General features: G+C 39.0%; 1 protein-coding gene, 1 long non-coding RNA gene and 2 other non-coding genes across 8 annotated transcripts in view; all 4 read left to right on the forward strand.

Annotated features, from left to right (window-relative positions):
- Positions 1-11,481, forward strand: part of LOC141621874 (uncharacterized) — a 20,277-nt gene extending 8,796 nt beyond the window's left edge. The window contains exons 3-5 of the mRNA XM_074438033.1: positions 10,309-10,402; positions 10,492-10,546; positions 10,654-11,481. Of these exons, the coding sequence (XP_074294134.1) occupies positions 10,309-10,402; positions 10,492-10,546; positions 10,654-11,415 (911 nt within the window). The 3' untranslated portion in view covers positions 11,416-11,481. The remainder of the gene's footprint in view (positions 1-10,308; positions 10,403-10,491; positions 10,547-10,653) is intronic.
- On the forward strand, positions 7,729-7,835 carry LOC141624190 (small nucleolar RNA R71). The gene has a single exon (XR_012534001.1). It is a non-coding gene; the product is annotated as a small nucleolar RNA R71 (small nucleolar RNA).
- Positions 11,482-24,432: 12,951 nt separating the features above from the next.
- LOC141624406 (small nucleolar RNA R71) lies at positions 24,433-24,539 on the forward strand. Its single transcript, XR_012534212.1, has one exon. It is a non-coding gene; the product is annotated as a small nucleolar RNA R71 (small nucleolar RNA).
- Positions 24,540-34,859: 10,320 nt separating this feature from the next.
- On the forward strand, positions 34,860-49,163 carry LOC141617029 (uncharacterized). Of its 5 annotated transcripts, none has more exons than XR_012531074.1 (3): positions 34,860-35,237; positions 46,488-48,152; positions 48,942-49,163. It is a non-coding gene; the product is annotated as an uncharacterized LOC141617029 (long non-coding RNA). The 5 variants fall into 5 exon arrangements; XR_012531078.1 differs by having other exon boundaries at positions 34,865-35,237; positions 46,488-46,529; XR_012531076.1 differs by lacking the exon at positions 48,942-49,163 and having other exon boundaries at positions 34,865-35,237; positions 46,488-46,529; positions 48,032-48,933.
- The last annotated feature ends 22,926 nt before the right edge of the window (positions 49,164-72,089 follow it).

Raw genomic sequence — 72,089 nt, forward strand, 5'->3', positions numbered from 1 at the left:
ACCTCGACTTACCGCTAACTAGTTGTATGTTGAGTATTATAAATGTGTTTGATTGGATGAGTGACGACATCGTCCGGATCAGCTAGCAAGGTTGTCAATCATACCAACAATATGAAACATGATGAATAAATGAAAGTAATTAACAATAATTAAAAAGGCATTAAGAGATTATACCTACTAATGATTCCAATAATAAAGCAAGAATAATAGAAGTACTTGAATGCTAGATTGAGAGGTTGTCAATCTCCCAATAATAACCCAAATAATCTTCAATTACCCAAAATAAAGGATGAACAAAAGAGAGATTAAAGAACCAAAACTTGGATTAAAACTTGATTAATACTTGATTACAATATTGAAGAGAGATTTGATTGATATTAACTACACTAATTATTGATAAGAAGAACATGCTCCTCTAATTAGACTAATGGGGTATTTATAGTGAAAATTAGGGAGGATGCATTAGGGTTAACTAAGGGCTAAACTAGTAATTACACTTTTAAGTAGAGCAAGGAGAAGCCGGTATTTTTGGAGAGAAGGGCTTCTCTTTTCGTAGCTTGAAGAAGACAACCCAGTTGTGAAGGAATCGGGCGGATTAGGGTCGGACGGCCGGATTTGGTCGATGGAATCCGAGCGGATTCTAGGGAATCCGGGCGGATTGTTGAGGGGGAATCCGAGCGGATTCAGGATGGGGACGCTCGGATTGTGGATAGGCGGGACGGGCGGATTGCTGACAATCCGCTCGGATTGTCGATCAGTCGTGATACTTCTTCTTTTTCTTCCCTTTTCTTCATAAATTCCTTGGGGATTTCCTTGGGGACTCAAGGATCCTTTCTCAACATTGCTCTTCTACTATGATATGTACAAAGGCCTTCTAATCGTGTCTCTCCTTGATGCTTGGTCATTGAATTTGATCAATTTAGTCTTGATTTGCCATGAAAATGCAAGATTCTTACTCCTTTCCTACCAAGGGATCAAAATCTCAAAGAATATGCAAAACAAAGAACTAAAGATAAGAAATGACCCAAATAAGCACTAAAAAGCATGGAAACAAGGGTAATTCGGGGGCTAAATATGCGCCAATTATGGTCACATCAAATATCCCCAAACCGAACCTTTGCTCGTCCCGAGTAAAGAGGTGACAAAGACTAGGACCAATACTAACCTATCCTAATAATATAGCCGATATGAGACAATTAGCGGGCTCACTCCGCCCCTTCAACTCACAACAAGACAACCATGAGGTAGGATGTCTTCTTGCAAGGCAAGGTGGGTCTTGCCAAAATGGCGACACATCCAAACATTAGGCACACAAAAACACATAATGGATGCATCTACAAAAAGAATAGCCACTCCCTCATCGAGTGGCGGAAATTATCTACAAGGGAAGCAATTCAAGGGTACACAATCCTTCATAGATGCAATTTGTTCAAACTACTAAGCCTAGAAGGATACCAATAAATCACCTCCAAAATGTGTCAAGCTAGGGTACCTTTGTCCTCAATCGTTAAATGCTTTTGTCAAGAGTAGACTCCTTATGGCGTTAGAAACACTGGAGGATCGCGGAATTCCCCCTCTTGCCTAGACAAGAAGAAGGGTCGTCCCCTCTCTACCATGCACAAAAATGGATATGATGGATAAAGGGATCAATAGATATTTAAGTTTCACTTTGGGAGTTTGCTTTTGTTTTTGTTTTCCCCCCAATTTCTTGTGGCTTTTGACATTTGAGAACACTTTCTTGCCATTTCTTTTTGATTTTTGGCATTTCAATACTTGACAACTTTTTGCATTTCTTTTTGAACATTTTCAAAGTCACCCCAATTAGTAACGAGGGTGCCTTGTATTTGAAGCTTAGGAGTTCTATTTTTTTGCTCCTCTTTTCTTTTGATGCATTTTTGCAAACTTTCTTTCACTTTTCATTTCATTGAACTCAAATTGATTTCTTTTTGTGCCCATTCCCTTTGATGACAAAAATGTGGTAGAACATGGATGATGGATGAATGCATGGTTTCAAGGGTCACCTTGGAATAAACGGTAGCCAAGGAGTTATCACACCACAAGGTACTCTTGACTAGGCCTTAATCCATGGGTCAACGGATACTAGCATGACACATCCTAGGGTGTTTTACAAGTATTCTAACAAGCAAAGTCTTAAGAACAAAAGGCATCTACTAGGGCCTATATACACTTGTCAAGCTTCCCAAATAGACGGTTTCGCAAAATTTTTCTAACCATGCAAACTACATGCCATGATGCAACTAACATATATACATCCTAATGCAAATGACTCTACCAACTAATATGCCAAATAAACTAAATGCAATCCTAATTTCACATTATTTTTACCGCATCAATCAAAATAAAGCCACATAGTCATTAACATAAAGAGGAAAAAGGAGATTGGAAAGATCATACCATGCGGTCTTCAATATCCTCATGTCTCGGATGTGGCGTAGTCAATCAATGTGAAAAAGGATAAAACAAACACAATATATACAAGACAATATATATGGGTTTTTGAATAAGAGTTAAATGTTAGAATTCCCATCCCCACACTAATATGGGCATTGTCCTCAATGGCCAAAATGATGGAAATTATGCAAAGATGATGCATGATTTCTATACTAAATGCAATTCTATACTAAGCTACATTACATGATGCATGGTTTTTGTTATGACGGAGAGGATAATTTAGATTACCTCCCGTTGTGTATGCATTAACTTCCCCAAACCGAGTGAGACACTATTGCTAATGTCCAAGGATGGTATGGTTCATGCACACACTATGCTATGCATGAAACTAGTTTGTCATTTTGGATTTTACAAATGGGAACAATAAGAACACCTCAATGGTACCGAGGTGTGAGTCCTTTGATGTTGCTAGGACTAAACCAACAATGATCAAAATGAAATAGAATACAAAGAGATATAGACAAACCATGGGAGTGTAGGAGTCTCCAAGGCTTGCTAGTCTTCCATCATGCTATCATCATCACCACTTCCCTCATGAGAAGTGGTCACATTGCCACTTTCCTTGTCACTTTCTTCCTCATCTTGCTCATCATCATCTTCACCACTTCTTTCTCCTTCCATTGCTTCTTCCTCAATATTATCATCAACTTCTTCATCATTTCCAACAACCTCATTATCTCCCACCACGTCCCTAGATGCACCCGGAAATAAGACTTCTCTATCCACCCAACTAGGCAAAGGACAAGATGGATCAAGGAGTCCTTGCCTAGCTAGATGTAGGAGGGGTGGATATTGAGCCAAATACGCATTTTTCCGATCTTCATGGGCTTGCTTGTGCATTTCTTGCATAAGAAGAGTCACAAAGTCTTTCCCAATTTCAATTCCTTCCGGCTTGAACTCTTCATACTCAAAGGGGTAAGGTGGTATGATAATGGAAGAGGAGGGGGTTTCAAGATCACCCTTTTGTTGTTGAATGATATACTCGGCTTCTTCGGAAAGGGGAAGTAGATAATTGGTCCGGTGGACACTTAGGCGACAAATCTTCGAGGGCAAGGTGAACGATCTAGCTTCACTAGTTAGCCATCCATATTTAGTGTCAAGGGGGTTATGGGCAACCCACTTGAACTTGTGAATCATAATGTGCATATCAATAAGATGGCCACCTTCCTTTGCTTTGTACTTCTTATCCTTATTGAAATTAGGATCAAAGTGCTTAGCTAGGACCGTGACTAGCCCGCCATTGACAATAACGGTCGTGCCCTTCTTCCCATTATCAACATTAAGCCATCTATCAACCAATAGCCTCAAAGAATTGTAAGGCTTGGTGTGAATTCTTCCGATATTCAAAGCCGATTCAAGGAGAATAAAATCGAATCTTGTGAAATGATTGGTGTCTTTCCTAGCAATTATGGTATTTCCCACAACCTTGTGCCATACTCTTATGCCCGGATGATGGACCAAAAGAGCACGACATGCATGAAAATCCTCAAATTTCTTCCCGGAGATTGCCTCCCAAAGAGGTTCGGGGTCATACTTTCCATAACTCTTGAAATAACTTTCCTCATCACTAAGACCCAAAATTTCACCCAATTCCTTAAAGGTAATGCGTCTACTAACATTAGCTAGACAAAACTCGATATTTTCCCTATTCTCAACTTTGGTGACTTTCAAATAACTTAAAAATTCCAAGACAAGGGGGGGGTATGTCAATTCCTTTGTTTCAAACAATTTCTCCAACCCCATGGCTTTGAAAAAGGCTTTTGTTTGTTCAAGAACACCCAATTTTTCCAAGGCATCTTTACATATGAATTTGGTGGATTGGATAGATTTCATAGCAAACTTGACAAAGGTATTTCTATGGGTATCGGAAATAAAAGTTACCTCCGGATAATGCAAAAGTTGATTAATTACCGGAGTAGAGGATGTTGATGGTCCCATAGAAGGTTGTTGTTGTTGTTGTACTTCCAAGTTTGGTGTTGCCACCACCATAGCCAAAGCTTTCTTTGTTTGAAGAGCCTTTTGCCTTTGTGAGAGTGCCTTAGCCTTTGGTGCCTTGGTTGCCTTTGTTGCACCCTTAGTCCTTGCCATTGATGAGCTTAACCAAGAAAAGAATGAAAAATCTTCAATATGTAGGATGCCCAAATCGATTTGAAGGTGAAAGGCTTTGCCTTTATGAAAACAAAAATCGACTCAAAGGTTGAAGATTTTGTTCTTGGTTTTGATTTTTGTTGAAGATGGGGTGATTAATTTGTTGTTGGAAGGGTGGTTTGATTTGTTTTTGTTGAATGTTGTTGAGGGTTTTTGTTTTTATGATGGAGAGGATGAGGGTTTTGATGTTGTGGGTAGTGTTTATGAATGAATGAGTGAATGAATGAAGGTGGGAGGGGTTATAAAGGGGCCGAAATTTTCGAAACTGCAGGGGCAATCCGTGCGGATTATGTACAATCCGTGCGGATTCTGCTTCTTCAATCTTTGCGAAAGCTCGCCTAAAGACGGGCGGATTTGGTACAATCCGCTCGGCTTTGCTGAACACGGGACGGGCGGATTTCTTCAAAGACGGACGGATTTCAGTCCAGAGATTTTTGCTTGTTTTCCTCGGCTGCAAAGACGGGCGTCTTTTTTACAAGACGGACGGATTCTTCAAGACGGGCGGATTTTTTGGAATCCGCTCGGATTCTTTAACAGTCAGGAAAATTTCAAAATTCAGCTCAGTTCAGGACGGGCGTCTTTTGTGAAGGACGCTCGGATTGCATAAGACGGGCAGATTTTTGGGAATCCGCTCGGATTCTGGTCCTTTGTACCCGGATTCATTTCATTCGTGCACAATGCATTTCCCTTTACCATTCTTCCATTCTTCTTCAAGGCTTGTGTTCTTCATTGTGGGGGCATTACTAAGTCATGGATAGCCTAGGTAATTCCCATCCCCACACTAAGGTAAAGCACTTCACATCAATCGAAGTTGTTAGTCCCTCCCTCACTTCTCTCTTACATGACAATTATTTTGATCAAAGTAAATAAAAAAATCCAAAAATGACAAAAATGCAATACAAGAATTGAAATGTAAGTTAGGGAGTTAGAAATATTTACAAGTGGTGGTTTAGGGAGGACTCCACCAAACTCTCATTCTCGATGAGATGTCAAGGGGGCATGTTCAAGGTGTTGTTGATGTTGCTCAACACCTTGAAAAAGTAATCAAAAGCTTGTTCATTATTATGGTAGAGGTCCTCAATAGACCGTGGCCCTTGTTGTTGATCATGATCGATGGCATGCCCAATGTAGGGATTAAAAATCCCTTCAAACTCGTCGTCCCAAAGACCACAAACTTCATTGAGTTAATCATTGAAAATCTATTGCTTAGATGGAGACAACTCTCCCAATTTCTTCTCTTGGCCAATGAGGCCATCCTCTTCTTCCTTGGTTGATTTTGATGAGCCTTGCAAGCTCTCCTTGTCACAATTCACTTGCTCTTTGAATGGAGCATCTTCAATTTTCTTCCTCCATTGGAGTTCCGATCTCTTCCTTTCATCTTTTCGGCTATAATGATCAATCATGAAACATGGCTCATGCAAACGAGGAGCTCTCATGGTCTTGTCAAGATTAAAAGTTATGCTTTCATCTCCCACTTCTAGAGTGAGCTCTCCATGTTTCACATCAATCACCGCACCGGCGGTGTGTAGGAAAGGTCTTCCTAGGATGATTGGAATGTTGGAATCTTCCTCCATATCAACAATGACAAAGTCCACCGGGATGAAAAACTTCCCAATTCGCACGGGGACATCTTCCCATATCCCTAATGGTGTCTTCGTCGATCTATCGGCCATTTGAAGTGTGATGTTGGTGCATTTAAGCTCTCCCATTCCCAACCTTTTACTTACCGAGTACGGCATGACACTCACACTAGCCCCTAGATCACATAAGGCTTTGTTGATCGTCGTGTCGCCAATGGTACACGGTATTGAGAAGCTTCCCGGATCCTTTAACTTTGGAGGTGAACTCCCTTGAAGTATTGCACTACTCACCTTAGTGAAGGCGATAGTCTCAAGTTTCCGGATCGACTTCTTCTTTGTGAGGATATCTTTCATGTACTTTGCATAGGCCGGAACGTGGTTGATTAATTCCGTGAAAGGAATTGAGACTTCTAAATTCTTCACAATTTCCATGAACTTTCCAAGTTGATCATCAAATTTGGGCTTGGCTTGACGACTTGGAAAAGGAAGTCTAATCACAATGGGCTTTTTCTCTTTGGCCTTGTCTTCATTTTTCTTTGAACTTTCTTCTTTTGATGATTCTCCATCTTTGGAGTTTTGCACAATTTCTTCCTTTTCACTAGCTTCCACAACTTCATCCTCAACTTGCTTCTTCGGTGCTTCATACCTTGTACTACTTCTCAAGTGAATGGCACTAACCGTTTCATGTCTAGGAGGATTACTTTGAGGTGGTAATTGCCCCTTTTGTCTTTGTGAGCTTGAAGATGCTAGTTGAGTCAATTGTGTTTCCAACATCTTGGTGTGAGCTAGAATGTTGTTGATGGTGGTTTCTTTTGCTTGGCTATCTTTTTGCATTTGGGTGAAAAATTCTTGTTGATTCTTTTGCATTTGGAGGACCGCTTTTTGGACATCAAAGCCTTGGTCATTTTGGTGATTGTATGGATTTTGATTTTGGTAACCTTGGTTTTGATTGTAAAAGGGTCTTTGATTTTGGTTTCTCATGGGTGGTGGAGTGTATGTTGTTTGAGGGTTTTGAACATTTTGGCTTTTGTATGAGAGATTTGGATGGAACTTGGTGTTTTCATTGTAAAAATTTGAATAAGGGGTACCACTTTTGTAAGCTTGGAAAGCATTAACTTGTTCGGTTGTTCCCCTACACTCACTTGGGTCATGACCCAAAGTTCCACAATTCTCACATATCCCACTTGGGATTGATGAGGATGCCGTCATGGCATTGACATGATGCTTCGATGATTTTGAGTTTTCCTCAAGTCTAGCCATAGCTTGTTCAAACTTCAAGTTGATTGTGTCAATGTGAGCACTAAGTTGAGCACCCAATTGAGTAACGGAGTCCACTTCATGCTTTCCTCCTCTAGTAGCCTTGCGAGGTCTACTATATTGTGAATTATGGACCGCCATTTCCTCAATCTTGTTCCATGTTTGATTGTCATCAACTTCGGTGAACATTCCATTTGATCCCATATTGAGAATGTTCTTAGAATCTTCATATAAACCATTCCAAAATTATTGCACTAAAAACCATTCGCTAAGTCCATGGTGAGGACATGAGCGACAAATACCTTTGAACCGCTCCCAAGCTTCATACAAAGACTCTTCATCCCTTTGCTTAAAACCCGTAATTTGAGCTCTTAGCATGTTGGTCTTTTACGGTGGGTAGAATTTTTGTAGAAAGCTAGAGCCAACTTCTTCCAAGAATCTATTCCAAGGGTGGCCTTATCAAGGCCCTTCAACCATTGCTTTGCGGTGCCGATTAAGGAAAAAGGAAATAAGACCCATCTTATTTGGTCTTGAGTCACGCCCGTTTGAGAGATAGCATCACAATAATCGCAAAAGGTTTCCATATGAGAATGAGGGTCCTCACTAGGCATTCCCCCGAATTGGCTCCTCTCAACTAGTTGGATGAAGGCGGACTTGGCAATAAAATTTCCGGTGAGATGTTGCGGTGTAGGAGTACCATTTGGTAGGTTCTCCTCGGTGGGTACGGAGTGTGACGAGAATTTTGGCATTGTAGGTGGATTTTGTAGGGTATTGTGTAATGGGTTTTCTTCTCCTTCTATTGCGAAAGGATTGACAAACTCACTAGTGGGTTGAACAACTTCACCAACACCTCTCAAATTCCTCCTAACAAGTCTCCTATTGTTCGTCAAGGTTCTTTCGATTTCACGGTCAAAAGGTAACAAATCACTTTGTAACCTTCTAGACATGCAAAATATCAAACAACTCAAAAACAATTAGAACAAACCTTGAAGATTTTTATTTCCTCAAGGCGAAGAAAGACACAACTAATAACAAAAAGGAAATCTAAATCAAACAAACACCGTCCCCGACAACGGCGCCATTTTTGATCGGTCCGTTTTGTATTCACAAATAAATAGATGTGGTCGTTGGTCACGGTCGAATCAAAACACAATTTATAGCTTAACAAGCAACTCTACAATTAGTAAAGAGGCAAGTAAAGGTCGGATCCCAAGGGACGGGAGTTGAAATGAGATTTCTATTGTAACTAGTGGTGTCTAAGGGGTGTCACAAATTGGGTTGATGTAGAAGGTTACTAAACTAGAATAACAATGAAAATAAACAAGCAAGATGAATTAAAGGGGTGTAAACAATTGATTAAAGGCACTAGGGTGTCATGGGATCATAGGGGAATCATGGGATATGATCATACAAACATGTTCTCAAATTATAAGCAAGCAATTATTGTTGTGATGGATTGAGTTGGGTTATATCTTACAATCCTAGGAAAGTTTGGGTCCCGGAGCCGAATCGATTAGATTGTACAACACCTACAAGTCGACTTAATCTTCCCTACTCAACAACATGCATGGTCTAATGAGACTCGAGTTGGGTTATGTCTTACAAGTCTCATTGAAAAGATAGGAGATGATAGTAAATGCAAGGATTCATAGGCTTAGCATTTCATCAAATATAACATGTGCATGAGTTGAGATCAAAACAAGCAAGCAAATAAGATATGAAAGCATATTAATTTAAGCATGAATCATTCCCCATGTTGGTTTCCCCTAATCACCCATTAACCCTAGCTAAGAGACTACTCACTCATTATCATGTTGATCATGCTAGTAAGGTTGTCAATCATACCAACAATATGAAACATGATGAATAAATGAAAGTAATTAACAATAATTAAAAAGGGATTAAGAGATTATACCTACTAATGATTCCAATAATAAAGCAAGAATAATAGAAGTACTTGAATGCTAGATTGAGAGGTTGTCAATCTCCCAATAATAACCCAAATAATCTTCAATTACCCAAAATAAAGGATGAACAAAAGAGAGATTAAAGAACCAAAACTTGGATTAAAACTTGATTAATACTTGATTACAATATTGAAGAGAGATTTGATTGATATTAACTACACTAATTATTGATAAGAAGAACATGCTCCTCTAATTAGACTAATGGGGTATTTATAGTGAAAATTAGGGAGGATGCATTAGGGTTAACTAAGGGCTAAACTAGTAATTACACTTTTAAGTAGAGCAAGGAGAAGCCGGTATTTTTGGAGAGAAGGGCTTCTCTTTTCGTAGCTTGAAGAAGAAGACAACCCGCTTGTGAAGGAATCCGGAGGCGGATTAGGGTCGGGACGGCCGGATTTGGTCGATGGAATCCGAGCGGATTCTCGGGGAATCGGGCGGATTGTTGAGGGGAATCCGAGCGGATTCAGTGAGACGCTCGGATTGTGGATAGGCGGGACGGGCGGATTGCTGACAATCCGCTCGGATTGTCAGTCAGCGTGATACTTCTTCTTTTTCTTCCCTTTTCTTCATAAATTCCTTGGGGATTTCCTTGGGGACTCAAGGATCCTTTCTCAACATTGCTCTTCTACTATGATATGTACAAAGGCCTTCTAATCTTGTCTCTCCTTGATGCTTGGTCATTGAATTTGATCAATTTAGTCTTGATTTGCCATGAAAATGCAAGATTCTTACTCCTTTCCTACCAAGGGATCAAAATCTCAAAGAATATGCAAAACAAAGAACTAAAGATAAGAAATGACCCAAATAAGCACTAAAAAGCATGGAAACAAGGGTAATTCGGGGGCTAAATATGCGCCAATTATGGTCACATCACTCGCCTTTAGGAAAAGCAAAAACACGGTCGCTTACTGATATTGAAGTAACACAAGCTCATGAATATGTGCTTAGGAATTGTGAGGAAGCTGAAACATATATAAGGTATTATGTGGTCGTTTAATAAGTTTAGCTCATTTTAGAATTATAACAACTATCTAAATTCTTATCTTTAATCTTCATTGTTTAACTAGTGAATACACAGAAGGCTTGTTAGACGATTGTCTATCAAAATGGTTCCAAGATCGGGTATGTTTTTTAAAAAAAAATTGGAATTAACAGTATTAGTTTAATTATTTTTTCTTTAAACAGCTAAACGGTATGTTTTTAATAAATAAACGATTTATTGTAACTAGATCTCACGCTTATCCGAGGAAGAAGATGGTCAAGTGCTTCAAGATTTAAAAACTTTGTCGTTTGGTCCTTTCAAAGGTGTTCAGTATTTCAACGGTTTTTTAGCAAATGGTTTTAGATTTCATACAAGAGATGTTGAAACAAAGAGGAGAAATCAAAATAGTGGAGTAATGGTAAAGGGGGTTGGACATGATTATTATGGAGTTCTGACAGATATAATTTGTCTACAATATTTGGATGGAAAGCGTGTTGTATTGTTTCGCTGTGATTGGTGGGATGTTCATAGTCCAGGTAGAGGTTTCAAGGTTGACAAATTTGGTTTTGTTAGCGTTAATGCTAAAAAGAGGTTAAATACAACGGAGCCTTTCGTGCTTATGTCCCAAGCCGAACAAGTTTTTTACGTTAAAGATGGGATTGACCCAAATTGGCTTATGGTTATCAAGACTCATCCGCGACACCACTATGATATTCTAGAAAAAGAGCAGTGTGAAAATGATGGGGGCGCTTGGCAACAAAGTCATCCAGGATCTTCACATGATGAGTTTTTAGCTACACTAAGTGTTGATTATATTGATGCAACATCAGAACTTATAAGAGATGACATGGAAGATACCATTGTTGATTCAACGAACCAAAATCAACCTAAGGAATTAAATGACATAGAAGCTGAAAATGATAGCATTGATGAAAGCTCTGATGACGATGAAGATTTTAGTGATATTGATCGTGATGAAGAGGTCGACGAAGATATTGATATAGCTTGATATTTATATGCTTAATTTGAGATATTTGTGTTGAGTTTGCACTGTAGTTATTAAACATGGACATGTACTGGTTTGCGTGTTTAGTTAATTAGAGGAGGATGAACACCAATACAATACTGATGATGAGTATATCCAAAGGGACAAAGGTATTTAATTTAACTTGCTTTTATAAGATACGGATTACGGGTTTGGTGTACTGGTTTGCGTGTTCGTTCTGTTTCTTTGTGCATATATTCTGTATTTAATTAACTACACATTTTTGATTTTGCTGGTATATACGTTCGTTGCAATTGAATTTTCCTTTATTAAAAATTTCTGTATATACTTTATATTTATCGGGCCTTAGCAGTAAACTTAGATGTCTAATGAATTATTTCTTATACACTATTTGGTACATATAGATACAGAACAAACACCACAAGAAGAACAAGGTGCAGGGGGGTCAGATGAAGATGACATGGATGAAGATGCGATTTGGGATAAGGAAGTTGAAGGTCAATTAAGTGGACCAAAAGAAATCATTCATATGGACGATGAACTAATTACTTCTGGTATTTGCGAAAAATTTTCATTCAGATGACTATGTTAGCCTAACATATATGTAAAGTAGGAGATAAAATGAATTGTGTAGAATCTTGTTATTTCGAATAGCATGACCTTTTGTTTTTTTACCGGAAATAATCATCTTATATAGGCAAGGTAAAAAAAAACAAGAGGACCCGTATATTGTAGAAAACTTACCGCGTTAGCTCCCGGGGAAAAGATTTTCGTAGAGTTTGATGACGATGGGAATCCAGTTGGTAAGTATGCGACAACGTTTGCTTACTTCCTCGGCGATCAAATCGGGAATCGAATGTATGTCCCGTGCAAGTCAATGGCTGGGAAGATTTCAAAACAGAGACACTTGATCATTTATGGAGATGCATTTTGGTAATACTGTTTAAATTAATCGTGTTTATTACTCGTGTTTATTACTGCTAAAATATTCTTTTTTTCATAAAATTTTGTATTTTGATATATTTTAGGAGAAATGTGACTTTGTGATCTGAGTTAAGAAGAGAAGCTATAATGAAGCATGCGAGGGGCTTGTTTAGGGGCAGTAGGTATAAGTTGAAGCAAAAATATATAGTTGAACCAAAACTTACTACAAAGGACGAGCAATTGAAAAATAAGCCCAAAGACATGCTAAAAGCAGATTGGAAATACTTGGTAGAGTTTTGGCGAAGTCCTAAATTTCAGGTACTATTGTACTCGTATATAAATTTTTTGCGGTTTTTTAACTGATAAATTTCATGTACTCGTATATATTTTCATCTTATAAGCAGGTTAGACAATTCAATTAAAGATGATCATTAAACTTATTTTATATACTTCTAATAGATTATATATGTTACTAAATCATCAGGTTAATGTGTTTCAATTTGTTCTTTTTTCTTAGGAAAAAAGTAACAAAGCTAAGGAGAGTAGGTCATTTCAAAAAATGCCTCACTATACTGGGTCCAAAAGTCATGCTCGCGTTAGAGAAGATATTGTAAGTTTGTATTTAAGATACAAATGGTGTTATTAGTATAACTGAATGTACACGTGATTTATCTTTGTGCAATTAGTGTTTTGTTTTCTTACATTTTAACGAAAAGAACTATGATTGATTTGTTTGATTGTAATTGCAGAAACAAAGCAAAGGAACTTGTTCTCGAGTTGACGTACTGCTAGAAACTCGTAAACGGAAATCGAGTAATACTCCGGTCAATGCTGCTAATTTAGATTATAACACGACAAAAATTGTAAGGATTTGAATTTATTGTGATATTTTATTTATTTTATTTTTTCGAAATGCTCACTATTATATATGTGAATTATTTTCAATGAAATTTATATAGGAAGAGGTAAACAAACAGAAGAAAGCAAGAGAAGAAGGACTTCATAATAAGACGGACGACGAAATTCTCATGGAAGTCCTTGGCCCAGATAAACATGGATACTTGCGTTGTTATGGACGAGGTAAAAATATTACACAATACTTTGGAGTAAAGCCTTCACGCATAGATCTTGTCAAGGAAGTTGTAGAAGTTAGAAGAACAACTCAAGATGTAATGGAACAAGCTAAGAATGAAATACAAAAGGCAAGACAAGAAGTAGAAGATATTCGAAAAAGAAGTGACGACCAAGAAAGAAGCTGAGGCAAAGGTGGACGAAAAGATAGCAGCTAATAATGAAATGTGGCAGAAGAAACTCGAGAATTTGTTAAAGTCATATGGGATCGGACCATCTCACTAAGGTTAGTTCCATGTTTTCTTTATCGAGTTAAAAAAATACACTCTACCTTTAAATGATATTCATATTCATATTGGATAATTCGCAATTTATTTCTAATGACACTTGTATAATAATTTTTTCCTTCTTTGTTGTTATTAGGTGTTCAAGTTGGTTTTCTCTAAGTTTGGGAGTACAAATATGGAGCAAACAAGTCTACATCCGAAAAATAAACCACTACATTTATAATTTTTAGTAGCATTAGGTGCACAACCTTGGATTTTTTTTCTTTTTTCGGACATGTATTTCACATTACTTATGTTTTTAGCGCTTGTTTAGCTTTTATAAAAGACAAGGATGCTACATTTTATGTAATCGACGACAATAAGATCTTATTTTATTTTTATGAGCATATATGTTATAAAACATTCATTAATGTGTTACCCACATAAACTATAAAATTTGCCACGATAATCTTTGTGACTATTAATTTTCAGAGATGGGAGTACTTTCGCCACGTTACTGTTTCGCGGCTAATAATATTTAGCCACGGGAATTTTATTATTAAGCCACGATAATATTTGTGGCCAATAATGTTTAGCCACGGGAGTCTTTTTTGCCACGTTACTGTTTCGTGGCTAGTATCTTTTAACCACGGGAATTTTATTTTTCAGCCACAATAAAATTTGTGGCTGTTAATATTTAGCCACGGGAGTTTCTCTTTTGCCACGTTATTATTTCGTGGCCAGTAGTATTTAGCCACGGAATTTTTTTAATTTAGCCACAATATTACCTTGTGACTAAGTCAATTTTAGCCACGGGAAACTTGTTTAGCCACGCTATTTTAGCCACGGGGAATACCGTGGCAAAATTTTTAATTTAAGCCACGTTCTAGTTTTTCCCGTGGCTAAAATTCTGCCACGGCCACTTGGGTCACGGCTGATTTCCCGTGGCAAAGTTGTATAGTCACGGGAATTTACCACTTGCGCCACGTATTTAAACATGACGCAAGTGCTTATTTGTTGTAGTGCTCCCACAAACCTCTTTTGCATCTTTGTAATACCCCTACATTTGGAGAACCAGCTGACCATTTCATTTATATCAATAAAAATTTGCAGTTTCTGTTGAAATAACACAAAACATTGTCTAGTATACTGACAGTCAGAAAACAAGTGGTTATGATCTTCAAGAGCATTAGCACAAATATCACAACTCCCATCAACAGTGATACCCATCCTAACCAAACGATCTTTAGTGAGTAATCTTTGGTGCATGATTGCCCAACAGATATAAGATGATTTAGGAATATTCAGAGTATTCCAACATAAAAACCTCCATCTCACCTTTGGCTGGCTGTCACAAACCCAGGAGTAGCCTGCTTTCACTATATAATCAGCTGGAGTATTTAGCCAATTGTTATTGGTGTATGCTTGCTTAAATTTTTCCATTATGTGTGTGATCTTCTTCCAAGTCCAACAACAGTCTGAAGGAGTACTGTAATCAGACCAATCACAGTATTTCATATAAACATGTGAGACCCATCTAACTCATAGATGATCCTTTTTTTTAGCAAGCCACCAAGTATACTTACCCAAAAGAGCAATGTTCCAATTCTTAGCATGTTTGAGTCCTAACCCACCTTCCTCTTTGCTTAGACAACAAGTGTCCCAACTTATATTTGGTGCCTTCTTATACCCCTCTCCTCCACTCTATAAAAAATTTCTACACACATAATTGATCTTATTGATGATACCATTTGGAATCAGAAAGATAGTTGCCCAGTATGAGTGTAATGTAGAGCGCACTGTCTGAACCAGGACTAGTCTGCCAGCATAGGACAGATGTCTGGACCCCCACCCTCTGCTCCTTCCAAAAATTCTATCAGTCAATTTCATACCTTCAACTTTAGACAGTTTCTTAGCAGAGATTGGCACTCCCAAAAATTTGAAAGGAAGTTGCCTTTTGTGAAAACCAGATACTTGCTCAATATTAGCAATAACAGTTGAGGCCATACCATTAAAATAGATCTAAGACTTTGCTTTGTTCAAGGTCAGACTAGAAGCATTTGAAAATGTAGAGAAACTCTCAGCAACCACATAATAGAGGTCTCAGTACCCTTACAAAAAGGAAGTAAATCAACTGCAAAAAGTAAATGATTCAATCTCATATGTCCACATAGGGGGTGAAATCTGAACCCCTCTTGTTGAGCAACCACCCCTAAGATCCTGGAGAGATATTCAATGCACAAGGTAAAAAGGAGAGGAGAAAGAGGATCTCTGGTCGTGTTCCCTCGTGGGGTTTAGTTTTCAGTACTTGTCGTTAGGAGCACCTAGACCAAAACACACTTTATAACTTCACCAACAACTCTACAATTAGTAAAGAGGCAAGTAAAGGTCGGATCCCAAGGGACGGGAATTGAGATGAGATTTCTATTGCAACTAGTGGTGTCTAAGGGTGTCACAATTGGGGTTTGAAGTAGAAGATCACTTAAACTAAATAGCAATGAAAGTAAAAAAGCAAGATAGATTAAAAGGGATGTAAACAATTGATAAAAGGCACTAGGGTGTCATGGGGTCATAGGGGATTCATGGGAATTGATCATACAAACATATTCTCAAGTTATAAGCAAGCAATTATTGTTGTGATGGATCGAGTTGGTTTATGTCTTACAATCCTAGGAAAGTTTGGGTCCCGGAGCCGAATCGATTAGATTGTACAACACCTACAAGTCGACTTAATCATCCCTACTCAACAATATGCATGGTCTAATGAGACTGGAGTTGGTTTATGTCTTACAAGTCTCATTGAAAAGATAGGTGATGGGTAAAAAATGCAAGGATTCATAGGCTCACATTTCATCAAACATAACATGTGCATAAGTTGAGATCACAACAAGCAAGCAAATAAACTATGAAAGCATATTAATTTAAGCATGAATCATTCCCCATGTTGGTCTCCCCTAATTACCCATTAACCCTAGCTAAGGAAACTACTCACTCATTATCATGTTGAACATGCCAGCAAGGTTATCAATCATACCAACAAAGTAAAATATGATGAATAAATGAAAGTGATTAACAATAATTAAAAAGGGATTAAGAGAATTATACCTACTAATGATTCCAATAATAAAGCAAAGAATAAAAGAAGTACTTGATGCTTGATTGGAAGGTTGTCAATCTCCCAATAATAACCCAAATAATCTTTAATTACCCAAAATAAAGGATGAACAAGAGAGAGATTAAGGAAATAAAACTTATATTAAAACTTGATTAAATGTTGATTACAAGATTAAAGAGAGATTTGATTGATATTAACTACACTAAAGATTGCTAAGAAAAACATGCTCTTCTAATTAGACTAATGGGGTATTTATAGTGGGGATTAGGTACATAAATTAGGGTTTACTAAGGGCTTAAATGACGATTAAGTCCTTGAGGAATCGCCGGTCTCTAGGGAGACTCCGGTCTCTTTTTTGCCGGTCTTAGAAAAAGATGTGCATCCTTCCTTGAAGCTTGTAGAAGACGAAATGGAACTGTCTGGGAATCCGGGCGTCTTTAGCACGGGACAGGCGGATTTGGGCATTCCTGGACGGGCGTCCAGAGGGGGAAGACGGGCGTCTTCTGGAGATTCTGCCCGGGCGTCCAGCTGAGGAAGACGCTCGGATTGTAGGCCTTGGACGGGCGTCTTCAGGTCAATCCACACGGATTTCCTTATTCTTTTCTTCCTTTTTCTTCATAAAATCCTTGAGGATTTCTTCGGGGATGCAAGGATCTTTTCTCATCATTGCCCATCTACTATTGTATGTACAAAGGCCTTCTAATCTTGTCTCTCCTTGATGCTTGGTCATTGAATTCAATCAATTTAGCCTCATTTTGCCATGAAAATGCAAGGTTTGCACTCCTTTCCTACCAAGGACACAAAACCTCAAAGAATATGCAAAACAAAGAACTAAAGACAATAAATGACCCAAATATGCACTAAAAAGAATGAGAACAAGGCTAATTCGGGGACTAAATATGCTCTAATTATGGTCACATCATATATCCCCAAACCGAACCTTTGCTCATCCCGAGTAAAGAGGTGACAAAGACTAGGACCATTATTTAAACTAACCTAATAACATAGCCGATATGAGATAATTAGCGGGTCTCACTCCGCCCCTTCAACTCACAACAAGACAACCATGAGCTAGGATGCCTTCTTGCAAGGCAAGGTGGGTCTTGCCAAAATGGTGACACATCCAAACATTAAGCACACGAAATCAAGTAATGGATGCATCTTACAAAAGAATAGCCACTTTCCTCATCTAAGTGGCGGAAATTATCTACAAGGGAAGTAATTCAAGGGTACACACTCCTTCATAGATGCAATTTCTTCAAACTACTAAGCCTAGAAGGATACCAATAAATCACCTCCAAGTTGTGTCAAGCTAGGGTACCTTTGTCCTCAATCGTTAAATGCTTTTGTCAAGAGTAGACTCCCTATGGTGTTAGAAACGCTGGAGGATCGCGGAATTCCTCCTCTTGCCTAGACAAGAAGAAGGGTCGTCCCCTCTCTACCATGCACAAAAATGGATACGATGGATAAAGGGATCGATAGAATTTGAGTTTCACTTTGGGAGTTTGCTTTTGTTTTTCCCCCCAATTTCTTGTGGCATATAACATTTGAGAACACTTTCTTGCCATTTCTTTTTGATTTTTGGCATTTCAATACTTGACAACTTTTCAACTTTTTGCATTTCTTTTTGAACATTTTCAAAGTCACCCCATATGTAGTGAGGGTGCCTTATATTTGAAGCATAGGAGTTCTATTTTTGCTCCTCTTTTCATTTGATGCATTTTGCAAACTTTCTTTCAGTTTTCATTTCATTGAACTCAAATTGATTTCTTTTTGTGCCCATTCCCTTTGATGACAAAAATGTGGTAGAACATGGATGATGGATGGATGCTTGGTTTCAAGGGTCACCTTGGAATAAACGGTAGCCAAGGAGTTATCACACCACAAGGTACTCTTGACTAGGCCTTAATCCATGGGTCAAAGGATACTAACATGACACATCCTAGGGTGTTTTACAAGTATTCTAACAAGCAAAGTCTTAAGAAGAAATAGCATCTACTAGGGCCTATATACACTTGACAAGCTTCCCAAGTAGACGGTTTCACGAAATTTTTCTAACATGCAACTACATGCCATGATGCAACTAGCATATAAACATCCTAATGCAAATGATTCTACCAACTAATATGATATATAAACTAAATGCAAGTCCTAAGTTCACATTGTTATGCCGCATCAATCAAAATAAAGCCACATAGTCATTAACATAAAGAGGAAAAAGGAGATTGGAAAGATCATACCATGCGGTCTTCATGATCCTCATGTCTCGGATGTGGCGTAGTCAATCAATGTGAACAAGGATGAACAAACACAATATATACAACAATATATACATGACTACACTACAAAGGAAATGAACTTGTTTTTGGTTTTTCAAATTTTTCAAATTTTTATGGTTTTTCGAAATTTTTTGATTTTTTTGGATTTTTGAATAAAAGCTAAGTTAGAATTCCCCATCCCCACACTAATATGGGCATTGTCCTCAATGGCTAAAATGATGGGAAATCATGCAAGCATGATGCATGAATTCTACACTAAATGCAAGCTATACTATACTACACTATATGATGCATGGGTTTTTGTTTATGACGGAGAGCGTAATTTAAATTACCTCCCGTTGCGTATGCATGTACTTCCCCAAACCGAGATAGACATTATTTCTAATGTCCTAAAGTTGGGGGTAGTTCATGCACACAAGATGCAATGCATGAAACTAAATTTGTCATTTTGGATTTTCAAAAGTGGGAACAATGAAATAAGAACACCTCAATGGGGCCGAGGTGTTAGTCCTCTATGTTGCTAGGACTCTCCAACCATAATCAAGATAAAATAAATAAAACAAAGAAAGAAGTAGACAAACCTCAAGAGGGTAGGAGCCTCCAAAGCTTGCTAGTCTTCCACCATATCATCATTGTCATCATCTTCCTCAATAAAAGTGGAATCATCACCACTTCCTTCTTCACTTCGTTGCTCACTTCCTTCATCATCTTCTTCTTCTTCTTCTTCATTAGCCTCTTCATCAATTCTTTCATCAACAACCTCATCACCGACAACCTCATCGTCACCCGGTATCTCACCCCTAGATGCACTTGGAAAGAAGACTTCCTTATCCGCCCAACTAGGCAAAGGACATGAAGGATCAAGTAATCCTTGCCTAGCTAAATGAAGGAGGGGTGGATATTTGGCTAAGTATGCATCTTCCCGATCCTTATAAGCTTGTTTGTGCATCTCTTGCATAAGTAGAGTCATGCAGTCATTACTTGCTTTAACACCTTCGGGTTTGAACTCTTGATACTTGAATGGATAGGGTGGTGTAACAATGGAGGAGGAGGGCATTTCAATTTCACCCCTTTGTTGACGGATGATGTATTCGGCTTCTTTTGAGAGGGGAAGAAGGTAGTTGGTCTGATGGACACTCAAACGGCATATCTTGGAGGGCAAAGTAAAAGATCTAGCATCATTGGTGAGCCACCCATATTTAGTGTCAAAAGGGTTATGAGTGACCCACTTTTACTTGTTAATCATGGCATCCATGTCAATGAGATGACCCCCTTTTTTCGCCACATACTTGCTATCCTTGTTGAAATTCGGATCAAAGTACTTAGCCAAAAGAGTGACTAGACCTCCATTTACAATAAAAGTGGTGCCTTGCTTTCCACAATCAACATTGAGCCATCTTTCCACCAAAAGCCTTCGAGAATTGTAAGGCTTGGTGAATTCCCTTCCAATATTTAAGGCCGACTCAAGTAGAACACAATCGAGCTTGGTAAAGTGGTTAGTGTCTTTTCTTGCAATGATAGTATTCCCGATGACCTTGTGCCACACTCTAATGCCCGGATGGTGGACTAATAGAGCGCGACTAGCATGATAGTTCTCAAATTTCCTCCCGGAAATCGCCTCCCAAAGAGGAGCGGGGTCATACTTTTCGGGATTCTTGTAATAACTAGGTGAATCACTAAGACCCAATACTTTACCCAATTCATCAAAGGTGATGCGCCTACTCACATTGGCAAGGCGGAACTCGATGTTTTCTCTAGTCTCTACCTTAATCACTTTCAAAGAACTCAAGAATTCCAAGGTAAGGGAGGGGTATGTCAATTCTCTTGTAGCAAACTATTTTCCCAACCCCATGGCTTCAAAGAAGGCTTTTGTTTGTTCAAGGACACCCAATTTGTTCAAGGCATCTTCACATATGAATTTGGTGGGTAGAAAGGATTTTCTAGCATACTTGGCAAATGTATCCCTATGAGAGTTAGAAATGAAAATTACCTCCGGATAGTTTGATAATTGAGCAATTTCTGGAGTTGTTGATGTTGTTGCTTCCAAGGGAGGAATTTGTTGTTGTTGAACTTCCAAGTTTCAACTAGCTACCACCATAGCCAATGAGGCTTTCTTTGCTTGAAGACATTTTTGTCTTGTTGAGAGTGCCTTTGCATTAGGTGCCTTTGTTGATCCTTTTGTCCTTGCCATTGATGAAAATACCAAGAAAAGAGTGAAAATCTTCAATTTCCAAGTATACCCAAATCGATTTTAAGATGAAAGGCTTTGCCTTTGTGATTTCAAAAATCGACTCAAAGGTTGAAGATTTTGGTGCTTGGTTTGATTTTTGTTGGAAGAGGAGTGATTATTTGTTGTTAAAAGGAAGTTTGGATTTGATTTTGTTGAATTTGGTTGAGGAAATCTTATTTTAGTGATGGAGAGGATGAGGGTTTTGAGTTTTTGGGGTTTATGGGTAGTGTTTTGAATGAATGAATGAAGAAATGAATGTGGGATGGGGTATTTAAAATACCCGAAAATTTCAAAACTGCAGGGGAAGACGGGCGTCTTTCCTTCGGACGCCTTCAGATTGACCTATTTTGGGTTCGGGATTCTCGCCTAAAGACGGGCGTCTTTCAAAGAAAGACGCTCGGATTCTTTGATTGCGGGACGGCGTCTTCTCGCGAAGACGGGCGGATTCTCGCATGTGAGCTTTCTTGTTTTACACTAGCAAAAAGACGGGCGTCTTTCCTTCCAAGACGGGCGGATTTCTGAAGACGAGCGTCTTCTCTACCAGGACGCTCGGATTCTTCGACAGTCCCAAAATTTCAAATTCTCAGTTAAAATGGACGGGCGGATTCTGGCAAAGACGGGCGTCTTTCCTGAAGACGAGCGGATTCCCATGAAGAGGCTCGGATTCTCCCTGTTTTACCCGGATTCAGTTCCATCTGTGCACTTGCATATCCCTTATCATTTTTCACTCTTCAAATCCCGTGTTCTTCATTGTAGGGGCACTACTAAGGCATGAATAGCCTAGGCAATTGCTATCCTCACACTAAGCTAAAGCACTACACATCAATTAAATCATTAGTCTCTCCCTCACTTCTCTCAAAAATGATAATTACCTTGATCAAAGCATAAAAATCCAAAAATGACAAAAATAAATGCAATGTAAGAATTAAAATGCGAGTTAGGGAGTTAGAAATATTTACAAATGGTGGTTTAGGAAGGACTCCACCAAACTCTCATCCTTAGTGAGATGTCATGGGGGGCATGTCCAAGGTGTTGTTGATGTTGCTCAACACCTTGAAGAAGTAGTCAAAAGCTTGTTCATTATCATGATAAAGATCTTCAATAGACCTTTGCCCTTGTTGTCCTTCATGTCGGTCTTTATCGATAGCATTACCAATATAGGGATTGAAAATCCCTTCGAACTCATCGTCCCAAAGACCACAAACTTCATCTACTTGATCACTAAAGATCTCTTGAGTTGATAGAGACAACTCTCCCACTTTCTTGTCTTGGCCAATGAGGCCATCCTCTTCGTTGCTTGACTTTGGTGAGCTTTTCAAGCTCTCTTTGTTACAATTCACTTGCTCTTTGAATGGAGCATCTTAAATTTTCTTCTTCCATTGGAATTCCGACTTCTTCCTATCATCCTTCCGGCTATAATGATCAATCATAAAACATGGTTCATGCAAACGGGGAGCTCTCATGGTCTTGTCAAGATTGAAAGTTATGCTCTCATCTCCCACTTCTAGAGTGAGCTCTCCATGCTTCACATCAATCACCACACCCGCGGTGTGTAAGAAACGTCTTCCTAGAATGATTGGAATGTTGGAGTCTTCTTCCATGTCAACAATGACAAAGTCCACCGGGATGAAAAATTTCCCAACTCTTACGGGAACATCTTCCCATATCCCTAATGGTGTCTTCGTCCATCTATCGGTCATTTGGAGTGTGATATTAGTGCATTTAAGCTCTCCCATCCCTAACCTTTTACTCACCGAGTACGGCATAACACTAACACTAGTCCCTAGATCACATAAGGCTTTGTTGATCGTGGTGTCGCCAATGGTACACGGTATTAAGAAGCTTCCCGGATCTTTGAGTTTTGGAGGTGAACTCCCTTGAAGGATTGCACTACTCACCTTATTGAAGGCGATAGTCTCAAGCTTCCGGATTGACTTCTTCTTTGTGAGGATGTCTTTCATGTATTTTGCATTGGCCGGCACGTGATTGATTAATTCCGTGAAAGGAATCGAGACTTCCAAATTTTTCACAATTTCCATAAATTTTCCAAGTTGGTCATCAAATTTGGGCTTGGCTTGGCGACTTGGAAAAGGAAGTCTAATCACAATGGGCTCCTTCTCCTTGACCTTGTCTTCATTTTTCTTTGAAATTTCTTCTTTTGATGGTTCTCCATCTTTGGAGTTTTGCACAATTTCTTCTTTGTCACTAGCTTCCACAACTTCATCCTCAACTTGCTTCTTCGGTGCTTCATACCTTGTACCACTCCTCAAGTGAATGGCACTAACCGTTTCATGTCTTGGGGGATTACTTTGAGGTGGTAATTGCCCCTTTTGTCTTTGTGAGCTTGAAGATGCTAGTTGAGTCAATTGGGTTTCCAACATTTTGGTGTGATCTAGAATGTTGTTGATGGTGATTTCTTTTGCTTGACTATCCTTTTGCATTTGAGTGAAAAACTCTTGTTGATTCTTTTGCATTTGGAGGACCGCTTTTTGAACATCAAAACCTTGGTCATTTTGTTGATTGTATGGAGTTTGATTTTGGTAACCTTGGTTTTGGTTGTAAAAGGGTCTTTGATTTTGGTTTCTCAAGGGAGGTGGGGTGTATGTTGGTTGAGGGTTTTGAACATTTTGGCTTTTGTATGAGAGATTTGGGTGAAATTTGGTGTTTTCATTGTAATAGTTTGAATAAGGGGTGCCACTCTTGTATGCTTGGAAAGCATTCACTTGTTCATTTGTTCCCCTACATTCACTTTGGTCATGTTCCAAAGTTCCACAATTCTCACATATCCCACTTGGGATTGATGAAGATGAAGTCATGGCATTAACATGATGCTTTGGTGATTTTGAGGCTTCTTCAAGTCTAGCCATAGCTTTTTCAAACTTCAAATTGATGGTATCAATGTGAGCACTAAGTTGAGCACCCAATTGAGTAATGGAGTCCACTTCATGCTTTCCTCCTCTAGTAGCCTTGCGAGGTCTACTATATTGTGAGTTATGGACCGCCATTTCCTCAATTTTGTTCCATGTTTGATTGTCATCAACTTCGGTGAACATTCCATTTGATCCCATGTTGAGAATGTTCCTTGAATCTTCATAAAGACCGTTCCAAAATTGTTGTACCAAGAACCACTCGCTAAGTCCATGGTGAGGACATGACCGACAAATTCCCTTGAATCTCTCCCAAGCTTCGTACAAGGATTCTTCATCTCTTTGCTTAAAACCCGTAATTTGAGCTCTTAGCATGTTAGTCTTTTCCGGTGGATAGAGCTTTTTGTAGAAAGCTAGAGCCAACTTCTTCCAAGAATCAATTCCGAGAGTAGCCTTATCAAGGCCTTTCAACCATTGTTTTGCGGTGCCAATTAGAGAAAAAGGAAATAAGACCCATCGAATTTGGTCTTGAGTTACACCGGTTTGAGAAATCGCATCACAATAGTCACAAAAAGTCTCCATATGATAATGAGGGTCTTCACTAGGCATCCCCCCAAATTGGCTTCTTTCGACTAATTGGATAAATGCGGATTTGGCAATAAAATTTCCGGTTAAGTGTTGTGGTGTGGGAGTCCATTGGGTAGGTTCTCCTTGGTGGGTACGGAATGTGATGAAAACTTAGGCATTGTGGGTCGATTTTGTGTTGGATTTTGTGTTGGGTTCTCCTCACCTTCTCTTGCAAAAGGGTTGATGAACTCAATAGTATTTGGTTGAATATCTACAACCTCACCAATACCTCTCAAAGTTCTCCTAGCAAGTCTTCTATTGGTTGTCAAAGTCCTTTCAATTTCGTGATCAAAGGGTAACAAGTCACCTTGTGATCTTCTAGACATGCAAAATATCAAACAACTCGAAAATAATTAGAACAAACCTTGAGGAGTTTTACTTCCCCAAGGCAAAGAAAGACACAACTAATAACAATACAAGAAAATCTAAATCATGTTAACACCGTCCCCGGCAACGGTGCCATTTTTGGTCGTGTTCCCTCGTGGGGTTTAGTTTTCAGTACTTGTCGTTAGGAGCACCTAGACCAAAACATAAATTATAACTTCACCAACAACTCTACAATTAGTAAAGAGGCAAGTAAAGGTCGGATCCCAAGGGACGGGAATTGAGATGAGATTTCTATTGCAACTAGTGGTGTCTAAGGGTGTCACAATTGGGGTTTGAAGTAGAAGATCACTTAAACTAAATAGCAATGAATGTAAACAAGCAAGATAGATTATAAGGGATGTAAACAATTGATAAAAGGCACTAGGGTGTCATGGGGTCATAGGGGATTCATGGGAATTGATCATACAAACATATTCTCAAGTTATAAGCAAGCAATTATTATTGTGATGGATCGAGTTGGTTTATGTCTTACAATCCTAGGAAAGTTTGGGTCCCGGAGCCGAATCGATTAGATTCTACAACACCTACAAGTCGACTTAATCTTCCCTACTCAACAATATGCATGGTCTAATGAGACTCGAGTTGGTTTATGTCTTACAAGTCTCAGTAAAAAGATAGGTGATGGGTAAAAAATGCAAGGATTCATAGGCTCACATTTCATCAAACATAACATGTGCATAAGTTGATATCACAACAAGCAAGCAAATAAACTATGAAAGCATATTAATTTAAGCATGAATCATTCCCCATGTTGGTTTCCCCTAATTACCCATTAACCCTAGCTAAGGAAACTACTCACTCATTATCATGTTGAACATGCTAGCAAGGTTGTCAATCATACCAACAAAGTAAAACATGATGAATAAATGAAAGTGATTAACAATAATTAAAAAGATATTAAGAGAATTATACCTACTAATGATTCCAATAATAAAGCAAAGAATAAAAGAAGTACTTGATGCTTGATTGGAAGGTTGTCAATCTCCCAATAATAACCCAAATAATCTTCAATTACCCAAAATAAAGGATGAACAAGAGAGAGATTAAGAAAATAAAACTTGTATTAAAACTTCATTAAATGTTGATTACAAGATTAAAGAGAGATTTGATTGATATTAACTATACTAAAGATTGCTTAGAAGAACATGCTTTTCTAATTAGACTAATGGGGTATTTATAGTGGGGATTAGGTAAATAAATTAGGGTTTACTAAGAGCTTAAATGACGATTAAGTCCTTGAGGAATCGCCGGTCTCTAGGGAGACTCCGGTCTGTTTTTCGCCGGTCTTAGAAAAAGATGTGCATCCTTCCTTGAAGCTTGTAGAAGACGAAATGGAACTGTCTGGGAATCCGGGCGTCTTTAGCACGGGACGGGCGGATTTGGGCGTTCCTGGACGGGCGTCCAGAGGGGGAAGACGGGCGTCTTCTGGAGATTCTGCCCGGGCGTCCAGCTGAGGAAGACGCTCAGATTGTAGGCCTTGGACGAGCGTCTTCAGGTCAATCCGTACGGATTGTCAGGCAGTTTCTTTCCTTCTTCTTTTCTTCCTTTTTCTTCATAAAATCCTTTTGGATTTCCTCGGGGATGCAAGGATCTTTTCTCATCATTGCCCATCTAATATAGTATGTACAAAGGCCTTCTAATCTTGTCTCTCCTTGATGCTTGGTCATTGAATTCAATCAATTTAGCCTCATTTTGCCATGAAAATGCAAGGTTTGCACTCCTTTCCTACCAAGGACACAAAACCTCAAAGAATATGCAAAACAAAGAACTAAAGACAATAAATGACCCAAATATGCACTAAAAAGCATGGAAACAAGGCTAATTCGGGGACTAAATATGCTCTAATTATGGTCACATCAATCTCCTTGCCCGAAACCTCTTTTTCCAGGAAAGAAACCAAAATTGCTTCCATTTACAGCCAAAGAGTATGTAGGTGAGGTCACACAAGCCATTACCAGATCAATAAACTTCATTGGGAACTTTAAAGCCTTAAGCATTTGCTCTAGGAAAGACCATTCTCTAGAATCATAAGCCTTCCTCAGGTCAATTTTGATCATGCATCTGGGGGAAGCTGATTTCCTATTATAAAGCCTCGCGCTAAGTCTTGGCATATCAGAACATTTTCTACTATATTCCTTCACTTCACAAAACCCCTTGACTCTCATTGACAATATCAGGCAGTACTCTATTAAGTCTGCTACAAAGCACTTTAGCAATGCTCTTATAGACAATATTACAACAAGTAATGGGACGGAATTCCAAGACAGACATAGGATTATCAACTTTAGGAATGAGAGTGAGAGTTGTAGTGTTGATTTGCTTCAGAAGCTTACCAGTCCTGAAGAAGTCTTAAATTGCAGCAATAGTATCAGCTCCAACTACTTCCCATGAGTCCTTATAGAAATGACTTGTGAAACCATCAGGTCTAGGATATTTCATAGCAGGGATAGAAAAGATGTTGGCTTTAATCTCTTCTGCAGTTACAGGAGCCAAAAGAATATTACTATGTTCCTCATTGACAACAGTTATAGTTCTAACAGTGAGAAAATGGACATGAGTAGTATTATGAGTAGTCCCAAGAAGCTCCTTATAATAGTTCAAGAAGGCTGCCTCAATATCTTGAGAAGTGGTATATAAAATATCATCAGTACCTCTGATACACATCACCCTATTGTGAATCTGTCTTGCTCTAATCTGACTATGGAAAAATCTTGAATTCACATCACCAAATTTTATCTAATCAATCTTTCCTTTTTTTTTACTGAGAAAGCTATGGAGAGCTTTACAAAGATGTCTGTAAGTATCATCTGCCTCAGTCTCAGCTGCCAAAATGATATGGTCAGTAGGGCAGTCATGCATCTGAACTTGCAAGTCATCCAAAATAGCCTTTGCAACACCCACAGCTTTCTCCATGTCTGAAAAATTGTTCTTATTCAATTCTCTCAAAGGTTTCTTCAGAGATCTAAGCTTTGTGACCAGCTGAAACATTAAAGTTCCAGTCAGAGGTTGACTCCAGATATTTTGCACCACAGTCTTAAAAGCTGGATCCAAACTCCACATTTTATAGTACCTGAACTGAGGTTTCCTTTGATCCCTGATCTTTCTTCTATAACACACACATGGATTATGGTAAAAAAGACCATCGGGAAGAAAATGGGCATAAGCATTAGGATATAGAGACATCCACTCATCATTAACAAGGAATCTATTTATCCTAGAAACCCCCCCTAAAAGTAGGGTCTTGCTTATTGTTCCATGTGAAAAAAGCACCTTGACCTTTAATATCAATCAGACCACAATATTGCACACACTCCCTAAACTCAACAATGTCATTCCAAGTGACATCTCTCCCAATCCTTTCATTAAAGTGTAAAACATTGTTGAAATCCTCAGATACCCCCATGGCCCAGGGTACAGATCATGAATCTCCTTCAACTGAGTCCAGAGTTCAGACCTTTGACTGTCATCATTGAACCCATAAACCATAGAGAACAAAAAATAATCACCAGAAGAAATCTCAACTACTTGAGCAGTGATGATTTGAGCAGCACTATGAAGAGTTGTAAGAGTAAACACATTAGGGTTCCAAATTATCCACACTCTTCCCCCTTCATGATAAGCATTATTATTAACTCCTTGCCAATTAGGACCAATATTATTTAAAACAGTATGGAAGTCTTGGACCTTAATTTTTGTTTCAACTAAACCATAGAGACCAATATTATTCTGAAAAATGTATTTTTTAACATCCATTTGTTTATTGATCCCATTTATTCCCCTAACATTCCAGCTACCAATATTATCCATTCATTAATATCCCAGGTGGTTCCTCTAGTCCCCCTACCATTGAAGTACCTCCTGACTTATCAGTTAGAGCTTCAGCATAAGATTTTGATTGTGATAAGTGGTTCCTTACTAACTGATATTCCTGCCTGGTAACTTGTTGTAAGACTGATACAAAAGGTATAACTGAGGAATCATGATGCACTGGACCCCCAAAAGGCACCTTTGCTGCCAGCCGAGGAGAATGATTAACACCAGCAGGCTGCACAATAAGAGGGCCTGAAGGTTTTGGCCTCCATACCTTCTGCACTGGCTTAGGAATAGGCACAACCACTTTCTGTTTCTTACACATTTCCTTAGTGTGCCCTATGCCCTTACATGCTCCACAAACAGTTGGTTTCCACTCAAATTTCACCAAACAAGTAACTTCCTTACCTTTTTCATCCAAGAAAGTCAGCTTATCATGGAATTCCTGTCCAACTTACACCTCCACAAGTATCCTATCATAACCAAGTCGTGTCTTATCCTCAGCGGCTCCATCCCTTTTAATGAATTTCCCAATAATTAAACCTGTCAACTTTCCAAGACTAGATTTCCTCCAGAATTTAAGAGGCAAGCCAGAGAGTCGAAGCCAGACAGGGACAAATTTGATACGTTCCTTCAATAAACTACAAGACTCAGTCCATGGTTTGACAACTAAAGGTTTGTTATCATACATGGGAAAGCCCTGTTGTAACTCAAGATTCTGACAATCCTTCGTAGGGAACCTAACTCAAAAGCCACCATTGGGTAGAAAAGAGATCTTATCAAACTTGTATACTCCCCATAGCTTCGCAACAAAACCAGATAACAATTCCCTGGGAGGATTACCGCCAAGGACATAACAAACCACAACAGTATCCCAAAACTTAATCTTCTAGATTTTCCTGTGTGAGCTGTAACAACGTCGTAGAAGTAGAAGACACAGAAGTCGAACCCTTAGAAGGAGAGGGACGCTTACCTGTCACTTCCGTCCAACCTAAGTCGTCATCCTCTTGCTCTGAGGTAACACTCACTGGTTCCACAACAATTTGCGAGAGATTGATTTTAGGAATACCCACAACTTCACTCATAGCCTTTATCTTCCTCGCATCCCCCGATTGAGGACGATCAGTATCTTGAGACGATTCCGCAGAATCCATATCTAAATTAAGATCAGAGCAATGAGAATAAGAAAGCCCGAGTTTAGCCCTAGATCGAATCGTATTTTTTTATTTTTAATTTGGAGTTTTTTGACCATTTTTCTTGCCATTGTGCAATCAAAACCCTAGAGAGAAGGCAGAGAAACCTCTCTCTAAAATCCCCATAGTTTTTAGCCTTTGAAATCTTTGTCTTTTAGATTCCTATTGATTCTCGGCAAGCTCTAACAATTTATCATGCTCCGTAACTCTAACTTCGGATAACTCTTGGAACCGTGTTGGTTTTATGCCAACAATCATGTTAAAGTGGGCTAAGTGGAAATATATGGGCTAAGGGTGGTTTTAGGCCATTTACATGATTTCTCGGGGAATAGGCGTAAAAAAGTCGTTAATTATAACATTGCCAATTTTCATTTAATCATTAAATTTGAGCCTCGTCATCGGGTACCCATAAGGCTAGTAGACAATTTTGAGATGTCTACAAAAACCCCTACTTTAACCGAGTCTGAGTAAGACGAAGGTCAAAGTAGTCCGGTCGGGACAGATAAAGGATAAGAAATGTACCCGGGCCTCTTATATTACTTGTGTGCAGTAGCTGGATCTAGATATTGTCAATCATAAAACTTTGTTTCATAACCTGACTTGAAACTGGCATAGCAAAACTTTTTTTTGCCGGTCCGGAATCTGGATCTGGTATAACGAAACTTTATTTCGTTAATCTAGAAACAATTGGTGTAGCGAAACTTTGTTTCACTAGCTGGAATCTGGAAACTGGTATAGCTAAACTTTGTTAGCTGGTCTGGAAACTGGTATAGGTAAACTTTGTTTATTTAGTCTCGAATCCGGTTAAGTAAAACTTTGTTTCCCTTAAGAATTAACCTGCAAAATCTGATTTCACAAGCTCGAATACGTGTTATGGCCCACCGACCGAGAAATTCAAAATTTTATTTTGAAAAAGGGATTAGAATGTAAAATCTGATATTACAAACTAAGACTTGCAAAATTTTATTTCGCAAAAAGGCGAGCTCAAAATATTTTATTTTAAGAACTCAAACGCATGTCAGGGCTTGCCGACCAATTGATTTGAAAATTGCAAAATTTTATTTCGCTAAAAGGCAAGTTCAGAAAATTTTATTTTAATAACTCAAAATGCATGTCAGGGCCTGCCGACCAAGTTTAATTTCAAAGTTTTTTTTTCTGAAAAAAAGCTATATTTGAAATCTTAAATTTTATTTCACGAAACTGGCTAGAGAATTGCAAAATTTTATTTCGCAAAAAGTTTAGAGTGAAATTTTTCACAATCATTGACTTTAAAATTCGCAAAATTTTATTTTACGAGAAAAATGAGACTTTATGAGAAGCCCCACTTTGGATGAATCTGGAAGATGAATCAGAAAGTATTTGACTGAAGCAGTTAGTGACAAGTATATGACACCTAAAATGCAGATGCATGTCTTAGATATGAAGCATGTATGATAAATGCAAATGTTGTTTTCGAAAACATTTGAATTGAGATTTTTTTAAGAAGATTAAAAAAGATGGGGTCTGGCCCAAATATGATCCAAGTAGAAAAATTTGGACACTGCTACTCTGAAAGTAACTCCTAACAAATTCTCTAGTATGGAGAATAATTGTACCATTTTTATTTGACTTGTAAGTTTGAGTTATATTTATATGAGTGTTGCCCTCTTTAAAGTAACAAGCTCTACTAATTAACCAAAACTAATACCATAGAAATAAAATACTTTCATGATCGTATAAGTTTAGTGTACATCTCCCGAATTCTTAGATGCTAAACAAGGGTGATAAATGGATTGGAGTAGAAGAGGTTCTATGATGTTAGAAGACACCAGAGATCTGTGATCCTCTCTCACTCACCTAAATGAATGAAAAGATTGTCCCAAGAGGAATAGAGACAATTTAACTGTGGATTGACTCGTTTGAGAAAGGGAAAATGACTATGGAATTTGAATTGTAAATTTACGAGAAATGAAATATGACTACTCTGCAATTTCATTGCAAATTGGACTGAAAATTTTTGTGTTCTGAATTTTTGAGACTGGATTTGTATCTATTTGAGATCATATATTTTTGTCTTTGACTTTTTGAGACTTTTGTGACTGACTTCGGATCCTAGATCATATTTTTTGTCTTTGACTTTTTGAGACTTCTGTCACTATTGTTAATTGCAACTTTGACTGGAATTTTCCTTGAGTTGTGACAGTCTTCGGCGTGAGTATTTTTGAGCTTGTATTGGTACTTGTATTCACATCTTAAGTTAATTCTAAGGGACTAGTGGCCACCACTCTTGTTTTAACAACATGGAGTGCGCGCTTCCGTGTCTTATTTGGTAAGTTTGGGCATGGGTGTACTAGGAATCTGGTTTAATATTTTTGAGCTAATTTTCTAGCATCAACGGGAATGGAAGACAATATTTGGACAATTGATCGGCCATATGAAATATAGGAAATTTGATAAATGATCAATCATATGAATTTGTGCTCAACTAGTAGTCATATTGAATATGGAAATTTTGACGAATCAGGTAGAAAGCTGGAGTCTCCAAACCTAGAGGTCACCTAAAGACGCCACGAATAAGGAATTTTTCACACCACAGTAGATGGAAAAGATGGTAAAATGCACGCCCTTGTTTAGGCTGATTCTAAGAGGCCGATTGATCTACACTAAAGAGATACGCCCTAAAGTATTTCACGTCTATTTTACTAGTTAAGGGTAAAACGTAGAACACCTGACTGATAAAAATGACATATGCTTTTATTTTTTATTTTTTATGCAACTCAAAAAGGACTAGGATGATCCTAACTTAATTAGACACTGTAAGCTACATGTTATTTGGTAATGTCAACAACAGAGTTATGAGACTGATTGTAAGAGTGATTTATCTTGTTTTATTGTCATTTTTATGATGATTCTCTTCTTTTTTTAGACCGGTTGACATGACTTTAAAATAAAAAATCTGGGAGAGATTTTTAGAAATTGATGGAAAGACTCGATGTGTGATGATTAATATACGGTTTCGACATGGACCACAAATGAGTTAAAAAAAAATAAAAGATGAAAAATTTTCAAGGAAAAAAAAAGTAAGACCCCTTTTATAAGAAAAAAAAACAAGATAATTTAAAAATATTATATGTACATGATCAATATTAATGCAAATGATGCATGATCCTATTGTGTAGTAAGGCCTGTAGAAACCTATAATAGTTAACTGTTGATTCATTTTTTTTTTTTTTTGTGCAAATTATACTTACAATTATCAATGATATACATGCAAAGGTCGCCTAATTGTGATGTGGATGAATGTTGGACTATGCAATTATTAGAAGATGCATGTTATGATTGTACGTATATACAAAGAGTGACTCATAGGTGAGAAACTACATGCAAAAATTTGTGACTAACATAAACTGGATTTTAATTATTCATGTAAGGCTTATGCGTTATTGTTTGGGCCAAATTCTGTATATTGAGCCAGTAGGGGATTAGGCCTATTAGAACTTGTATGAAGAGTTGGGCCAAGAAAACTAATGGCCACGAGGAGCCCACGCGCTAAAGATAGTCAGGGAGATCTTAGGGAGATTTTAGGGAGATCAGGGAGAATAGAGTCCTTGACAGCAAATTATGGAAAGAAGCCTAGTAAGATCCGAATATAGGTTTTCTTGCCGTGCAAGGGAACTAGACTTTGTTAGGGTTTTTGCCCTATAAATAGTCAAGGAGAAGGAGGAGAAAGATCATTGAAGAATCGAGATACCAACATAACACATTGTGCTAGCTAGATTATCGTGCCATCTCCTTTGTACTTGTTCTCATATTAAAAGCTAGTGCAATCATTGGAAGGGTATTGTCCCTTCCCGCGGTCGTTTCCCACATTGGGTTTTCCGAGTCACCAAATCTCCTGTGTCAATCCTTATCTACGTCTTTATTTCCTATACTCGGCATTCACATTAACAAAATAATTCACACACAACGCATAAGACCACTTGGACCCAACTTAACCTAATTCGGTAGAAAAATACCAAAACAGTTTGGTGCCCACCGTGGGGCATTGTGGTCGTCATCGTTAGTTACTCAAATATAGAATGGACAAACAAACACCACCAGCCAGGTCAGGAAGTAGTCAGCCGCTGATACCATCGAATCCCATCCAGAATCCAGCATCAACGACTCAAACTTAGGCACCCGGACACACATCAAGACCACACCCGTTGCAAAAGTCACCCTACCTCCCAGAACTCATGTCGTAGCGACACATTCCAAATCAGATAAGGGACCTGGAAGCTTGAATCTCACCCCACTGCCAAGTCTAACACGGACCTTACTTAGTGGCATGGAAAATTTGCAGAAAGCAATGGAAAGCATGCGGGAAGATCAAAGGAAAGCGGAAACTCAAGCAAAAAGGAGGAACATGGAGCTCTGGGCACAGATAGACATCCTGAAGCAGCAATCAAGCACACCAGTAAGCACGGAGGGTGGGGACCAGACCCCAGTAGTGGACCTCATACAGGGGGCATCGGGCAGCAGGAATCAACCACGGCAGATTCCAGCCGAGTTAGTAACCAGATTAGATCTGACAGCAGTGTCGACAGGAGAGAGGATAGTTGTAATACCCCTAATATTTTAAACCTATTTTAATAATTTATTTAAAACTCAATAAAATAAAAATAAGTAAATAAATAAATAAAAATTGGGAAATTGGAAACTTAAAACACAGGCCATCCATTGAAGCGGTGCCTTTTGTTTTTTTCTTTACCCAGAAGTATTCCTTTTAAACTTTTCCCTAATTGTGGCCTTCAAGAACCCTTTAGTCTTCTCTTACTTATGGATGTCTTGATTCATCCTTTTATGGATCTTACACAATTTCATCTCTAGAAAAGTTAGTCTTGTCTATCATCACCATTATTTTATGAGAATAGAACTTTGATTGTCGTATTGCTCTCTTGGTTTTCCGCAAGTTGGTATGATGTTTTGTACTCATACGAATTATCAATTTTAACTATCCACCTCTTAATTTGTGAGTTGTGTGGGTCGATTTCAGAGCAACTTGCAAGTAGATATTGGATGGGGCTCGTGAATTAAGGTAACACAATTCTGTCAATCCTATTATTATATTGTTGTTCAGGATTGCTTGATTATATGTTATTTCTTTGTATTCATCGATTTTGATAATCAAGATGATTATTTGAAATAGCCGTAGCCGTGATTGTTGATTTTATTGGTAGCTATAATATTTTATTTTCTATACAAATAGTATTTTAACAGTGAGATTGCTAGTTATTAATTTTCATATTGTTAAGCTAAATGTTGGGAATATGGATTAATGATAAGCACATAATTAATGATGAGTGCATGAGAATTGGGTAGTTTGTATGAAGACGGCTCGAGAGTTGGCCGATTTGTTGTATGGTTCAAAGTGAAGTTGGTAGATTTTTGGTGTTAGTCATGGATTACGTCAAAGCTAACCAAATTTAATGTTTATAGCTTACTGCAATTCATCTAAGTTCTATAGGAGTATTGAATATGTGGAGCATAAAGCTTAGTATATATGTTGGGATCATGTTATGAAAGAACGGGCTCTGAGGTTGGTTGAGGGACATTAGCCAACAAGAATTTCACGAGGATAAATTGTACATGATATACTTAGTGATAGATTTAGAAGATGGTCCTGTTAGGTTACACGAGAATTGTTCTTTGGGTCTGAGGTTGAGAATGGATCATTTCGTATTGAATTTATTTTTACGTATTGTATTTAAATTGTTGCGTTCTTTGATAGCAATTCATGAGTGAGGTGAGTACCTGGGAGTTTATGTGGTGGAATTTGTTTTCCTATAAGATGATAATTATCGTTATTAGTATAATACCGGTAGTGATAATTATACTTTGTCATTTTTCCTGAGATGGGTTTAGTTTGTTTGCGGGTATGTGGAGATGAAATTAGAGTTCAGAGAGTGTTGGTTTTGTAAGGCAAAAAGAAAATTGTAGGCTTAAGGAGGTAGGCTTTTGAGGACTCATTGTACAATGAATCTTAAGGATGACTTATTAATGTCAATTATCTATGAGATTGAGATGGATCAGAATTAGTGCGTGCACAAGTGTAACCTTTTCTTGATATTTTGTCAAAGTGATAAGGCCATATTTCCAACGATTATTATCTTGACATTGTGTCTTATAACAAGTTCTCTTAATGTTCTCATATTATGTCATTATTGTCAACATTGACTCGTGGGTGAGGGGAGTTATTTAACCCGAAGTTTGAGTAGTTCTCAAAAAGGATATTTGACAATATGAATATTGATATTAAGATTGGTATTGAGATATGGGGCCTTTCTACCATTTTGTTTTGAGGTCCATGTGTGACCATGGTATTACTATGGAGACGAGTTTTATGATTAAGACCTATATTGAGATTTAAATATTGTTATGCGGCCTTAGAGTTAGTACACTTGAACGTCACTTGAACTCAGTCCTTGTCCTGGGCTTAGGGGCGATGATACGGTACTTGATTCTCTTATGTGTATTAGTTAAATTAGCAGTAGTCATTTTTGTTTTGGTTATATTGTGCTTGTCATAATGTGATGATGACTATTTAAAGTGTTGATTAAGGATTAATAAAAGGATAACCATAATACTATAGACGCGGAGTTTATAGAAGATAGAAGTCTGCTAACGGTCTAATTTTCACTGCGAAGGTAAGGGACTTCACCCTTTGGCTAATAGATATATTAAATTGTGAACCTCAATCCTATATTTATTCTACAATATCATCCAAAGTAAGCTAAGTAAGTTCTCGAGTTATAATATTTTGAAATAGTTATTCGTTTGATGTAATGTGGCAACTCAACTATGTTCCGTAATTTTACAACTTTATTTAGCGTATCCGCTAAATTCAAAGTCATAAGACTAATAGATTATAGATTGGCTCATAACCCGCAGTGGCGAGCCGGATATTTAATTGCCGATGATTATAGTTTCGCTCATAACCCGCAGCGGCGAACCGAGCATTTAAAATGCCGAGGATTATAGTTGGCTCATGTTTTGTCCATATTTTGCGCAAGCCTGTAAATATGACCAAGGTAGAATAGTATGGGAGTTAACTAGTATTATCCTATTTCGATATTATCGTGATCATGCCTAGGCAGGATTGATTATAATATAAGTGGAAACGAGTGTAAATGTAATAAACGATATAAGAAAACATGACACAATGATTTATACGTGGAAAACCCTTGAATGGGAAAAAAACCATGGGCACCAAGCCAGGAGAAGATTTCACTATGTAATTGGGAGAATATAAGAGTGATAATGATAATGCTTGTAATGTAATCTCTAAGTATTGTTTAGCTCGTAGTATGATTCTTGTGTAGGATGTGTTGTGTATGTTAGAATATGCCTTGTTTTGCCAAATGATCTTCAAATGCTCCTTATATAGGCAGGCTGAATGGCTGCCAAATCTTTGTACTTAATGCTGAATATTCCTCCTTAATTGTTGTCTTTATTGCGCATTAATGTCTATTAATGTTCCCTCTTTATGACAGAATCTTCACCATTAATATGCTCTTAATTACCATATTAATGTGGTAATAATCTTATATATAATTATCCGACTTGGTCAAATGTTGACCTTACACTTGACCGTTGTCCTCTCCGGCCTGGTGCCTGTCTCCTTACACCCTGATAGCCTGACGTCCTGATACCCTGATGGCTTGACGTCCTGACACCCTGATTGTCAGGCCAGGGTTGAACTTGATCCTGAAGATGACGTGGGATTCTAGGCTCATCAGCTGGTGCCAAACTTGGACTACCCTGACGGACCTGCCCTGATCGTCAGGCCAGGGTAGAATTCTATCCTGTCAGTAGTGCGAAATTCCAGGCCCAACAATTGCCCCTTATCTCCTTATTATCGTTGGGTCAGGACAGAAATAAGGAGATAACCTTCTCTTGCACAGTTCATCATTAAGAAAACGTCTAGTTGCAGTAAATCTCAATCTTTACCGTCTATAAATAATTTCTTCACTTCATGCTTTACTATCCATCAAAACTTGATCAATTCCTCTAAATTTCTCTCAATCTTTCTTCCATCTTTATCTTCAACCTTCGTCTATTTTCCTTGTAATTACCAGAAAATCTAACCATGGTTGTAAAAAGATAATCAACCAGTGTTGCTGTTGCTCTTGGCACACCTTTCGTCCCAAACTCTGAAAATATGCCTGAATTTTCTGGAAATCAACCCATCGCATTTAGAGATGTATCCGTTGCTCTAGCTGTTTGATAAGGTCACTATCTTCGCTGATCCTGATGTATGGATTCCTGAAAATTCTCCCATCCTTCTTTGTAGTTGACGATTAGCCGTCTAATAGTTATTATCCCTCTAAAAGGGTAACTTCTTTCTTGGCAATTCCTCTTATTGAGAGGTCCTAGCTATTCTGCTGCGGGGTGGAATGCTTTCTTCGTTGTTCGAAGGTTGGAGGCCTCTCAAGGTTCCTAAGCATGTTAAGGCTTCTGGTAGTAGGGCAGGGTAGAAGTGGTCTTGGGACTGAGGCTGATAAGCTGATTTATGTAATTGATGCCCCTGTCATTACTGCTCGCTATATTAAACATGTTACCCTGTACGTATGATTCAATCATGTAGCCTGCGTATAATTGGCTTGGCTTGTTTTTGCCCCATCATATGAATCGGTAAAGTTTGCTTTTTTATCAAGTGTATTCGCGGAGTGTGTGAGTCAATGTTCATTGCTGCGACAATGCAGGGTAAGACAAGGATTATATTGGAAAAGTATCCTGAGCTGATGAAGGCTAGTATGTTTCTTGAGAAAGAGGAATTATGCTGCTCGGTCAGGCGAGGAATAATTTCTGATCGGTGTTAGTATCTAGCCCTGACAAGAGGAATGTCATTCCCAGCAATAATGTCAAATAATGGTATTTTATCCAACCAAGGAGAATGTCCTTGGTGGAATCATTAATCATATTGTACATTGGCCCGGAGGAATGTCCTTGTAAAGACAATTTTATATTTTATTGGTCCTAGTCAGGGAGATTATCCCTGATAGGATAGATATACATTTTGCTACCTTTGCTCCAGAGGGTAAGGGTTTTGTTAATGATATAAAGATCGTCTTTCAGGCTTGCTTTGTTTAATCCCGTCATTCTTTTCAAACCTGTTAACCTGTTTTCTTTAAACCTGTTAACTTGTCTTCTTTAGACCTGTGAACTTTGTTTTTCTAATTCCGAGGACCTGTCAAAATCTTTACTTTGTTAACCTGTAAGACATTTTTGAACTTGTCCTGTCATTTGAGCTATCGTGAGTAATTCAACCATGTATGGTTTTTGCCATAGTGGTTGAAGGGGTGGGAAAACCGGCCTATCAGGAGGGCTTATGTCCCCTGCCTAGCTGGAGGGCTTGGTATTCGGCCTCTCAGGAGGGCATTTAGACTAAGTGGTTGGGAGAGAACACCATTGCACGTGTCTTGCTGCGTCCAGCCGGTTGTAATCCGTGGCAGTAAACCTAGTCAGGTCAGGCAATTATTTCATGCCTGATTGGTCCTGACATTTACTGTATCTGGTAGTGGTTACGAACTCGTCAGGCACAGTCAAGTGCAAAGTTTTGTTTCAAAAATATATAGTAGGGTAGCCCTCAATCCTGAATATTTATGCATATAGACATTTATCATGTATAATTGTTCAGGATTCAAGTAAAACAAATTTGGTTAGAACATCCAGCATGTAAAACGCAAACAAGTAGGCAAGAAAAGAATGCACATTGTCACGTAACATGTTCAATAAAGGCACGACATAGCACACATTCAGATAAATAAGTTTGGAATTTTTACCTAGAACATGCGGGGCAGATATTGCCACAAGTATGATTGTGCTTTTAGGTGGATGACATTCCAAGATATTGGAATCATGTCTCCTTGTAGTGTTTGTGGCATGTAAGGTTCTTCAATCTGCTGGGTTTAGGCTGATATTTGTTTCAAAGATATTCAAACCATATCTACATGGATTTTAAGCAGGGATGGCTTCTTCATAACCATAAACCAATGAATAACGAGTTTGGCCAGGTTGGCAATTTTTTTTTTTTTTTTTTTTTTACGACCACCTTTTCGTTTAATTCAGCTTGACCATTTGCTTTAGGGTAGCCATGCCCCGGTCCACAAATGGCTAGGGTGTAAAGATTGGATGCAATAACTTAGACGGTTGATGAATAGTCGGAGCATGTTTATGGCAGGCTTCACATTTCATGTTGTAGTCCGGGCTGTCAGCCCTCAGGGTTGGCCAATAATAACCAGTCTTGAAAACTTTGCTTTGCTTCATGTGGTATGAGAAATCTCAAGTATGGTCCGACCTGAAATCTTTTAAACAAATTATCATTGATGATAAAATAGGTAGAAGCTCTAATTCTAAATGATCTAGCGGATGCCCGGCACGAGGTAGTATATCTCGCAGAACCAATCATGATAAGGCTTAATCTATGAATCATTGTCGTATTGACATGTGGTTCACCTATTTAGGCTTGCGATGGCAGGTTCAAATAAATGCAGAATAGGTACCTTGTTTAAAAATTGCAGGGGTGAAGTTTGAATCAAGGCTGGCCAAAGCATCAGCCTAGATATTCAGGTCTCTAGGTATTTGTTCAATATCAAATGAATGAAACTTAGCCCAAAGTTTTTAACGTATTCTAAACATAAAATTTATTTTGAATCCTTTGCTGCATAAATTTCTTTTATTTGATTTGCAATTAAAAGTGGATCAGTTTTTACCTTTAGGTTTCGAACACCGAGGTCTAGACATACCTTTAATCCTACTATTAGAGCTTCATATTCTGCTTCATTGTTCGTAGCTTTGAACTCACAGCTTATAGCCTGAGCTATCACGTCTCCCTGTGGTGATTTAAGTACTAACCCTAACCTTGTTCCCCTGGCATTGGATGCCCCATCTATGAACAAGGTCCATTCTTGGTCTGGGGTTTTATTTTCTAATTGGTTGACCTCTTTTTTTAGGTCAGGTTCCAGGTTAGGGCTGAAATCAGTCACAGAGTCTGCTAAGGCTTGTGATTTGATCCTTGTTCTGGGTTCAAAGGTAATATCATAGGTACTAAGCTGGGCTGACCATTTGGCCACCCTGCCTGTCGGTTTAGACTTATGCAGGATAGATTTTATGGGTAGGTTAGTCTTAACTAATATAGGGTGACACTCAAAATAAGGATGCAGCTTAGTACAGGACATAATTAAAGCTAAAACATATCTTTCAAGTAATACATACCTCATTTCAGCATCTAGTGGACTTTTACTTACATTGTAGACAAGATGTTGCTGACCTTCCTGTACTCTAACTAGGCACTGACAGTAGTGTCAACGAGAAAGAGATAAATCGGCAGGGGTTTTCCTTTGCCTGGCTTGGCCAGTAAAAATGGAGACGATGATAAATATAGCTTCTAATCCTTGAATAATGTTGCCTCGTATTCAGGAGTTTTTTTACTTCCTCGTAGATGTTTATATTTCTTTCAGGGGTAGATTTGTGTTGTTTCTGCCGCACAGACTTCAAAGATGTATCAATATTGAGCCTATAGGTGATAACATCAGCATATACTCCAATTTTATCAAAATGAGATCAAGCAAAGCCATATATATATGTATATATTTATCTCTTTTTTTTTAGAAACTTACTAATTCAGGCCTGACAGAATTAGGGGAGTGAGATCTTATTAGGACATGCATGTCAGGGTACTCATACCTGATCTATTTCCATGCAGGATGATGCTACACAAGTGCCCCTAACTGGGTGCTGTAATTTCTAGGTGAGAAACTTACCCGACTCGGAAGGCTTTAAGGTTTCAAAATAACGATCCGGGGGCTAATTTTTGTTGTGTCGAGAATCCGGCTGTCGATTTGGATATCCTTGACTGGTTTTGGTAATTGGAACTCCAGTATTGCTTTAATCTGTTCTTGACTGACTGTTATGTCTCCTTTGGTCATCATGTAACTCATAAACTTACCACATATCACATAAAGTTGCATTTTGCAGGACCGAAATATCTTACAAGGATATCACAAGTAGCTTATAAATGATACACATGAATTATAAAGCATAACCATGTTAACTAGCAGGCTAGGATAGATTATGTGTCCAAAGGTTCATGTTGTATAATGTGTGTAACATGTTAATATTAAAAATTCTATTGATCATAGGTTCTAACATCGTGCTAGACATGCTTGATATATAATAAGGAAAAGTTAATGAGTAATCATGTAAGGATTCATAACAATAATATGATAATAGATCTAAGCATATCAGGATCGATGAGTCAGGTTAGGTTGATTCATTTTTCAAGAAGTCAATCAGGTCAGGGTTGGTCAATTTATTTTTCCATGATCAGTCAGGTTAGGTTAGGCTTGACTAACCCTGGCATATCTGGACAGCCCAAAAACTATCAATGTAACATGATCACTTAAAAAGTATTTGATTCGTATCTACCTTGCAATATGTGGTATGATGACATATTTATTTAAACGTTATGCAAAGAATAACAACTTACCATTGCATGAGTACTTGAATACCTTTATGATTTTTGCGCTATGGCGGTAGAAGGACTGGCCTGACCTGACCAAATCTTACAAATAATCAGGCTAGCATTCCCTTCTGTGAAAGGACTGACCTGTCCTGACCAGATCTTAAGAATAATCAGGTTTTGGCATAACTGTTCAGGGTTGAACTGAATGTTCAGGCTTGAAATGATGATCAGGCCTGCACTGATAGTATTCATAACTGACTTGGAAGCCTGTTTCGGTCGGGACTAAGTTTTCCAGCCAGGCTCGAATTCTTTGAAGTTTAAGGTTACATTTCCTAAAAACATCAAATTATTATAATTAGGAAAATTCACCGTAGAATAAAAGGAAGTACCAAAATTTTAAGATATATTTCTTATACTTTGCAAAACATGTATTAGGTATAGGAAAAACTTATCTTTGAATTTCTTTGGTGACAAATATGCCCTAGAATTCTCCTTAGGCAACACCGGAGGTTGTAACACTTATGATCGTTGGAAGGACTTTTGACTGGTTTTAGTAATTTTTCCCTCGGGTCTAGCATTTCTTCGTTCCAAACGAGGGTTATAAAAAACCATTTTACCAATTTTTCTCAAGGCTCTCAAACTTGTGACAAGGAAAAAACTTGTGAACATTTTTGTAGGATTAATAAACTAGTTGCCCCACGGTGGGCGCCAATTGTTTTGTCCATATTTTGCGCAAGGCTGTAAATATGACCAAGGTAGAATAGTATGGGGGTTAACTAGTATTATCCTGTTTCGATATTATCGTGATCATGCCTAGGCAGGATTGATTATAATATAAGTGGAAACGAATGAAATGTAATAAACGATATAAGAAAACATGACACAATGATTTATACGTGGAAAACCCTTGAATAGGAAAAAACCACGGGCACCAAGCCAAGAGAGGATTTCACTATGTAATTGGGAGAATATAAGAGTGATAATGATGATGCTTGTAATGTAATCTCTAAGTATTGTTTAGCTCGTAGTATGATTCTTGTGTAGGATGTGTTGTGTATGTTAGAATATGCCTTGTCTTGCCAAATGATCTTCAAATGCTCCTTATATAGGCAGGCTGAATGGCTGCCAAAGTACTTAATGCTGAATATTCTTCCTTAATTATTGTCTTTATTGCGCATTAATGCCTACTAATGCTCCCTCTTTATGACAGACTCTTCACCATTAATATGCTCTTAATTACCATATTAATGTGGTAATAATCTTATATATAATTATCTGACTTGGTTAAATGTTAACCTTACACTTGACCGTTGTCCTCTCCGGCTTGGTGCCTGTCTCCTGACACCCTGATAGCCTGACGTCCTGATACCCTGATGGCTTGACGTCCTGACACCCTGATTGTCAGGCCAGGGTTGAACTTGATCCTGAAGATGACGTGGGAGTCTAGGCTCATCAGCTGGTGCCAAACTTGGACTACCCTGACGGACCTGCCCTGATCGTCAGGCCAGGGTAGAATTCTATCCTGTCAGTAGTGCGAAATTCCAGGCCCAACAGCTCATAACCCGCAGTGCCGAGCCGGGAAATACAAAAATGCCTTTAGAGGATTATAGTTTTGCTCATAACCCGCAGTGGTGAGCCGGGCATACAAAAATGCCTATGGTAATCGTATGAGGTAGAGTGAATCCTACCTCAGCCATAGATACTCTTGTTAGGCGCTGACATGACATAGAGGTGTGCACATAAACTTTATAGCCAATTGTTTCTTGTTATCCTCTTAGTCTCAAGAAAGGAGGTAAAGTTTCTTGTAGTGTTTCGGCATTGATTCAAAGTATTAGTTTGTCAGTTTATCGTATGAATTATAAAGTGTAAACCTTTGTTAGTGATCCTCTCTTGGAATTTAGATCATAGGTAATTCGTATATGTTCAGCAAGGTTTTGACCTTGGAATTAGTAACTGAGATTAGTTGCCTAAGTTAGGACGAGTTTTGGTTAAATTGTGGAGCTATAAGTATAATGTCGCTTTTGATAATTATGTAAATGGTAATAGATACTTAGAAGCACTTGCGTGTTTGTACAATATGGAGTATGTGTTAAAACAAGGGAAAAAATGTTTTATTAAGGTGGTTGTTGTAGCACTTGAATTGTCTTATATAGACAAATTTAGTTCCTTTGCTTTATCATTGGAAATACTAAATAAAAGAATTCTAGTTTTCCTTTCCTTTTTTTTGTTCTAATACTTAAATTGCTAGAGGCTCCTTATATTGAGGTAGTGTCTATTACTCATCTACTTAGCTCCAAGCTGACGTTTTTTCTCCCTTCTGGGCTACTCATCATGGGGGTAGTTTCTTTTTGTCTTCTTATTTTATTTTCAGGTGACTTCTGCTGTAGTTCAAAAAGATTTGATTTCGAGTCAAGATTTTATTTAAAGTTTAGTAAAAGTTTTATTTCATTTTCTACCTTGTATATTTTATTTTAAACATTTGTAAGAAGAAACTTTGTATATTAATTATAATATCTCTGTATTTCGGTACGTATTTTTTTATGTGAAAGTTAGTTTTAATTTAGCCGAAAATCAGGGGTGTTAAGATTGGTATCAGAGCGGGTTTCTTTCTTTTTTTTTTTGAAAAAAGAACAGTTCATTAATAGAACGCCATACGACACTTACAAAGAATAAGTATAATCGAAAACAAATCTAATGGAAACCAAAGAAAAATAATTTTCTTATAAACTAGGGATCTCGAAACAGCATTTGACAATTCGGCTCGTCCTATTATCGCTATCTTCATGTAGCTTTTGAGGGGATCCTTCGTTTGATTTATGAGATACAATTTACCTCTAACTGGTTCCAAAGATCGTTGACAAATCACTTTTACCCTTTGAAAGAACACGCTGCCAACCATCAACGAACTACTCTTGACTATATTACTGATAAAACTAAAACCACGAATAATTGGAAAACCTCCAAAATAAGGGACGAAAAAACGATTCTCACCAAAAGGGAGACTTTTATTGAATAGAAGATAGGTATGCATGCTATTGATTAAAATTTGAAATAGTTTTGGGGCTTACCATCGATCGATTGATAATTGATGGGAGCCCATGTATAATTTGATGGAGGCTAGGGTTTTTTAGAGAGAGTTTTTTAGGAGGTTAAAACTTGATATGAGCGGGTTTCTTTCTTGATTAAGTGTTAAGATCATCATATCTTGGCATCACCAGTTTTATTTAGAAACGTTTCTTAAATTTTTGAGGAGTTATTTGTTTTGACCTGAGAACAATCGATTGTAATACCATTCAATTTCACAAAGTAAGTAATTAATGTTTTCTAAATTCGAACTTCGGGGACGAAGTTCCTTTTAAGGGGGGGGGGGGGGGCGGGGGGCGGATTGTAATACCCCTAGTATTTTAAACTTATTTTAATAATTTATTTAAATCTCAATAAAATAAAAATAAATAAATAAAAAAGTAAAAATTGGGAAATTGGAAACTTAAAACACTGGTCATCCATTGAAGCGGTGCCTTTTGTTTTTTACTTTACCCAGAAGTATTCCTTTTAAACTTTTCCCTAATTGTGGCCTTTAAGAACCCTTTAGTCGTCTCTTACTTATGGATGCCATGATTCATCCTTTTATGGATCTTGCACAATTTCATCTCTAAAAATGTTAGTCTTGTCTATCATCACCATTATTATATGAGAATAGAACTTTGATTGTCGTATTGCTCTCTTGGTTTTCCGCAAGTTGGTACAGTGTTTTGTACTCATACGAATCATCAATTTTAACTATCCACCTCTTAATTTGTGAGTTATGTGGGTCGATTTCAGAGCAACTTGCAAGTAGTTATTGGATGGGGCTCGCGAATTAAGGTAACACGATTCTGTCAATCCTATTATTATATTGTTGTTCAGGATTGCTTGATTATGTGTTATTTCTTTGTATTCATCGATTTTGATGATCAAGATGATTATTTAAAAAAGCCATAGCCGTGATTGTTGGTTTTATTGGTAGCTATAATATTTTGTTTTCTATACAAATAGTATTTTACAGTGAGTTGGCTAGTTATTGATTTTCGTATTGTTAAGCTAAATGTTGGGAATATGGATTAATGATGAGCGCATAATTAATGATGAGTGCATGAGAATTGGGTAGTTTGTATGAAGACGGCTCGAGAGTTGGCCGATTTGTTGTATGGTTCAAAGTGAAGTTGGTAGATTGTTGGTGTTAGCCATGGATTACGTCAAAGCTAACCAAATTTAGTGTTTATAGCTTACTGCCATTCATCTAAGTTCTATAGGATTATTGAATATGTGGAGTATAAAGCTTAGTATATATGTTGGGATCATGTTATGAAAGAACGGGCTCTGAGGTAGTATAATTATAGTTGGTTAAGGGACATTAGCCAACAAGAATTTCGTGAGGATAAATTGTACATTATATACTTAGTGACATATTTATAAGATGGTCCTGTTAGGTTACACGAGAATTGTTCTTTGGGTCTGAAGTTGAGAATGGATCATTTCGTATTGAATTTATTTTTACGTATTGTATTTAAATTGTTGTTTTCTTTGACCGCAATTCATGAGTGAGGTGAGTACCTGGGAGTTTATGTGGTGGAATTTGTTTTCCTATAAAATGAAAATTGTCGTTATTAGTATAATACCGGTAGTGATAATTATACTTTGTCATTTTTCCTGAGATGGGTTTAGTTTGTTTGCGGGTATGTGGAGATGAAATTAGAGTTCAGGGAGTGTTGGTTTTGCAAGGCAAAAAGAAAATTGTAGGCTTAAGGAGGTAGGCTTTTGAGGTGTCATTGTACAATGAATCTTAAGGATGACTTATTAATGTCAATTATCTATGAGATTGAGATGGATCGGAATTAGTGCGTGCACAAGTGTACCTATTTCTTGATATTTTGTCAAAGTGATAAGGCCATATTTCCAACGATTATTATCTTGACATTGTGTATTATAACAAGTTCTCGTAATGTTCTCATATTGTGTCATTATTGTCAACCTTGACTCGTGGGTGAGGGGAGTTATTTAACCCGAAGTTTGAGTAGTTCTCAAAAAGGATATTTGACAATATGAATATTAATATTAAGATTGGTATTGAGATATGGGACCTTTATACCATTTTGTTTTGAGGTCCATGTGTGACCATGGTATTACTATTGAGACCAGTTTTATGATTAAGACCTATATTGAGATTTAAATATTGTTTTGCGGCTTTAGCGTCATTACACTTGAACGTCACTTGAACTCAGTCCTTGTCCTAGGCTTAGGGGCGACGATAAGGTACTTGGTTCTCTTATGTGTATTAGTTAAATTAGCAGTAGTCATTTTTCTTTTGGTTATATTGTGCTTGTCAGAAAGTGATGATGACTATTTGAAGTGTTGATTAAGGATTAATAAAAGGATAACCATAATACTATAGACGCGGAGTTTATAGAAGATAGAAGCTCTGTTAACGGTCTTATTTTCACTGCGAAGGTAAGCGACTTCACCCTTTTGCTAATAGATATATTAAATTGTGAATCTCAATCCTATATTTATTCTACAATATCATCCAAAGTAAGCTAAGTAAGTTCTCGAGTTATAATATTTTGAAATAGTTATTCATTTGATGTAATATGGCAACTCAACTATGTTCCGTAATTTTACAACTGTATTTAGCGTATCCGCTAAATTCAAAGTCATAAGACTAAAAGATTATAGATTGGCTCATGACCCGCAGTGGCGAGCCGGATATTTAATTTCCGATTATTATAGTTCCGCTCATAACCCGCAGCGGCGAGCCGAGCATTTAAAATGCCGAGGATTATAAGGCTCATAACCCGCAGTGGCGACCCGGGAAATACAAAAATGCCTTTAGAGGATTATAGTTTTGCTCATAACCCGCAGTGGCGAGCCGTGCAGAGTGGAGTCACTTGCGGGAGTGGCTTCACGCCCTTGATTCGCCTTATGTGGAACCCGCCACAGAAGGGATGTGCACATTAATGAACATGGGTTTATCGCTCGATGGAGATGAGCGGGGCTTAGGTGGGAACGGCTGCGGTCCCCCACTGGCGGTGTGGAGTATCTGTTGCGATGGGTACTCTAGCAGGACTACACACTTTAGTGTGTGGTCAGTTGTGTGGAGATTGATTATGGAGACTGGGGTTTGATGTGACGATCGAGTTGTTTAGCATTTGTTTTATTGTGATTTGTGTTGTGTAATTAGTACTGACCCCGTTTAATTGTTTTAAAAAATGTGGTGATCCATTCGGGCATGGTGAGAAGTTATTGAGAAGGTTTGATATGATGCATATGGGCTAGCTGGGATGAGTCATCACTTACAGTTAGAAGAGTCTTCCGCTGTGTCAGACGATGTCCTTTAGTTATTCAGTTTTGTTAGCAGACAGTTTTGGTTTGGTTGTATTTCATTTAACAATTTTGGTTTGAGACATGTAATCACTTAACTATATTTAGTTTTAAAGTACGTTTCTTATTGTCTTATGATTATCATTGCCTCGGGTAACCGAGATGGTGACGTTCCTATACCTGAGTGGTCCTGGTAAGGCACTTGGAGTATGGGGGTGTCACATATCCACCCCATAGTGTACCGGTTAAGACAATAGGATCTCAATTTTAAATGAGGGCGCGTACTCATCCAAAGCCGACCTCCTATTGTATTTATGTCAGTTTCATTTTATTAGACACTGCTAGGTTCATTTTGGTTCATTGGTTCAGGTTCTAAAACTGTCGCTCTAATCCAACTTTGTAACACCCACTCTTACCCGGCTAAGGTAATCGGGTATGTCACCATCTCGGTTTCCCGAGGCAGTGAATCGGAACTCCAATAAAGCAACATTGTATATAATTAACATATTAAATGAACTACAGAAATGAATAAATGAATAATATAAAGTGATTTCTATATGATACAACTTACTAAGGTCTATATCGTCTATTATGTGACTATGCATCTCGACTCCAAATATCCATTGCGCGACCCATATCCCGATCATAGTCATATCTAAACCTGTACTTCAAACTACTCCCCATATGATCGAAAATATCATATAGATCATCACAGGCCACCCTAATTAAAGAAGGTGGCAATTTACACATAGCCACACATGTCAATTTCAATAATACAAACACTCACGGAAAGACATGTGAATATGAACATGCAAAGCAATAAGGAAACACACGAGTCACAATTCTCCATCCACCACAACTCCAGATCCATATAACACGGTGAGGGCATTGCAACACCGCCACCAAACAGCCGGACCGCAGCACGTAAAACAGGTACGCGGGACGCACCAGTGGTACCGAGCCCAGGCGTTAACCGGACCTTGCCAGACGTTGTGACACTACACGACTACACAAGTACCTCACCGTGATATATGGATCTAGAGTTGTGGTGGATGGAGACTTGTGACTCGTAATCGGACCCCTGGCAGACGTTGTGACACCACATGACTACACAAGTTCCTCCGTACTCAAGCCATAAACGTGCACGTCCTCCTTGGAGTAGGAAACTCTAAGGAGCGACCCAAGCGTAAGACAGTCTCCCGAACCACCTTACATCTCCTCAACAACCGCACAACATAACCACAACTCCACCAACAACCTCCAACATCCACCAACAATCACATGTACACAATATGTCAAGTGTAATGCTTTCATATGCATAACGATTACCAAATATGCCTTTTTCTCATGTATGATTAATGTCAAGTATGCCATGTATAAATATGCACCAACTACCATAATAATACCTCAAGATTCAATCCCCTATTAACATGTTATAATGCAGTTTCAACAATTACAACAATACTCTAAGACACAATTACCCAACCATATGTTATAATGCAAATCTAATTATCACTTAAGACTAACAAAAACAAGAATATCATATGTAAACATATAAGTAAGCATCCATATTACAAAAACCCAGTTGAGAAACCTTATGTTTTAGCAATATCCGTAAGCAACTCTAGACAACCAAGAATCCGTCGTCTCACAAAACCGTCTCATCCTACATAAATCATATAATTACCATCACAACATATCTTATACTCGTATATTATATAAAACCCCTTACTATTACCACTTTATTACACATAATATTAATTAAAAGCACTAATTAACATTACCCATGAAAACCCCCAAACGTTAGGGTTTGGTGAAAGAAATAGAAAAGGTGAGTTCTTGACATACAAGGTGAAAATTTGGAATAAGGAAGGTGCAAGATCTTCAAATCCAAGCTCACACAACATGGGAGAAGGCTAGGGAGAGTTCTATAGAGAACGGAGAGTGTTTGGAGGCTTTAGAGAGAGAGAGAGAGAGGGAGGGAGAAGGAAATGTTTTAGCGTTATGCGTATTTTAAATCCCGGCATAGTTTATATCGCCACTGAACAGGTCCACTCGATCGAGTGCCCGGGTCCACTCGGTCGAGTGCCCGGGCACTCGGCTGAGTACACTTCACTCGCTTGAGTATGGCTCATACTCGGCCGAGTGCCACCCACTCGGTCCACTGACACCACACTCGGTCTAGCATAACTCATTACTTAGCTCACGAGTAGCCTCTCGTGAAGTTCAAGGGTCCTCTCACTATTCCCAAGGTTCCTTTATAAGTCTCAAAAGATCTGAGTATTATAGTTTAGTTCTTGTGCCTCTGGACAAGCTTGCTTTATTGTGGACATTAGCTCTAGCCCTGAGGATGGCAAGCGGAAGGCTGATTTAGAACCTGGGAAACATCTGGCTAAAAGGGTGCACTTTACTGATGAGGGGATCATGGCTAGTGAGGTCCTTTCATTTCAGTTTGGTGGCGATATGGCAGGGCCAGAGTTCTCCAGGCTCCATTGTTCATCTGTTAACCTGTCTGACTTTCTTTTAAAGTCCAGTAAGGCTGCTCCGGGTCATGATCAGTTCTGCCCTTTCAAGGGGAATGCGTTTGCCAGATGTTGACATAGGCCTCCCGCGCCGCGCGCACCCGCGCGTTGTGAATGTTTAAGGCGGTGGCACTTCTCCCACGGAATCTTGGATAGCCAAAGCAGGTCATGGGCCGTTACCGATTTGTGAGGCATTGAAACTGGTGAGTGGTTGAATAAGCTTGCATTTGTGGAGTCGCCACCAATTTCTATGGAAAATTTGAACCGTTCGAATACTCGTGCCATGTCAAGACACAAAATAGTGATATGAACACTAAGAACTCGTTACCCTTACCATTCTATGTCTAGAATGACACTCGTGGATGCCAATGAACACAGATGTTCATAGAGAGCTGGAGTAAGGGGTGAGGGTACGTATTAGGAAGCTCTTTAATCGAACACCTAATCCCGCCCGCCTCGATAGCGGCCTCTACTAATGATTAGGGAAATCGTTCGTATTTGATATGTTGTCGATTATATGCATGCAATGCAACATCCACAGATTAATCCTAGCATGTGAATTAAACTTTGTCAGTTAACACGTAATTTAGCAATTAATAATGTCGAAGTTGTAATTTATATTAATTACATATGAAAAAGCAAATAAATAAACTATACATAAACAATACGATGAATAAACAACGATAATTGAAATTACAAAGGTTAAATTTATTTACGTCAAAAGTACACTTAAGACGGAATTTTGAAGATAAAAGAGAAAATAAAAGATGGAAATTAAAGTGACAAAATAAGTCAGGTTAAGGGTGATATTACGATTATTAGTTAATTAATCACGTAATTAAAGCTACGTCAAAGCGAGAACAAAAGTCCAGGAACAGAAATCATCTCAGAACAGGCGCAACATCTGCTGCGTCCCTTGGAAGAGGCGCAACTATTCCTGCGTCTGTTCTTGAGTTGAGCTCTGGCTGTGAAGTCAAAACCGCTATTTGTTAATGTTCATTGGTATAATTATGATTAATTATTGATGTTTAGACTCAAGTTGAAGTGGTTTAGCATATTAATTACATCTAGAACCATCATAAGAGTGATGAAAAACGGATTAAGACGAGTTAGAACGAGTTAGACTTATTAACGACGTCGGGATTACAAAAGAAACGAACTTGAAAATCGAATAAACTTGATAAACTGGAATTAAACAAGGAAATTATGTATCAAGGACGAATCCCCGAACTTGATATGAACAAATCGAGTTTCTAAAATCCGGGTTTGATTTAACGACGAAAACCCGCAAATATCGAATTATAAGGGATTTAAGTCGAGAATAAAACGTTACAATTAAGAGGAATTATTGAACATGATTTATGTACTGAAGAAAAGAAATAAAGTAAGAAAATAAAGCGAAAAGAACGAAACAGAGGAAACTCGAGGAAGAAGAAGAAGAGCAGGAGCAGCGGCAGCCTCTGGAAGAGGCGCCGCAAAAGCTGCGTTTCTTCTCGACGTCTGGTTACTGCTGTTTCGTAAAAACAGTTTGTAATAAAGGTTTATAAAATCGGTTTTAAATATACTTTTGACGTAAATCTTACATTAATGAGTGCAAAAAATAAAATACAATAAAAAAGATAGGATTTACACCCTCGGACTTACATGAATGACGAAACGAGATTGACTAAGTTAACGTTAGTGATTGCTCGACTCGAATGTATGGACAAAGTGCCCTCGTTGGAGGATTTTAGATTAAATTGATTGATATGTAGTGGTCAAATTAGTCGGTCATGCAACGTGACTGGTACTCAGAAAGATCTGAGCTTACGTGGTCGATTGATCAAGCACGTAGGCGTCGAATGCTTAGAGCAAGGTCTAGAATGCAAAGGGAGAAGAGAAGGACGGACACTCGCGTGAAAAATATGGAGACCGGAGGTCTCTATTTATACTAGAAAATGTGAAGACTTTTGGAATGACACAAACTTTAGAAAGCAATCACGAAAATATTCCGTAAACAGCAAAAACAGGTTGGAGAAGAGACGCAGCAGCTGTTGCGGTCCTTCCAAGAGGCGCAGCACCTGCTGCGTCATTTCCCGAGAAGTTTCCTCCTGCGGAAGAAAGATTTCCGCGTTTCTTTTAAGGAATTGCGGTAGATCTCTACTTCATTATTCCGTAAAATATGATATATGAGATATATTTTACCAAAATATATAAAATTAAATTATGGAATAAATATCTAGAATATTCTAGAACATTCCGACTTGGCATTTTAAACGGTTTCTTAGAAAATGAAGCGGTTTTTTACCGAGACTCTAAATGGACTCTAATTACTGTCAAAACGACCGTATCGGTGTGTAGATAACGACCAAGGGATAGACGCAAGTGTTTGAGCTATCACTTGACGATAAACTTACGGATTGTCATAAATCGTTCCGCGTACCAAACATGCGGCCCAATCATCACTGGGTTGTTGGCGGAAGATGCAGAAATGAGGCATCTACATAGGCCCCACTTTGACTGAAGCTTGGACAAGGCGAAAGTCAAATTATAGCCATCAGGTCAATCGAAGATTACAACCTGACGACTCTGGCGATGCGAAGCGGCTCAAGGGGACTGAACCAAGGACCTGTCGTCGGGAACATTTTAGAGTCCGTCGACTATCGGGGAGGGTCGTTTAAAGTGCATTAGACTACGTAAGGAAGCTTGCCAGCCATAAGAAGAAACAATACCTGGAGAATCTACCTGTCTCTGTCCTCAAACAAACTCTCGTTGGGGAAACATATAATGTCTTGATTGTTAATAGCAATACTATAAAATATCGCTGGAGAAGCATATATCGACGACTAGGAACATCTTGATCGTCGTGGAAGAAACCCTGAGTGAGCAATACTGCAAAATACTACTGCGCTTGGGAGAAATATGGATGACTCTGTCTGGATTGAATCATTTTCGGGAGATCTGCTTGTGTCTGCTTTCAAACACACTCCGCTTCTTGAGAAGTGCATCGGCTTTCATGAACTCTCACTCGGGATAAATGTATTGATAAAAAGTGTGTCTTAAACACCGTCGAGAAAAATAGAGAGGCTTGACTGATAATGGCGCATCCTAAGCACCGCTGAAAATCCGCTCGTTGTTACAAGCGAAATCCTGATAATAAAGGAATGAAATTTTGGCCGTCCGTTTTTGAAAAATAAATAATGCGGGTCTGGACGAAAAGAACGCTCAAAAGAACCATGTATAATATATAGGATGTTGGAGAAAAGGCGCACAAACTTGGTGATGTGAACATTATTTGCGCACATTTAGTCCCCTAATTGAGCCTATTTTGCATACTATTATAATATTCTATGGCCATTTTATCCGTCAAAACCTTCCTATTTGCTTTTCTAGCGCATTTCGTATGTTTTGTAGAAAAGGAGATAATAAGGCGGAAATTCCCGCCTTTCGTGCATATTTGGAAGCTTATTGATGATATTAGATGGACTAGTATGAAGAGGAGGTAAGAATGATGACCAAAGATGTAGGAATAAAGTGTATATAGAAGGCTCAAAGGGTTAAAAGCAAGGATGACGAAGAAGGAAGCCATTTATGAAGAAATTGCTCGGAACCCAAACCAAGAGTTGCTCCTTTGGCTCTGAAAGTATGCTATATGGAACGGCGTCGAAAAAACAAGTGATCTAGGCTTTTGAATCACTCCAATAGGAGTCCGGATGAGAAAATGACGTCCGTTTTACAATCCGAGCTCAAACAAAGAAGCTGTTCGCCAATCCGCGCGTCCCGAGGCAGAAGACGCCCGTCTTCCCCAGAAGACGCCCGTCTTCCCCAGAAGACGTCCGGGCAGAACCTCTAGAAGACGCCCGTCTTCCCCACAAGACGCCCGGGCAGCAGCTCCAGAAGACGCCCGTCTTCTCCCAAAGACGCCCGGGCAGAGACCACAGAATCCGCCCTCCCGTGCTAAAGACGCCCGGATTCCAAGGCAGACCATTTTCGTTTCTTCAAGCTTCAAGAAAGATGCCCATCCTTCCAAAAAGACCGGCGTTTCCTTAAGTAGGGACTTAATCGTCATTTAAGCCCTTAGTTAACCCTAATTCTTACACCTAATCCCCACTATATATACCCCATTTGTAATAATCAAACCATCAAGTTTTCATTAGGTTAATTCAATCCTTCTTTAGATTAGATTAGGAGTAGATTAGAATAGATTACTCTTTAATCTTTCCTCAAATCACACATTAATCTTTCCTTAATCATTGTTCAAGTTCATTATTGAGTAATTCAAGTTTATTATTGGGTAATTAGAAGATTATTGGGTTTATTGGGAGATTGACAACCTTCCATCAATCATCAAGTTCTTCTATTATTCTTTGCATTATTATTTTGGAATCTCCATAGGTATAATTCTCTTAATCTTTGTTTTAATTATTTTTAATCTTTCTTGCTTGTTCATCATGTTTGGCTTTGTTAGTATGATTGACAATCTTATTAACATGTTAAACTTGATCATGAGTGAGTAGTTACTTAGCTAGGATTAATGGGTAATTAGGGGAAATAAACATGGGGAATGATTCATGCTTAATCTAATATGCTTCCATGATTAATTTGCTTGCTTGTTGTGATTTCAACTTATGCACATGTTATGTTTGATGAAATGCTAAGCCTATGAATCCTTGCATTTACAACCATCACTTATCTTTTCAATGAGACTTGTAAGACATAAACCAACTCGAGTCTCATTAGACCATACATATAGTTGGATAGGGAGGATTAAGTCGACTTGTAGGTGTTGTACAATCTAATCGATTCGGCTCCGGGACCCAAACCTTCCTAGGATTGTAAGATATAAACCAACTCGATCCATCACAACAATAATTGCTTGCATCTAGTAGGAAACACGTTTGTATGATCAACACCATAAATCCCCTATGACCCCATGACATCCTAGTGCTTTTAGTCATTTGTTTACATTTCTTAGTTCATTGTTTGCTTTACTTTGTTACTTTCATTAGTTTAGAATACAACTACAAACCCCATCAATTGTGACACTAGCATAAATCGAGAGAGATAGACTTAGAACCCAAAGCACACCGTCCCATGGATCGACCTCGACTTACCGCTAACTAGTAGTTTGTTGAGAAATATAAATGTGTTGATTGGATGTGTGACGACCAACTCTTGTCCTATCACTTGGGCCCATAAATAACAAACTTATAACGGATTTTCGAATTTTGAGCTGGAAAGACGCTGGGGAACAGGCACAGCAAGAGCTGTGGCATTTGGAAAAGGCGCAACAGATGCTGCGTCATTTCTTGGGCTTGTTCCTGTCTGGGTAAAAACCCGATAAACCGTAGGTTTATTTCATAATAACAAAACAGAAAATCATCTCAAATTCTCTCAAATTCTCTCAAATTCGAACTAAAACTCATCAAAACTTGATTAGTTCGCGCCATAAATTATCACTAATCGAGGTATGTATCTTATTCTTGCTTTAAATTCGTGTTTTTGATTGAAATAAGGCCGAAAATTAGGGTTCCCCCTCCCCTCCCCCTTTAATGTCGAAACAATTGGGGCTTTTCCCTCAAACGAATTTGTTTGATAAAATTGACATTAGAAATGGACAATTGGCAATGTTAGGAACATAACCATGTATTCTTTTTGAATTTTCGTCAAGTATTGAGCATTTGGCGAAAAATGTGATGGTTTCTCAGCTGTTTCGAAAATCGCTTCGAAAATGACCTTAGGATTGTCCATTTGTGATGAAATTTGGTGTTTTGGAACCCTTATGTAATGGGTAAACTTGCTATCATGTCGAACTTTCGATTTGTGACAACTCTTTCAGGACACTTTTTAAGGCATAATCGCTATTATAGCATAATGCTACCGAAATTTCGACTCAAACCCACAACTAGGCTTGAACATAGACTTCACTTGCCCCAACCTTCCACGTGTATGGTCGGGTTTTGAAATAAATGGCCAAAGATGGCCAGAAATCCCATTTTAGAGCTTGAAAATGCTTGAAATGAACTCGAAAGGGCTTGTCATGGCTTGACACGGCCTTGTTTACCTTGGTTTTGCAGGTGATGTGCCTTCTACGTCGGGGAGGGCTCCCATAGACGTAGACTACGACCCTTCTCTTACTCTTGTGGGTGGAGAGAGACAGGAGGAGATGCTCGAGGAGGAGGCTGAGGAGGTCCCGAGGAAGGCCCACGTGGGACGAGGCGGTCGCCAGCTTGTGGATGCACCCGAGTGGGCCGAGAAATAGGATGGCAGACATCTCATTTGGGCAGCAGAGAGCCACGTGTCTTACGGGACGGCGAGGAGTTTGGTAAGTTTCGAACTTGTCATTTCCTATTGCCTTTCCTATTTGTTTGTCGTTTCATTTCTCATTCGTTTTGTGCTAAAGATAGCTTTTTCTTTGAATTGATACAGGATGCCGGGAACATGAGGTCCTTTTCCGGCTACACGGCGATGATGGAGGCTTTCGAGAGACTGTCGAAGGAGGAGAAGGCCATCGTCGAACTGGGAGCCTTCGGGGCTTTGGTCGGAGCTTGGAGGGCGATTAAGGAAAGGAAGATTCGGGCTAACCTTTGCCTAATTCGAGCATTCCTTGATCAGTACTGGGACACGACCTCAACTTTAGATATGCCTTTTGGAGAGATCGGGGTCACTTTGGAGGACTACGACATGATCTCGGGTCTGCCGTGTGGAGAGGAGACTTTGGTGTGGCCGTTGACGGCCATGAGAGTAGACTCGGACGAGGCGAGGAGGCTGATCGGCTGGAACCTGGCGGCAGGCGCTGCCAGCTTTCCTGGGTTGGTGCCGAGTTCTTACGTCAGGGACTACTATGCGGGTAGGACCCTGGCGAGGGTGAGGATGGATGGGCGGATGGTGCCTCCTCCTCCTTGTACTGCCGAGCATAGGGATCGTCTGTGACTGTGGTGGTTCTTGTCTTCGATTTACCTCAGAGACAAGGGGGAGAGGCTGTTGGGACTGGGTTACTCCTAGCAAAGGGATCGTCTGTGACTGTGGTGGTTCTTGTCTTGTAGTATCTCTTTAATTATATATGGAGGTAATTCGACTGAGTCTGGGCTAGGATCATCCTCATTATCATCGTAAATAGAATTGCATTAAGAAAAACACAAGAAGTAAGTAGAATCATATTTATTCATATTAAATTTTGAAAAGAGCCGAAACAAAGAAGCCATCTGTCAGTAGTCAGTGGCGGTAAAGGGACAGCTGGTGGGACATTTCTCAAGCTGCCGTTACTATGTGATGCTATGCTAGGAGAAACAACGGAATGGGGAGTGACAACAGAAGAAGACTCTCTAGAAACTTCTCTAGACTCAAACTCTGATTCCGTCTCTGACTCCGACTCTAACTCGAATTCATCGTCTTCGGGTTCTCCTTTGAAAATCTCTCCTTCTCCAGTAGTGACTTTGAAGAGCTTTCCTTGGTTGTTAGTCCATTTGATTGACTTTATCCATCCTTTTTGGTGATTCGGGCTGGTGTCATTGATCAATGCTATGTGGTTGAAATGGTCATCTTGAAGTATCATGGTAATGATCTCATCCTGCGCTGCTCTGACAAATCGGTCTTCCCCAAACAGAAGGCTAACGGCTTGTTCGTCTAAACAAGGTGTTTGACGAGTTTTGACGGTAGGAACCGTTTCTGAAGGGATGAAATAGCAATCGTGGAAGACCTCGATTCCAGCTAGTTGTATTCCCTTATAATGCCAAGGTTCGGGAAACCCGTGAAAGTATTCATGACTCCCCTCCCTAACGAAGTATCCATTTAGGGTAGGGAGATAAGGTCGCATTTGGATTCCTTTGTCTTTACTATTTTGGAACTGAGTAAGCATTTCTAAGGCTTCTGCTTTCGTGGGCTTGTACCCCAAACCTAATTGTATCCTTTGAGAATTTCCTTCTTTGTAAGGTGCAAAGGTATTCTTCTTCGCAAGGTTTAGTGGCATTCCCGGGAAGTATCCCTGGGACTTGAGTATGTGGTTGACCACTAAATTGGAGTATGGGTTGAAGTATAGAGGCGCCAGTTCGCTCTCTACAAGATTTATGCTCTGATATCCTCCAAGCTCATATACAGGGTCTGTGACCACTTGGTTGCTTGACATTTTCTCTATCACAACCTTGATAGGTGACGAAGTGATCGTCACTACTTTGTCATCTAGAGGAATCTTGATCTTTTGGTGCAAGGTGGATGTTACCGCTTTGGAAGCGTGAATCCAAGGCCTTCCCAGAAGTATATTAAAGGAGGCCTCGATGTCCACTATCTTAAAATTAACCTTTCGCTCGATTGGTCATGTGGCTATAGTAAGGTTAATTAGTCCTACTGCTTTCCAGCGTGTTCTATCGTATGCTCGAACACCTTGGTTTGTAGGAGTCCAATCTGATTCTTTCATGCCGAACTTATGTGCTGTCTTTAGTGGTATGACGTTGACTGCGGAGCCGTCATCCACCAATGTCATTGGTACGTTCTTCTTTAAGCATGTGACTGTAATGTATAGAGCGAGGTTATGACTGGCGCCGAAAGGAGGCAAATCCTCATATGAAAAATTAACTGGGTTACTTAGTTTAACTGAGTCTTGGAAAACTAGGTTGACTACGTCATCAGGCGTAGAGTTGTGTGCTACGGTTAACTTAGCCAATGCTTGCAGTAAATCTTGACGATGGGGAAATGAACTCGCAACTAATTGCCAGACTGAAAGATCAACCTTTGTCTTCTGCAGTTGTTTTAGTAAGTGGTCAATAGATCTATCTTCGCCATCATTTGGTGTGATGACATTGGTGTCAGTAACTGGACCGTTGGCCGTAGGACCGTTCTGAGAGACATTCTGATATGGACGCCCTGAGCGAGTAAGGTGGTCTATATCTTGATCTTCGCTAGCCTTTGACTATATTCTCACTAACCTTGACTAAATAATGTTCTGTGAGGTATTCATCTTCATCGTCATCAGCCCATATTCCGTTGACGATACTGAGCTCTCTCAACCTGATGATTTCAGTTTCTAGACTGATTATTTGCTCGATTAGATTACCAACTACGTTTCAGTTTCATCTTCATCGTCATCAGCCCATATCCCTTCGAAGAGGCGCAGCAGTTGTTGCGTCCTTTTTCGACGTTTGTCTCCTGATAATCCGAAAAAAGGGTTTGAAATAAGGTTTTACAAATCGGTTTTAAGCATATTTTCGACGTAAATCTTACAATTCTGATTACAAAAATAAATAGCAATAATAAAATAAGGATTATACACCCTCAGACTTACATGTTTGACGAAACGAGATGAACTAAGTTAACGTTTAGTGATGCTCGACTCGAATGTACGACGAAAGTGCCCTCTAAGAGGAAATTAAACAAAGTTGATTAAGTTGATTGATTGTGGAGTTGGTCAAATTGGCCGGTCATGCAAAACAAGGCTGGTACTCAGAAAGATCCGAGCCTTGTAGAGAAAGTTATGCCTAAAATACGACAGGCTGTCAAATGCGTTTTCTCGCGCAGGAGGAGACCGCTGCTGAAAGGACGCAGCAAGTGCTGCGGCTCTTCCAAGGGACGCAGCACTTGCTGCGCCTTTTCCTCAAGGTTTTCTTTTTGTCCAAGTTTCCATGTTTAACTTAAGTCGGTTGTTTCCGGATCTATTTCTCCTTTCCTAACCCCTAATTCCGTGATTAGTATAAATAGAGACCTTCGGTCTCACATATTTCTCACGCGAGTGTCCGCCCTTCTCTACTCCCTTTGCATTCTAAGACCACGTTCTTACTTTTTGGCGTCTACGTGCTTGAACTCTCGACCACATAAGCTCGAATCTTTCTGAGTACGAGCCTCGTTTTGCATGACCGACCAATTTGACCAACTCCACAATTAATCAACATTAATCAATCTGTTTAATTCCTCCTAGAGGGCACTTTCGTCGTACATTCGAGTCGAGCATCACTAAACGTTAACTTAGTTCATCTCGTTTCGTCAAACATGTAAGTCTGAGGGTGTAAATCCCTATTTTATTATTGTTCTTTATTTATTGTAATCATTAATGTTAGATTTATGTCGAAAACACGCTTAAAACCGATTTGTAACACCTTGTTTTAAACCTTTTTTACGAATTAACAGGAGACAAACGTCGAGAAAGGACGCAGCAACTGCTGCGCCTCTTCGAAGGGACGCAGCACCTGCTGCGCCTCTTCCTGAGGCTGCCGCAGTTCCTGCTTCCTTTCTTCTTCCTTCGTCTTTTGTTCGTTTGTTTGTTTTGTTTTCAATTGTTCATGTTCATTAACACGATATTTCTAGTATAATATCTTTAACATGTAAATCATCAATATTTAATTCATCTTTCAAAATCCCGACTTAAATCCCTTATAATTCATATTTGCGGGTTTTCGTCATAAAATCAATTCGGGTTTTTAGAGGTTTGATTCATCAATATTGAGTCTCTAAAATTCATTCATTGATATATTTTCATCTGTTTTTTATCATTGTCGTTATTAGTTCGTCATTAATAACCTAATTAATTTGATTAGTTTGTTAATTTGTATCATTAATCCCGTAATTAACCTTTTTAATTGATTTGTCCTAATTAATTTTTATCCGTCTTTTATTGTTTCTATGACCAAATCATATGTAAACAATATATTAATCACTTCCATCCGAGTCAAATAATATAATCAAGCATTTAAAATCACCAATGAATATTAACGATTTGCAATTCCGGCTTCACAGCCAGAACTGAGCTCAGGAACAGACGCAGCGTCTGCTGCGCCTCTTCCAAAGGACGCACGTCTGCTGCGCCTGTTCCGGGTTGAGTTCTTTCTCTAAACTCCCGTTTCTGCCTTGACCTAGTTTATTAGTTTATGTATTTAATTTAACTATTACTCGTATTATCACCTGATAATCTGTTCGTTAATTTGTTTTCCTTTTCTTTTCTCAAACCATCCGTTTTAAATGTATTTTCGACGTAAATCAATTAATCAATTGTAATTATTGTAATTTTAATTATTGCATTTATTTATTTATCGTATTGTATGATTATTTACTTGCTCTCACATGTAATTAATTCTAAATCATGTTTCGACCTAATGAGTGCTAAATTACGTGCTTTCCGACTTAGTTAATTCTCACATGTTAGGATTAATTTATTGGATGTTGCATTGCATGCATATAATCGACAACATATCGAGTATAGACGATCTTCCCTAATCATTAGTAGAGGCCGCTATCGAGGCGGGCGGGATTATGTGTTCGATCAAAAGAGCTTCCTAATACGTACCCTAACCCCTTACTCCAGATCTCTGTGAACATCCATGTTCATTGGCATCCACGAGAGTCATTCTAGACATAGAATGCTAAGGGTAACGAGTGCTTAGTGTTCATGTCAATACTTTGTGTCTTGACATGACACGAGGTATTCGAACAGTTTCCAATTTTCCACAATAAATTGGTGGCGACTCCATAAATGCAAACAAACAAAGAGGAACAGCTTGCTTCGCTTTTTGCCCCCGTGGGCCCGCGTGCACTGTTTGGCGACTCCGCTGAGGATAATACACTTACGTGTAGCCAAAAGGGTGAAACTTGAACAAGGTTAGGGAATAGTTTGTACAAGACAATTGTCGGTTTTTATAACTCGGTCTTCCTAGATCGTTTCATTCGGCCTTCCTAGGCCCAACCCAACCCATTCGACCAATCGTCCCGTCTAAACGGTCCTAATTCTTATTTGGGCCTAAGGATGGATAGCGATTGACGTCATCCATACCATGGTACTTACTCGTGTTTGTATCAAGGACTTTCACTACTTGAGGAAATGGACTAGGAATCGGCCTTACTCTTGTCTGGTACGAGCCTCTCCACAGACCTCGGGTTTGATTGTTCGGTATGGCAACCCACCCTTTAAATCCAAAACCCTTCTAAATGCACTCAGCATCCCGTTATAATGCTTGTATAATGTTTGTACCATATGTGATCACCATTTCTAAACAAAACCATGACGATTTTTGTAAAATCAAAATCCCTTTTAGAGTGTAAAATTTTCGAAACATAGGCCTAATATTAGCGCAAAACCAGTCAAAACTCTGTCCAAATGTCAAGTCAAACTTCGGGCCTAAAACCCATTTCAAAACTAAATACAAAACAACAAAAAAAAACGAAAAAAAAAAGGTCCGAAAAAAAAAGAAAAAAGAAAAAAGAGAAAAGAGAAAACCAAAAGATTTTTCAAACCATGTAAATGTGAATATGTAAATTCAATTGGGCTAAGTTAGAGTCAAAATTCAAACCGAATATGTCCTAGCCGGAACTCTGTCAAGTTATAAACCCATCTTCCTTTACATTTTGGGTCTTTTCAAAATTCATGTCAAAGTCCTAAGGCGTCACGCCGTCATTTTTGACCCCCTACCCCAATTCAGTTAGGATCTAAACATTTCCACACCTTGACTCACACACTCGAGGCTAACACATCGAGTTTCCAAAATCGGTCTCTTGAATTCTCCTAATGACACGTTCGGGACACACATACCCGAACCTCGAGTCAAGTCTGTCTTAAACACACAAATTAGAATCAACACGTGTCGTCAATCCCGTCAATCCAGTCAACCATATAAATGTCATTTTGTCAAAGTCAACACTCGAGTCTAAAATTAGAGTCAAGCAGCGTGAATTCAAACACGAGAAGTCGCTCACGACATTTCAAGAATTCACAAGTCAAGTCTAGATTTGTCATCTTGTCCCTTCCTTTGTTTGTTGCCTTAGTATGAGTGATCCCATGTCGAATCGAGTGTAATGCGCGTCATTTCTGTCGAGTAGGAATCCAGCAAGTTCTGCCAGTCAGCAAAGTCACGAAGCAGATCAAGCCACAATCACCGTGTCTCTCCAAGATGTTTATGCCATGGTCCTAGGAGTTCCAGCTACAGTGGAAAATTTGAGCATTCGCGTCCTCACCCTCGAGAATGGAATGGTGGAAAAGAACACACCACCTAGAGAAACCTCTAGTCTAGGTCATCCAAAGCTTACCTCTTGTAATAACCGTCGTCCTAGAAAGCCGAAAATAGCTGTAAGGAAACCTGGGAGGCATGAAAGGGTGCTTAACGATTTAGGCATGTCTTATGCCGATGCTTTGAAGAGACTTTCTGCCTAAGGCAAGCTACATCCAATAGGGCCGACTCCGGATCCACCATTAGAGAAACAGGTGAACCTCTGGAGGGCAACAAATACTGCTTATATCACTAAGGTGGAGGCCATGATATTGAAGAGTGTTTTCTCTTGAAACACACCATCCAAGATACGATCGAAGAGGGCAAGGTTCCTAAGCCACCTTCTGTCGGGCAATCCAAGAAAATCGACCCTCTTGGGTCTAATATCATTAAACATGACGAAGAATCATCTCTAGACTATTCTCATCTCCTTGATGCTTATGACGACAGAGATATCAACGTCCTCGAAGACGAAGATATCCAAAGTGGAATGCTCATGCTTTCCATGGCCTTCGACAATAAATTTTCCAAAATAGAAGGAGCCATTGATAATCTAAACTCTCGACTTTCCAACATGGAGAAACAGTTTGCTGAAATGGGTAAGAAGCTTGATGCCCAACCTTTCAAGATGAAAAGTTTCAAGAAAAACCCTCAACCTAATAGTCCTAAAGCAACGAGTGGGCAATCCATTCCTAGTTCTTCTCATCCAAGAATCAAAATCAACAAAGGCAACCTCATGGAGCCTTCGTCAAAGAAACCTAACAACTCTCCAAGATCACTCACAAAGGCTTTCGACAAGAAGGATACACCCCCTGGGAAATTTACCAACATTGGTATTACATACACCGATGCCCTTCATAGACTCATAGAACGACGAATGTTGAAACCTATCGATCCTACACCTGACCCAGAAAAGAAGGCTAAATTCTGGGATGAGAATGTCTACTGCAAGTACCATAGAGGCAAAGGACACGATACTGAGATGTGCTATAAGCTCAAGCATGTGATTCAGGATATGATTGAAAGTGGGAGGTTGTCCCTCTTAACCTTTAACCCACAAGGTAGTTTAGGCAATCCTCATAGATATACCACTTATCAAGAAACGCTTCTTGACTGTTATCCTTCCAGTGTTCCCAACGATGAGGATGAGGTGCTCAAATGGGTGAATTCTCAAAGTCAGATGCCAAAGCCAGTCGCTGGAAGAGAAAATGTTCAAGCATGGGCCGATGATTACGAGTCTGGATCTAAGATCGAGTCAAAGTCCGTGTCCGAGTCCGAGTCCTAGGCTTTCTATCCCATAATTTTGTTCTAGCGTCTTTCTTTACGTATATTTTCATTTCTAGTGACAACCTGGGGGCTGTCCCACGAGTCATGTGTCTTCTCGAGTCTATGTTAAATACCTTCATTATCCATTTCAATAAAAGCACACTTTTCAATCCACATATTCTATCATATCTCTTCTTTTACCCTTTTCCTGTGACAACAAAAATTGGTTTGAGACATTTTTAAAAACAAACGAACAACAATGCATGCCAAGTCAATGTGAGTACACTTAGACGATGTTCCATTCCAAGTTGTAGAGGATCCGAAACTCCGTGTTTTTTTTCTTACCTTCCATGTCTGGCAATAGAAACCTCACTATAACCCCAGTTTAGAACGAGCCTATCTCAAGAGATTTTAGGACGAATCCAGACCATCTCCCTTGTTAACGATCTATGACGGAAGGCAAGCCCATTCCCCACAATAAACAACCTGTGTTACTAAAGACCAACCCATTTCACACCAAAGGTGCTAGTCTGACTCAAATACATGGTAGCAAACAAATCCAAGACGATACAAGCCATGATCAAAGACAAAGGCTCAATCAATAGAAATGACCAAGATCAATATCCAAGGCCGCAGTTATACCCGTAATCCAAGACAAAAGAATCAAAAGAACAAGGTTTAATCAAGCAAGTCATTATCTAAAGTCAAAGTTATCTTTAAAAGATTGAATAAAGAATCCGAGCAAAAGCCGAGATATATTCTAGGCCAAGAATCCGAATCTGAATCAAGAACAAGTCTGAAGTCAAATACAGAATACTGTTGAAGTCTATATAAACATCAAGACGTCGATGAAGATGGTCTGCTAGCACCCTCATTTAGCCTTTCATACATCACACACCCTAAGTCCTTCTCGAGACCGTTACAGGGAGATAGTTAGGAATTTTGAGAATCCTCTCAAGCTTGCCAAGTATACCCATCCTTTAGGGCCAAGACATGGAAGCTTGAACCCACATCATTTTAACCTACCTTTATGTGCTCAGGCTACATCAAGCCAAGAGACTCCATTTCCAAGCCATATTACAAGCCGTAATCCCATCAAGCCTTAACTCCACAAAATCAAGCTCCAGAGATTTGCTCATCGAAGCCTCTTATTTCCGAGCTCCACATTCCAAATATCCAATCCAGTTTTACCTTGACCCAGACACGGAGTCTTCGAATACTTTGCTACCTAGGACGGGACATACCCATACCATCCTTAGGGTCCACTTTCGAGTACACTCACATGACAAGGAAATTTTTACAAAATTAGTTATACCTCTTTGGTCTATGATCAGAGGGAGTTATCTCAAATCAATTCTTTGAGTCACCAAAGGAATATTAACCTTGTGACCCCTGCACTTTAAGGTCCTGACAACATAAGCTTAGGCACACACTTGAACTACGATCTGGTTTGATTTCACCTTTTCACGTGAATACGTAGGCAGTCCTCATGGACACAACCATCCCAACTTTCAACCTCAACTATCAACCATCCCAATTTTCAACCTTCCAACCTCAATTAACATCCCTTCCATAACCAACACCTCTTTACTGGGGGCTCCTTCTTGTCGCCCAGTCTCTTTTTTGTTACCAAATTCCAGAGTCACCTTCTCATCCTGGGGGCTTCTTTTCCGAGATGCCACCCTTCTTTTTTTCTCCTCTCTAATTTAAGTCTAGCTAGTGCTCGGTCTGGACAATGGCAAGGTCTTAGATCTATTCTCCAAGTCATCGTGCCTCAAGAGGGGTCTCTTTTACAGCAAACGGTGGTGAAAGAAGTCCTAGTAGACAGCTGATCCATGGCTCATGCCTTGCCTTTATATGTCCCCATCATTCTTGCGATTCTTCTACCTTTGGAACTGATACGCATTGTCACCCACACTCGGCTAGGGGTTGCGCATACTTAGGCAAAGTTATCCGTGCGTCGTGTTAGAGTCATCCCTTTGTCGCGTCAGTCAAACTTAAGTCTATATTTCACGTCCGTATAAGGTCTGCGTCCGCGCAAGTCCTATGTCTAAAGCCCATTGAATATGCATAATGCATTACAAACGACAAATTTCTTTAAGCAAGTTTTAAAAAGAAACAAGTTTCGTAAAGCCCATGTGCTTCCTCCTTCAAGATCCATGTGCTAATTGTTTATGTGCTTATATTCTATGTGCTATTTTTCTACTAGATTGCATTCTTGTGTGGCCACTAACCATGCATGTAAGTGTCAGAAGTTGATTCAACCTCAAGACTTCGCTTGCATCAATGAGCGAATATTCTTTGACAAGTGTTTTGACATACCTCAATTATGTTCCCCCAGCGAGAGTTCCGGACAACCAATTGTTCCTCTTAAGAAGTGGAGATCAACCTCGATTATGTTCCCCCAGCGAGAGTTCCGGACAGCCAATCGTCCCTCTCAACACGTGGAGTTCATCATCAATCTCAAGATTTTTGCCGGAGTTCGCTTGAAGACCGACACGAGCAGATTCCACCCAGCAATTTCTATCGACGTCCTCCTACCCTCAACATTTTTGTTTCCTCACGGAGTTCAACAAAGCTGTCGTTCTCTAGAAGTTCCCAAACCAGCGCTCCTTCCTTAGGTTCGTAAACCCAAAGTTAGGATTCTTACCCCTAGATTCTTAGATCCCTAAATGGCTTCCTTTAGGTTCATAAGCCTTTAAGCTCCCACACCAACATCCTTAGGTCCATAAACCCATAAATCCTTTTGGAGTTCTCATACCTCAAAAAGCTCATACCGCACGCGTTTAAAACAAGAATTACTAACCCAGTAGTTCCTAAACTTAACCCTAGGATCCCCATTCCTTTTAGGTTCATAAGCCTTTAAGTTCCCATACCAGCCGTGCTTTTAGGTTCGTACACCCAGGTTCATACGTCTAACTCTTTAGGTTCCCAAACTCCCTAGAGTTCATACACTTCTACCCTTAGAATCATATTCCTTTAGGATCACCTTTTCCCTTTAGGATCATATTCCTTTAGGATCAGCTTTTCCCTTTAGGATCATAATCCTTTAAGATCCCCTTTTCCCTTAAGGATCATATTCCTTTAGGATCACCTTTTCCCTTTAGGATCATAATCCTTTAGGATCACCTTTTATTAGAGTTCCTACACCTAAACCTTGGTTACCCCTTATGTTGAACTTATATTTGGCCTCCTTCCCGTCGATGTTTTCCTTTAGGGCCCCACACCCTAGCACAATCCTTACATAACTTTTAGGTCTTAACCTTAGCTCCTACGCTTAACCTTAGCTCCTATGCACTTCCAGAAGCATCTCGAGAAAGGAATCTCAGGTATGGTCTCTTCTTATGGCTGGCGAGCCTCCTTACGTAGTCTAATGGACTTTAAACGACCCTCCCCGATAGTCGACAGACTCTAAAATGTTCCCGACGACAAGTCCTTGGCTCAGACCCCTTGAGCCGCCTCGCGTCGCCATAGTCGTCAGGTTGTAATCTTCGATTGACCTGATGGCTATACTTTGACTTTTGCCTTGTCCAAACCTCAGTCAAAGTGGGGGCTCTGTAGATACCTCATTTCTGCACCTCCCGCAAGCCACCCGGTGATGATTGGGCCGCATGTTTGGTACGCGGAACGATTTATGAGATTTCGTAAGTTTATCATCAAGTGATAGCTCAAATACTTGTGTCTACCCCTTTGTTGTCATCTAGGTGTCTTTACGGTCGTTTTGGCAGTAATTAGAGTACATTTGGAGTCCGGGTCAAAAACCGTCTTCATTTCCTAAAACCGTCAAATCCCGAGTCAAAGCAATGTGCTTGTCTAACTAATTTTAGGATGTCATAAAATGTTGAGATTATATCTCATTTTGAGTCTCATGTCACTTCATTAGGCTAAACAAAAACTTTACATTACAAAATGTGCATTTCATTTAGTTAAAATGACAACCCGAACTTTAGGCCCATTTTACGAGGTGATAACGAGTTTTTTGGGTCAGGTCTATTTCACAGAAAGTTTTAGAACTTTCTTTTAGCTTTCCAACGCCACAAAAATCACCTTATTCTGAGTCTTGTAGAGAAAGTTATGCCTAAAATACGACAGGCTGTCAAACGCGTTTTCTCGCGCAGGAGGAGACCGCTGGGGAAAGGACGCAGCAAGTGCTGGGCCTCTTCCAAGGGACGCAGCACTTGCTGCGCCTTTTCCTCAAGGTTTTCTTTTTGTCCAAGTTTCCGTGTTTAACCTAAGTCGGTTGTTTCCGGATCTTTCTCTCCTTTCCTAAACCCTAATTCCGTAATTAGTATAAATAAAGACCTTCGGTCTCACATATTTCTCACGCGAATGCCCGCCCTTCTCTTCTCCCTTTGCATTCTAAGACCACGTTCTTACTTTTTGGCGTCTACGTGCTTGAACTCTCGACCACGTAAGCTCGGATCTTTCTGAGTACCAGCCTCATTTTGCATGACTGACCAATTTGACCAACTCCACAATTAATCAACATTAATCAATCTGTTTAATTTCTCCTAGAGGGCACTTTCGTCGTACATTCGAGTCGAGCATCACTAAACGTTAACTTAGTTCATCTCGTTTCGTCAAACATGTAATTCTGAGGGTGTAAATCCCTATTTTATTATTGTTCTTTATTTATTGTAATCATTAATGTAAGATTTATGTCGAAAACACGCTTAAAATCGATTTGTAACACCTTGTTTTAAACCTTTTTTACGGATTAACATGAGACAAACGTCGAGAAAGGACGCAGCAATTGTTGCGCCTCTTCGAAGGGACACAGCACCTGCTGCGCCTCTTCCTGAGGCTGCCGCAGTTCCTACTTCCTTTCTTCTTCCTTCGTCTTTTGTTCGTCTGTTTGTTTTGTTTTCAATTGTTCGTGTTCATTAACACGATAATTCTAGTATAATATCTTTAACATGTAAATCATCAATATTTAATTCATCTTTCAAAATCCCGACTTAAATCCCTTAAAATTCATATTTGCGGGTTTTCGTCATAAAATCAATTCGGGTTTTTAGAGGTTTGATTCATCAATATTGAGTCTCTGAAATTCATTCATTAATATATTTTCATCTGGTTTTTATCATTGTCATCATTAGTTCGTCATTAATAACATAATTAATTTGATTAGTTTGTTCATTTGTATCATTAATCCCATAATTAACCTTTTTAATTGATTTGTCCTAATTAATTTTTATCCGTCTTTTATTGTTTCTATGACCAATTCATATGTAAACAATATATTAATCACTTCCATCCGAGTCAAATAATATAATCAAGCATTTAAAATCACCAATGAATATTAACGATTTGCAATTCCGGCTTCACAGCCAGAACTGAGCTCAGGAACAGACGTAGCGTCTGCCGCGCCTCTTCCAAAGGACGCAGCTCTGTTGCGCCTGTTCCGGGTTGAGTTCTGTCTCTGAACTCCCGTTTCTGCCTTGACCTAGTTTATTCGTTTACGTATTTAATTTAACTATTACTCGTATTTTCACCTGATAATCTGTTTGTTAATTTGTTTTCCTTTTCTTTTCTCAAACCATCCGTTTTAAATGTTTTTTCGACGTAAATCAATTAATCAATTGTAATTATTGTAATTTTAATTATTGCATTTATTTATTTATCGTATTGTATGATTATTTACTTGCTCTCACATGTAATTAATTTTAAATCATGTTTCGACCTAATGAGTGCTAAATTACGTGTTTACCGACTTAGTTAATTCTCACATGTTAGGATTAATTTATTGGATGTTGCATTGCATGCATATAATCGACAACATATCGAGTATAGACGATCTTCCCTAATCATTAGTAGAGGCCGCTATCGAGGCGGGCGGGATTAGGTGTTCTATCAAAAGAGCTTCCTAATACGTACCCTCACCCCTTACTCCACATCCGTCTTCATTGGTATCCACGAGAGTCATTCTAGACATAGAATGCTAAGGGTAAGGAGTGCTTAATGTTCATGTCATTACTTTGTGTCTTGACATGACACGAGGTATTCGAACGGTTTCCAATTTTCCACAATAAATTAGTGGCGACTCCACAAATGCAAACAAACAAAGAGGAACAGCTTGCTTCGCTTTTCGCCCCCGTGGGCCCGCGTCCACAAGTGCTCTATGGGTGTCTGATTCCTATTTGCAATGGAGGAAAGCTACCACTCCGGAGGAGCGCGAGAGATTGAGGAAGCGCGAGCCTGTTGACTACAAGGTTCGTGATGTAGAAAAGGAGAAAGAGAAGCACCTGACTGAGGGAGAGGAAGAAGCCGGGTTTCGAGTTGTTCATCCTTCGAAGAAACCGAAGACTTCTCCTGCCGTGGAAAAGGTGGTTGACAAG

This window comes from Silene latifolia, chromosome X (assembly GCF_048544455.1).
Source record: "Silene latifolia isolate original U9 population chromosome X, ASM4854445v1, whole genome shotgun sequence".
Taxonomy (NCBI): Eukaryota; Viridiplantae; Streptophyta; class Magnoliopsida; order Caryophyllales; family Caryophyllaceae; genus Silene; species Silene latifolia.